This window comes from Zingiber officinale, chromosome 7A (genome assembly GCF_018446385.1).
Source record: "Zingiber officinale cultivar Zhangliang chromosome 7A, Zo_v1.1, whole genome shotgun sequence".
Lineage (NCBI taxonomy): Eukaryota > Viridiplantae > Streptophyta > Magnoliopsida > Zingiberales > Zingiberaceae > Zingiber > Zingiber officinale.
In genome coordinates this window covers 61,536,106-61,608,194 of record NC_055998.1, presented here as the reverse complement: position 1 = coordinate 61,608,194, position 72,089 = coordinate 61,536,106, and the positions used below count along the sequence as shown (strand labels likewise).

The 72,089-nt window shown below is 38.8% G+C and overlaps 1 non-coding gene across 1 annotated transcript; it reads left to right on the top strand.

The window, feature by feature from the left end:
• The first annotated feature begins 34,816 nt into the window (after window positions 1–34,816).
• LOC122003199 lies at window positions 34,817–34,922 on the top strand. Its single transcript, XR_006117858.1, has one exon. It is a non-coding gene; the product is annotated as a small nucleolar RNA R71 (small nucleolar RNA).
• The last annotated feature ends 37,167 nt before the right edge of the window (window positions 34,923–72,089 follow it).

The following is a 72,089-nucleotide window of genomic DNA, read 5'->3' as shown; positions in this document are numbered from 1 at the left end:
TGGGATTGGTGCGGTAGTTCAATGATAGTTCTCTAGTGGAATGAATTATCATTGATAAAATTAAGTTGTGTGTTCGGGGCGAACACGGGATGCTTAATTTTATCGGGAGACCAAAACCAATTCCTCCTCTCGGTCCCTATCGTAGCCTCTTATTTATAGAGTTCTATACCCACCTATACCCACCTTCTATACCCACCCAATAGGGGCCGGCCAAGCTAGCTTGGGAACAAGCTAGGGCCGACCTAGGTATGAATTTGGGTGGCCGGCCCTAGCTTGAATCCAAGCTAGTGGGGGCCGGCCAAATTAAATTAAAAAGGAGTTTTAATTTTAATTTTTATTATGTGGAAGAAATAATTTATTAAAGAGAATTTAAATTAAAATATCTCTCTTATAAGAGATCTACAAAAGATTAAAGAAAGAGATTAGATCTCTTTCCTTATTTGTAGATTGGTGAGATATTTTATTTTCTCTTTAAAATTATTCACATGATAATAAAATTAAAATTATAGAAATTTCCTTTTATTAACCATGAAGAGATTTTAAAGAGAAATTTTATTTTTTAAAAATTTCCGGAAACAAATTAGGAAGTTTTAATTGTTGATTAAAACTTGTCTAATTTTTTCCTTCATTGATGTGGCCGGCCATTGATTTTAGTTTGGGAAATTTTATTTTATTTTTCTCAATAAAATCATGTCAAGGAAATTGAGGAAATTTTATTGTAATTAAATTACCTAATTTGCCAAGGCCAAGGAATATAAAAGAAGGGGTAGGGGTGCCTTCATGAGACACAACATCTATTATTCCTCTCCCTCTTTTGTTCCTTGGTGTGGCCGGCCATCCTCTCCCTCTCTTCCTCTTGTGGTGGCCGAACCTCTCTCCCTTCCTTGGAGCTCTTGTGGTGGCCGGATACTACTTGGAGAATAAGAAGAAAGAAGGAGAGAAAGCTAGCATCTCTTGGAGCTTGGTTAGTATTTTGATTTTCTTCCTTGGTGAAGCTTCCTCTTTGTTGGCCCAACCTAGCTAGGAGGAGAAGAAGGTGATTGGTGGTTTCTCGTCTCGGAAGATCGTTGCCCACACAACGTCCGAGGTTAGAAGAGGAATACGGTAGAAGATCAAGAGGTTTTTCTACAAGGTATAACTAGTAATTTTTATTTCCGCATCATGCTAGTTATTTATGGAAATAATACCAAATACAAGAGGCTTATGATCTAGTATTTCGAAAATGTTTTTCGATGTTGTGTTCTTTTGTTTTCTTTCTTTTCCTTGTGATTTGATTGTTCTCTTTGGTTAACCTAAAGTTATTTTAGGAAATTAAATATTAGCTTTCTATTAAAGGTTTTGTCTAGTCGGTGGTGGTTGCTCCCATATCCAAAAAGGTCATGTGCCTCGCCACGTCAGTACTGGGAACCTTTTATGGAAATTAGTATTTAATGGAATTAATAACTTAAGGAGACTTGGGTCGAACGTGTTAAGTTCCGCAGGAGATCCAAGTTAAAACCTAAAAGAACAAATAGATTAAGTTTTGGATCAAACGTGTTAAGTTCCGCAGCCGATCCAAAATTTAATTTAAAAGAACACATGGTAGCTAGGAAAAAGGTTCAGACCTTTGTACAAAATTTTTGTACAGTGGAACCTCTAGGTTTTCCGAGTAGCAACCAACAATTGGTATCAGAGCTAGGGTTTTGCCTCTGTGTATTTGGTATTTAGTTTAATTATGCACATGTCATACATAATTTAGGCAGGATAATAGTAGGATGTGCTAACTTTGTGGATGCAGGATCCAACTATTATGGCATTTAGTTAATTATGTGTGTGATTGGACCCTTGGACATGTCAAGGGCAATTTATATGTGTGTGCATGATTGTATTAAAATACGGGTGTATTTAGTTTTATTAGGATTTTATTTTGATCTAGATACATGTACATTCCTTTTATGGAATATAGGATCAAAATGTAAAATTCTATTTATGTCGCCGATCGAATCTTGCAAAGCGTGGAACCTTCTAAGGACCAGAGGCGCAGTGGAACTAGGAGCAAGATGGATGCTAGACCCGGTGGCGGTGGCCAAATATAGCAGCAGCTTGGGATGACAACACACGGAGGACAATTAGAGATAAAAGCCATAATAGTTGAAAATTAAATTTTCTATTTATTGCTTTTATATTGTGCTGTGTGTGCATGTTAGTTTACAAGTTTAAGTAGGCTAGCATAGTTAAAATTCCTCATTTATAAATAACTAAGTGGGAGAGGAATTTTAAATAAATCCCATGGTCTCCATTATTGGTTTGTAAGTGATGCAAACAAGCTTCGCGTTGGCTCGAGTGCCTTCCTCCATAACGGATGAGCTTGTTTGCGGATCACTAGAACAGACTTCCATTTTGGATGACTATAGGAAGTTAATTAAGAGCGTGTGATCTTCCCCAACGGAAGGGGCATAATCTTATTAATGGACTTAGTGTCAAGTAATGGTATACACTTAGACACATCTAATAGTATCCTCCCTAACGGAGTCACTGCTATTATTTGTGTGACCAAATGATACCAACTATTAATTTTATTTGTCAAAAAGTTAGGTTGACAAGATAATAAAATTAATGGGTTAAAACCCTCCTTTTACAAATGTTGAATTTGTATCGTCCACACTAACGTGGCATACAAAATTCACGGTGTTATGAGGTATTGGTTAATTTAAAATAGTATTGTTTGAGGAATCAATATTATTCTAAATTTAGAGTTCTGACCAAAAGTTATTTGTGATTCTTAGGATGTCTTTCAACCCATTGTCCATCATACTTCAATAGAATAGACTTACTGGACCAAACTACATAGATTGGAAAAGAAACCCGGACATTGTTCTTACTGTTGAAAGCTATAAATTTGTACTGACTGAGCCTTGCCCTGAAGCACCTACTGGTGAATCTACTCAAGAGGAGATTGAATATCATAGGAAATGGGTAAAAGCTAATGAGATGGCGCGGTATTACATTTTGGCTTCAATGTCAAATGTATTGCAACATCGCATCAAGATTTACCAACATCCTATGATATTATGAACAATCTCAAGGAACTCTTTGGTCATCAAGATAGGGCTTCTAGGCAAGAAGCCATGAGAAAGATAATGACAGCCACCATGGGTACTCGTAAGGGATCATATCCTAAAGATGATGGCTTATCCGAACGAGATAGATCCTTGGAGGAGAAATTGATGGGGAAACCCGGATCGATATGATCCTCCAAACGCTACCTAGAAGTTTTGAGCGGTTCACTTGAACTATAATATGAATAAGAGGGTTTATTCATTAGCGGAACTATTAAGAAGCAGAAGGATTATTTCGTCACAATGCTCAAATTCACTATCGAAAATGGTTCTACTTCTAAACCGAAAGGAAAGAAGAAGAAGAAACAAGTTGGTTCAAGAAAGAAAGTGAATAAATCTCAGAGTACTTGGAATGAAGAAGCAGAAGGGCAAGTGCTTCATCTGTAAGCAGGCAGGGAAAGCGGACTGTCCTCGTAGGAACCAAAACAAAGGTATATCTCATACTCTAGTTGTTGAAACATGTTTAGCGGTGTTATCTACCAGCACCTGGTGTGTAGATACGGGAGCCACTGATCATGTCTGCAATTCCTTGCAGGGGTTCCAGGAAACCCGACGACTATCTGAAGGAGAAATTACCGTCTACATGGGCAATGCTACTAAGGTGGCAGCTGTTGCAGTGGGAGACGTCTACTTATCTTTTAGTAGAAATAGGAATTTGGTTTTAAGAAATTGTCTTTATGTACCCAGTTTTAGAAAGAATTTAATTTCAGTTTCTAAACTATTTTTAGATGGATATTCAGTTTCTTTTAGTAACGATGTAGTTATTAAAAGAAATAAAGTGATTATCTGTTCTGGTACATTAGTTGGCAATTTGTTTATTTTAAATCCAATTTCTTCCACAAAGCAAAACATGGAAATTTATAACTCATCTTCTAATTCTAATAAGAGAAAAGAACCTTCAGAAATGAACCAAGCATATCTTTGGCATCTAAGACTTGGTCATATTAATTTAAGTAGGATTCAGAGGCTTATAGCCGATGGACTTTTGAGTTCATTAGAGTTGGAAAATTTTCCAACTTGTGAATCTTGCTTAGAAGGTAAAATGATCAAGAGGCCGTTCAAGGCCAAGGGGTATAGAGCCAAAGAAGTGTTTGTGTGGTCCTATGTCTGTCCGGGCAAGAGGAGGTTTTGAATATTTTGTCTCTTTCATAGACGATTATTCAAGATATGGATACATTTACCTAATGCGCCAAGTCCGAGTGCTTTGACAAGTTCAAAGAATACAAGGCGATGTGGAGAAACGATTAGGTAAAGTATCAAGACACTACGATCGATCGTGGTGGCGAATACCTCTTAGGAGAGTTTAGGAATTACTTATCGGAGGTTGAGTCCCAATTGTCTGCACTGGAACACCCCACAGAATGGTGTAGCGAGCGAAGGAATAGGACTCTTATGGAAATGGTTAGATCGATGATGAGTTATTGAATTACCAAATTCGTTTTGGGGATATGCTCGGAAACGCAGCGCACATTACGAACTTAGTACCTTCTAAATCAGTTTCTTCTACTCCCATAGAATTGTGGAATGGGCGAAAACCCAGTCTAAGACATATTCGGATTTGGGGTAGTCTAGCACATGTGCTGAAACCAGATACTGATAAGTTAGATTCTCGAACAGAAGTTCGCGTGTTTGTAGGATATCCCAAAGGAACAAAAGGTGGTTTATTTTATAGTCCTAAAGACCAGAAGGTCATTGTTAGCACCAATGCCCAGTTTTTAGAAGAAGACTATATAATGGATCACAAGCCCAGTAGTAAAGTTGTTTTAGAAGAACTTAAAGAGGACATGTCTACTTCAGTACCAGCAATTACAAGATGAAGTACCACAAGAGACTGCAACACGTGTCACATGATACACAACCACGACAGGGCCTCGTCGTAGTGGGAGGGTTGTGAGGCACTGAAAGATTCATGTTTTGGGAGAGTCTTGGACTTGATCCGGGTAAACATGAACCTGATCCCGTCATATGATGAAGCACTCCAAGATATAGATGCGATATCTTGGCAAAAGGCAATGAATTAAAATAGAGTCCATGTACTCTAATAAGGTTTGGGAGCTTGTAGAACCACCGATGGTGTAAAAGCCGTTGGATGCAAGTGGATCTACAAAGGAAAAGAGGGATAGGCGGGAAGGTAGAAACCTTCAAAGCTAGGCTTGTTGCAAAGGGTACACTCAAAAGAGGGAATCGATTATGAGGAGACCTTTTCACCAAGAGCCATGCTTAAGTCTATCCGGATACTCTTATCCATTCTGCTCATATGGATTATGAGATTTGGCAAATGGATGTCAAGACAGACTTTCCTTAATGGAAGTCTTGAAAGAACATCCATATGAAGCAACCGAAGGGTTCATTGAAAAGGCAAAGAGCATCTAGTGTGCAAGCTCAATCGGTCCATTTATGGATGAAGCAAGCTTCAAGTCTTGGAACATCCGGTTTAATGAAGTAATCGATCATATGGATTTATTCAAAGTCCGGATGAGTCTTGTGTATATAAGAAGTGTAACGGAAACGTGGTGGTATTTCTTGTACTATCGTAGATGATATTTTGTTAATTGGCAACAATGTCAAGGTATTATCGGACGTAAGGATATGGTTGTCCAAACAATTTGATATGAAGGACTTAGGAGAATGTGCACACATTCTTGGGATCAAAGTTATAAGGGATCGTAAGAAAAGAATGTTGTGTCTATCCCAAGCTTCATATATAGATACAATCCTTGCTCGTTTTAGCATGCAGATTCCAAGAAAGGTTTCTTACCTTTTAGACATGGAGTAGCTCTATCTAAAGAGATGTCTCCAAAGACATCAAAGAGATAGAGGACATAAAAGCAGTTCCTTATGCTTGGTGTAGGAAGCCTAATGTATGCAATGCTATATACGAGACACGATATCTGTTTTGCCAGGCAGCAGATATCGGAGTAACCTCGACAAGGACATTGGACTGCGGTAAAGCATATATTGAAGTACCTGAGAAGGACTAGAGATTATATGCTAGTTTAACAAGCAGACGATCTGCTCCCTGTGGGTTACACGGATTCAGATTTCCAATCAGATAGGGATAACAGTAAGTCTACATTAGGCTATGTGTTTACTTTAGGAGGTGGAGCCATTTCATGGAGGAGTGTTAAGCAGAAATGCGTTTCGGACTCAACCATGGAAGCTGAATATGTAGCAGCCTCTGAGGCAGCTAAAGAAGCAGTATGGCTCAGGAACTTTCTAATGGACTTAGATATGATTCCTGGTTTGCCCAAAATCATCACAATTTATTGTGATAATAGTGGTGCAGTTGCAAACTCGAAGGAACCACGAGCTCATAAGGCAAGTAAACATATAGAGCGCAAGTACCACCTGATACGAGATATTGTGAAGCGAGGAGAAGTTGTCATCGCCAAGATTGCATCAGCGGATAACCTGGCAGATCCTTTCACTAAGGCCCTTCCGCTTTCGATCGGCATGTGGAGGGAATGGGAATCAGATGTATGGTAGAAGATATGGCAGCTTAGTCATTAGTATAAGTGGGAGATTGTTGGAATGTATACTGAAAGCCTAAGCTATGTAAACATTTATTATGAATAAAGAATCACATTTGCTCTAATTGTCTACATTTGTTTGTAGTTGTTCATTTAATTTATATTGTAGATAACATAGTATGTGGTGTCACATACAGAAGTACCACCTGATACGAGATATTGTGATGCGAGGAGAAGTTGTCATCGCCAAGATTGCATCAGCGGATAACCTGGCAGATCCTTTCACTAAGGCCCTTCCGGCGAAAGCTTTCGATCGGCATGTGGAGGGAATGGGAATCAGATGTATGGTAGAAGATATGGCAGCTTAGTCATTAGTATAAGTGGGAGATTGTTGGAATGTATACTGAAAGCCTAAGCTTTGTAAACATTTATTATGAATAAAGAATCACATTTGCTCTAATTGTCTACATTTGTTTGTAGTTGTTCATTTAATTTATATTGTAGATAACATAGTATGTGGTGTCACATACAGAAGATGATGTTATCACTTATAAATTATAAACAGGAGCTCACGACCAAAATGGAAAAGGAACAAACCATTAGAAGGTCGTAGTGTAATTAGATATTAGTTTATCTTGACTATATAATTACACTAGTACACTCAGTGTGTATTGAGTAGGACCATTTGAGGTCGTTTCTTTTATACTGACTTTATAAAGGAACAAAGACCTCAGTTATTATGGAAGTGTGTGCTCTTAATCCTAATATAATAACAAGCACATATATTTGATATTTATTTCTTTAATTTATCAATGGGTGAGATTTAGTTCGTTGAATCAATAAACCCGATAAGTTGGGAAATGGTATCACTTATAGTGTGTGTTGTTGATTATAGAAGGAAAGTGTGTCCTAGAGATACTAGGTTGATAATGTCCTCAAGAGGAGCTCATAAAGATTGTCATGTTAAACCCTGCGGTGGACTTAGTCCGACATGACAATAAGGTTGAGTGGTACTACTCTTGGACTTAGATATTAATTAAATGAGTTGTCAGTAACTCACTTAATTAGTGGACATTCGATATCTTAAACACAGGGAGACTAACACACTCATAATAAGAAGGAGCCCAAAAATGTAATTTGGGATTGGTGCGGTAGTTCAATGATAGTTCTCTAGTGGAATGAATTATCATTGATAAAATTAAGTTGTGTGTTCGGGGCGAACACGGGATGCTTAATTTTATTGGGAGACCAAAACCAATTCCTCCTCTCGGTCCCTATCGTAGCCTCTTATTTATAGAGTTCTATACCCACCTATACCCACCTTCTATACCCACCCAATAGGGGCCGGCCAAGCTAGCTTGGGAACAAGTTAGGGCCGGCCTAGGTATGAATTTGGGTGGCCGGCCCTAGCTTGAATCCAAGCTAGTGGGGGCCGGCCAAATTAAATTAAAAAGGAGTTTTAATTTTAATTTTTATTATGTGGAAGAAATAATTTATTAAAGAGAATTTAAATTAAAATATCTCTCTTATAAAAGATCTACAAAAGATTAAAGAAAGAGATTAGATCTCTTTCCTTATTTGTAGATTGGTGAGATATTTTATTTTCTCTTTAAAATTATTCACATGATAATAAAATTAAAATTATAGAAATTTCCTTTTATTAACCATGAAGAGATTTTAAAGAGAAATTTTATTTTTTAAAAATTTCCGGAAACAAATTAGGAAGTTTTAATTGTTGATTAAAACTTGTCTAATTTTTTCCTTCATTGATGTGGCCGACCATTGATTTTAGTTTGGGAAATTTTATTTTATTTTTCTCAATAAAATCATGTCAAGGAAATTGAGGAAATTTTATTGTAATTAAATTTCCTAATTTGCCAAGGCCAAGGAATATAAAAGAAGGGGTAGGGGTGCCTTCATGAGACACAACATCTATTATTCCTCTCCCTCTTTTGTTCCTTGGTGTGGCCGGCCATCCTCTCCCTCTCTTCCTCTTGTGGTGGCCGAACCTCTCTCCCTTCCTTGGAGCTCTTGTGGTGGCCGGATACTACTTGGAGAATAAGAAGAAAGAAGGAGAGAAAGCTAGCATCTCTTGGAGCTTGGTTAGTATTTTGATTTTCTTCCTTAGTGAAGCTTCCTCTTTGTTGGCCCAACCTAGCTAGGAGGAGAAGAAGGTGATTGGTGGTTTCTCGTCTCGGAAGATCGTTGCCCACACAACGTCCGAGGTTAGAAGAGGAATACGGTAGAAGATCAAGAGGTTTTTCTACAAGGTATAACTAGTAATTTTTATTTCCGCATCATGCTAGTTATTTATGGAAATAATACCAAATACAAGAGGCTTATGATCTAGTATTTCGAATATGTTTTTCGATGTTTTGTTTGTTTTCTTTCTTTTCCTTGTGATTTGATTGTTCTCTTTGGTTAACCTAAAGTTATTTTAGGAAATTAAATATTAGCTTTCTATTAAAGGTTTTGTCTAGTCGGTGGTGGTTGCTCCCATATCCAAGAAGGCCATGTGCCTCGCCACGTCAGTACTGGGAACCTTTTATGGAAATTAGTATTTAATGGAATTAATAACTTAAGGAGACTTTGGTCGAACGTGTTAAGTTCCGCAGGAGATCCAAGTTAAAACCTAAAAGAACAAATAGATTAAGTTTTGGATCAAACGTGTTAAGTTCCGCAGCCGATCCAAAATTTAATTTAAAAGAACACATGGTAGCTAGGAAAAAGGTTCAGACCTTTGTACAACATTTTTGTACAGTGGAACCTCTAGGTTTTCCGAGTAGCAACCAACACCCGGAGCTATTTTATAGTTCGAGGAAGAACTTTTTATGAGGTACGGGGTACTGTAATACCCACTAAACTTGTAAGAGAAATATATGAATGTGGGATTTTGCCTTAGAAAAATAATAGGAAGTGAGTTGAAGCAAAAAGAAATAAAATGAAATAAAAAGAAGTGAAGGTCAAGGATTGAACCTTGAACCTCTTATATTATAATTCATAGAGTTAATTAGTAGAAACCAATTGGGATAGAGAGAAGATATTGATAGCAAAGGAGGGAAACTCATGATAAAGGTAAGAGTAAAAGCTGGCCAAAAGAAAACAAGAAAAGAGCAAGAGAAAGGCAACGTGCCTTCCTCCCTTTCTCTCCCTCTTCCTCTTTGATTTTGCCAAAAACTTAAAGAGGGATTAAGGGGATTCATTCCCCCTTATTTTATCATGAATGGTGAGAATAAATAGAAAATAAAATAAATGTAAGAAAAATAGAAAATGGGTTAAGGGAGAAGGAAAGCAAAAATCAATTTTGCTACTTCTTCCCCCTTAACATAAAAGGGAGCAAGAAAAGAGAAAACTATTTTTCTCTCATTTTCTCTCATTCATCCTCTCCCTCACCGAGAACACCACAGTCCCCTCTCCTCCATCTTCGGCCCCAAAGCCAAGTTTTTTTCCCTAAGAAAGCCTAAGATACAAGGAGGACTTAGCAAAGGAATCAAGGGAAAGGAACTAGAAGGAGAGGCTACTTCTTCTTCACCATACCTTAGATCCACAAGCGAAAAGGATGTAAGCTTCCCCTCACCTGTGGTACAAGGCTTTTATGTGATTTTCGGATTCTATAAGGATTAGAAAACCTAGAAAAGAATTTAATAAAATTCGGCTAAAGAAAGGGTTTTCAAATCTAGGATGGTTTAAACAAGTCCTTATTTCATGATATTCTTTCTATGCTATGTAGGAAGGATTTTCTTCATATTTTTATACTTAAATGATGCTTGATCAGAGGAGTAGCTAACCCTAGAATTTTGGCCAAAAATATGTTAAGGAGGTTAGGATAAAATATTGTTTAACTAAACTAGTACAACATTTCTCCCATGAACTACTAAGGGTTTTTATTGGTTTTCTTGCTTGAAAGTTACTTGGAACCAAAGAAATCCATTTATATGTTTCGGACAAGAAAAGGGCTTAGGGTTAGGAAGACCTTTAAATTTAAATAACCATGTTTGTATGATAGAATATAGAGTTCTCTTAAAGAATTGCATGTTGTACATTGCTAGAAATTCATGAACTCTTATTTTAGATTTTCGTCCATGATAAGATGGATAGTTTAGAAAAGCTTGAACAAAATTCTAATATGCTCAAGACCTCTGTGATATTATGATATGAAATTTGTTTAATGCCTTTATGTTTAAATTGAGTATAGAAAATTAGTTACATGATATATGACATGTAAGATCACAAGGGTCCTAGCTTGTTTATGAACCAACTTTATATATGATGTTCTTAGTAATTTTTGCCATGAAACTTACTTAGGTTTTCCATGCTTTAGGCCACTTAAAACCTAGTTTAGAGATTGGTAGGTTTCGGCCATAAGGAAAAATAAAAGAAAAAGGGAAAGAAACCTAGGAAGCCTAAGACACAATTCACATGTATGTTTATTATGCTTGTCTTTATACATGCTATGAAACTTGTATAATTTCTCATGCTTTTAGGCTATTTGAAGAAAGTTTATATTCTGTGAGTTTCGGCCAAGTAGGGTTTAAAAGACCTAGAGGCCTTAGAAATGAAACCATATGTGTTAAAAGTGCTTCCTATGAAAATATGATAATGTGTTGATTGTGTCACATGCTTGTATACTTTTCCATGACCTAAATGGACCATTGTATGTTTCGGCCATGAAGGAATAGATGCCCTAGAAACCCTAGAACAAGAATTAAATATGCTTATGTCACTTTACATGGAATATGATAAGTAGAAAGACAAAGTTCCCATGCTATATGTTGTTTAATGACCTAATTGAGGCTAGGGTAAGTTTCGGCCATACATGTTGTATAATGTCTTGTTATGAATTTATACATGAAGTTAGTTCAAGTTCACATGCTTGTATATTTGTTTTTAGCCCTAATGAACACTTGTTAAAAGTTTGACCATGACATATGTTAAGGGCTTGAAGGACTTAGGAACTAGCTCAATATGCTTACTATGTTACTTGAAAAAAATACTATAAATATGGTTTAAGGTTTCCATGCTTTCATGACATTTGGGACCTTGTTTATATACTGATAGGGTTCGGCCACATGAGTTTAAGGACTTGGAGAACATAGAAACCAAGTAAATAATACTTATAATGCTTCCTATGAAATTCATGTAATGATAATTTAGGTTTCACATGCTTGGAGGTTGTTTTTACCTAAATTGAGACCTAAGGGGGTTCGGCCATGATAGGAACCCAAGGGTTTAGGAAGCTTAGAACCCAAGTTAACTATGTTACCATGTTTCTTATGATAGTATAATCACATGATACACCCTTATGCTTAACCATGTATGCTTGTGATTTATACCTTTTTATGATATGATATGTGGATAGAGATATGCATGTTTTAATGATATGTTATGTGCTTAGAAATATGCATGCTTTAATGATATGCTATGTGCTTAGAATATGCATACTTTTATGATATGCTATGTGAGTAGAAATATGCATGCTTTAATGATATGCTATGTGCTTGGAATATGCTTGTTTTTATGATATGCTATGTGGATAGAAATATGCATGCTTTCTTAAGACATGATGTATGCCTAAGTGATGCATACTTTTTATGATATGATGTATGCATAAGTGATGCATACTTTCTCAAGACATGATGTATGCCTAAGTGATGCATACTTTTTATGATATGATGTATGCCTAAGTGATGCATACTTTTATGACATAATGTATGCCTAAGTGATGCATACTTTTATGCTATGCTATGTGACTAAATGATGCATTTTTATACATGCTACTTTACTTTGTAAGGCTTGTACCAAGGGTGGACTCCTAATCAGTCTATAGGCCTTGCTTTGTGATCTAGGCTAATAAGGGATGGGCTCCTTAGTACACCCCTAAGCCTTGCTTTGTGATCTAGGCTAATAAGGGATGGGCTCCTTAGTACGTCCCTAGGCCTTGCTTTGTGATCTAGGCTGATAAGGGATGGACTCTTTAAGTATGCCCCTAGGCCATGCTTTGTGATCTTGACCTAGTTCCTAGTATGATTCAAGACTTGCTACCTTGGATATACTTAGCACGCGCGCATTTATGTTATGTATGTATGGTACAAGCCGGGGCCCTGAATATGTTGATATTATGTTCAAGTATATATGTAAGAAGAAATGGTTTTAAAGATCATAAGACATACACATGTTTTTCAGATACATGTTTTCAAAATCATATTGCATATACTTTATGATCATGTTGTGATAATGCTATGATTTATGATATGCCATGATTAGATATGACTATGATATGTTTCATGCTATGCTTTAAGAGATGAGATGCCATGATTAGATATGATTATGCTATATTTCATGCTATGCTTTAAGAGATGATATGCCATGACTAATTATGATTTTGTTATGTTGCATGATATGCTTAAAGAGTATGATATGTTATGCCATGACTAGTTGAGATCATGTTATGTTGATATATTTTTTGATTATGTAATGATTTTTGATTTTAGTGAGTTGGAAAGGAACTTACTGAGCCATGAGTGCTCATAGCTTACTTTCCTTGTACCACAGATAAAGGAAAAAGCTGGATGAGCTAAAGGAGCAGCAGGAGAGGCAAAGAGATGTGTGTGGCGGTGGCTAGGCAACCAAATAAGAACCTGCTATAAGAACTTTTAGGAATTACACTTTGGTTTCATAAATTGTAGTACTACATGGTTGACTTGATGTTATGTTTTTATTTAACTTGTTATCATGTTATGGAAACCATATTAGTGTAGTTCGGTTTTTATTAAACCAAGAGAAATGATTTTAAGTCTTCCGCTGTAATATGTACGTTGAGTATCGTAGCCCCGTCCCTTAGGGTTAGCAGGGAGGGCGGGTGTTACAACTGTACTCCATAGTTATTACTATTTGATATAGTTTACTATACATATCAACTAGGTATCTGCTGAGTTGTTGAACTCACCCCCGTGGACTCTATATTTTTCAGGTACCAGGTTGTTATGATGTCGCTTGGAGTATCCTGTCTACTGGTCCCCACGTCACATTAGAAGACTTATCGGTTTCACGTATGTATTGTTTGTTTATGTATCAGTTTGTTTAGCTCTGTACTCCGGTTTTATTTTTGGAGTGTTGATGTTGTTATGTGGTATTTTGTATTTGTTGTTGGTTGTGTAAGCCTAGCCGGCTAGTAGTTTTGTGTTTGGTTGTATTTGGTTTCTGTCAGTTTTTATTGTGTTTTGGTTTTGGTACAGCCGAGTGGGCTGCTTTGCTTTTAACTGCGTGGTTATGTCAGCTAGAGGCTGAATTTGATATTAACTGCGTGGTGTTTGTCTTCTTTTATTGTTATGATTCCAGCCGCATGTGGCTGAGGTATATTATGCCTGTAGATGTGCTTCAGATTGTCACCCGTACAGGGGAGGTGCTGCCGAAATTTCTTCGGACAGAGACTCCCTCGGGGCGTGACAATTTAGTGGTATCAGAGCAGGTATACGATACTTGCTATATGTTCTGGATTTTCGAGATTTATCTGATACCAATTTATTTGGTATCAGAGATCGACTTACAAGTCTTATTTTCCCTATATTTCGGATTTCGTGTTTTGATTTTCTCGATGTGACTTTTCGGGACCTGGCGGTAGCAGGACATCTCCAAGCTATAGGAGGTATGTTGGTATATGTTATCCTACCTTTTTGATTAGTTATGCCCTGTTCACTATTATGGTTTATGATGTGTATTTGCACTCTTTACTAGTACCTGTCTAGTTGAGATAGCATATATTTTATGTATTAGGTAAAACCCTGATGATGATCGACCTTGATAGAGATTAAGGGTTACAGTTTCTGGTGATTTATCATATCATACACTAGTAGTTTTTAGCTTATGTTATTACTAGTTGGTTAGCAGATTGAGGCACATACCAGCCTTTGCTTTTATTAGCTGGGTAGTGGATAGAATCTATATCATTATGTTGACCTAGCCAGTAGTATAACATGTTATCTTAGTTAATTTCATCCGTAGATAATTGATTTATTCTTGTTAGATCGGTCAGTAGAAAATAGATTGATGTTTGTTGACTTAGGTAGTCGTGATCGATTTACCTTAGATGCTTGTAGAGGCTTTATTTATTCTTGATTGGTTATAGATGACCGATTAGTTTTGTTGACCCGAACAGTAGGGGATTGACCTACTTTACTTCTAGATGTTTGAATCTTGAGTTGTTGTGCTTAGTGGGATATCTTGAGCACATCGAGTATCTAGCTTATACTGACGTGGGAAAGGATTGAATTAGCCATATACTATTGATGATTTGGTCAGTTGATAGAGGATCGATGTATCCTATTCCATGGGTATTGTAATTTTAGACTGTATGTACCTAATTGGATAACTTAGAAGATGACATAGGGTTTGTGTGTTAGATTGGATTAAATATGCTGATTATGCATATCTATGAAGTGTACATATGATTGTTATGAGTTGAAGGAGTTCTATGATGGATAGTTCATTTGTGGATAGTGAGGGTATTTCCATCTAGATATGGTTATTGTAGGTTTCTTGTGGATTATAGCTATTTAGTTAGCTGTACGTGCCTGATTGACATATTGGAGGTGTCTTATCGATTTAAATCTGTGTCGTGGTATGTGCACATGGGTGTGAATGCCATGTTGGAAGTATCTTGTAGACAACATCGGTGTTGTGATATGTACATATGTGTTTGGTGTGGTATATGAGGTATCTTGTTGATTATGTGTGATTTGTGAATGCACCTAGGTTTTAGTATGCCTTATTGGAAGTATATGTTGATTATACTCTTGGCATATGTGTATATTTGTCATGTGAGTATTGTTTGAGGGGTATTGTTGATTTTACCTACGATGATATATGCACACGAGTTCGGTATACATTGTTGGAGGTATCACGGTGATTTATACCTATGATGTGAGTATTTTTGGTGTGTACTAATTGGAGGATTATGTCGATCATACATATGTTGTATGTGCACGTGTGTCAGATGTATGGTTGGTAGCATCATGATGATTCTACCTATGTTAAATGTAGAATGTTAAATGTCTACATTATGTTATTGGTTGTTTTACGCTGTTAACTAATTCTCCCATTAGTGGGTGACCGACCCACTAGGAGGATGATAGAGTTGATTATGGATTTGATTTGCTTACTGGGTGGTTATACCCTAGGCTACCCACAGTGATCTGTGGTAGAGAGATCTCGTGCAATCTCTAGTTGGATAGTTAGGTGCCTTGGGCACTTATGTATTGGTTGTGGTAGAGCGTTGCTCCCACACATGTTATAGATTGTCTGTGGTGGAGCGTTACTCCCACCTATTGCGGATTGCTTATAGCGGAGCATTGCTCCCATATCTATTGCAGATACATTTTCGGATTATTTGTGGTGGAGCGTTGCTCCCACATATGGAGGATTTCTGGTGGTAGAGCGTTGCTCCCACCTATGTGGTATTTCGTGTGATGGAGCGTTGCTCTCACACTAGAGGATCTATTCCTTGGTGATTTATGTTGTTGGTGATTAGATTTCCGATTTATTATCAGAGATCATATGGTTAGGAATGTCTGTGATACAGACATTATGTGTCTTGGTTTGACCATTAGGGCTTGAGGAGCCTTAGATGTTTCAGGGGCTCGATGATTCTGGTATTCCGAGGATATTTGGATCGGTTTCCATTGTCTTTGTTGACGATGTTACGATTTATTACGGATCCGAGGTTAGTCACGTACACCACTTTTGCTTAGATCTAGAGATGTTTCGACGGGAACATCTATCTGTGAAGATCAGTAGTGCGTATTTTGGTAGTCTCCTGTGAGATGTTTGAGACACGGGCACCAGTAGAAGTGTACCGTGGTTCCATAGGAGATAGAGATTGTTATCGTTGGGAGTAGTCGTAGTCTATACAGGAGACTCGCAACTTCCTTTGTTTGGCTCGATATTTTCGGAGATACGTTGAGGGTTTCTCACGGATTGCTATGCTACTTACACGTCTGACCAGAAAGGGCGTGAAGTTTACTTGGACTGAGGATTTCAAGACCAGCTTCCAGGAGATGAAGCGGAGACTAGTGTCGGCTTCGATTTTTGATTATACCTTCTAGAAAGGACGGATATGTCCTCTACACGGACGCATCTATTCAGGGTTTCTCCGAGTTAGACCTTGAAGAGCAGGGACAGACAGAGCAGGGTATTCTTGTTACCGTGGTTGCTCAGTCGTCGCCCAGGACGAGGATTTGAGAGGCCCAGGCTGGAGATCAGCATTTGCAGTTTATTGGCAGCCAGATAGCTTCCGGGTAGCAGATCGAGTTCACACGAGACGAGGATGGTGTTATACACTTCCGATGCAGATTTTGTGTACCTCAGTCTCATCCGGTCTTACAGGAGCTACTTCAGGAGGCTCATCGCTCTCGATTTGTGGTCCACCCAGGCGGGACCGCATGTATCGAGAATTGAGGCGTTCCTATAGGTGAAACGGTATGAAGAAAGACATCGCGTAATTTATAGCGAGAGGTCTTGTGTGTCAGTAGGTGAAGGCAGAGCACTAGATACCTGCCGGATTATTTCAGCAGATTCCTATTCCTGAGTGGGAATGGAACATATTACCATGGATTTTGTGGTGAGTTTGCCGAGGAGACGATGAGGCTATGACACGATTTGGGGGTAATCGTTGATTGATTAACCGAATCGGCGCACTTCTTGGCGATCCGGAAGACTGATTCCCTGGATCGATTGGCAGATCTGTATTGCCGGGAGATCATCATATTATATGGTGTCCCTTTGACTATTATTTGGGGTAGAGACCCCCGGTTCACATCTCGTTTTTGACAGAGTCTGCCGCAGGCCTTGGGCACGTAGTTCTGTTTCAGTACAACTTCCATCCGCAGACAGATGGATACTAGAGAGGACCATTTAGATTCTAGAGGACTTGCTAAAGTTATGTGTATTGAATTTTGGAGGCAATCAGGAGGACCATATGCCATTGGTAGAGTTTGCCTACAACAATAGCCATCATTCGGCTATGCAGATGCTATCGTTTGAAGTGTTGTATGGTAGGCTCTGTCAGACAACCACCCTCTGGGATGAGGTTGGGAAGACCTAGCTGTTGGGACTTAATAGAGCTCAGCATTACGCAAAGTTGGTCCGTACTATCAGACAGAGGATGTCAGAGGCGCAGGACCACCAAAAGAGTTATGCTGATCGGAGACGCAGACTTCTATTGACGACCATGTATTTCTGTGAGTTTCACCCACGAAAGGGGTGGAGAGATTTTGCCTTAGAGGTAAGCTAGCTTCGCGATTCATTGGGCCTTTCTAGATCTTGGAGAGGATTGGAGCAGTAGCTTATCGGCTGGCACTACCTCCGTTCCTGACAGGCGTCCAGGATGCATTCCACGTATCTATGCTGAAGAGGCACGAACCCGACCCGACACATATGCAGACAAATATCTCAGTTTCTATTCAGCCTGATGTCACCTATGGGGAGGTTCCGGTATGGTTTCTCGACCGGAAAGAGTGTCAGTTGCGGAACAAGACTATCCGACTGGTTAAAGTCGGATGACAGTATCATTTGGACGAGGTGGTTACTTGGAAGCTCGAGGATAGTATCCGAGCTCGATACCCCCATCTTTTCACTTGAGGTATGTGAGTTATGGTTCCGTTCAACATTCATACAGTTTAGCTTTTGCTAGTACCTGCTGATGACAGATAACAAAATTTGGGGACCAAATTTTTTTAGTAGGGGAGAATGTAAAATATCGGAAAAATGACGAATAATGATAAGGGAATATTCTGGAATTTTTGGAAATTTTTCGGGAATTTTTCAGAGCTCGTATGGACGGGTTTACGGGGATGAAAACTGGGCCTCGGGGAAACCTGTTTTGGTTACCCCGCTTTAACAAGGAAATGTTTATTTTCCTAAATTCTTTTTCTTTTTCTATTTCTTATTTCCTCTGCCGAACAGTGTGCGTGCCCTAAACCCCTTCGGTGCTGATTTTCCTCCTCAACTCCTCCCGAGCTCTTCGTCCTCCACCCGACGGCGCCCCTTGCTCCGCCACATGTCGAGCCGAGCGCCGATCATCGTCCATAGGAAGCTAGCACGTCGCCTGTGCCCTAGCGCCTCCCGACGCCCTCTTTCTCTCCTCTGGTCGACGCGACGCCGCGATCTTCCGCCAGCCGAACCCTTGCTTCCCTTCAGTTTCTTCTTCCTCTGCCCTAGCGCCTATGCCATAGCCGCCCGGCACCGGCCGAAACATCCTGGCACAGCCGGATCTCTTGCACCTCCGCCGAAAGCTTCTACCTCTCCCTCACGAGCCACCCTTACTACAACCTGTGCCCTAAGCACCACCATCACCTCTCTGTGCCCTAGACTTGTCTCTGTGCGCCACTGCCGACCTCCAGATTGGGCTGTTCCAGCCTCTCTGAGAACCATCATCGCTGCATGTTGCGGTGTTGTTGCGACCCGAAGCGGCCAGCATCTGTCGTTGAGTTATGACCATGGTTGGCTCTGGCATTGCCGACATAAATCTGTGGTAAGGTTATAGAATCAAGTTTGATTTGAATTACAAGACTAATTGGTGGATTTATTAATTGGATTGTTATGCTGCAAGGGAAGCAGGTAGAGGACAATAGTGGATTGTTGTTGTTGTTGGTCGTGAGTCATTTCCAGTACCCCTAGCTGCTAAACTTGGGGTAAGGCATGTTGAGATTTGATTTTTATTTCTACATTAGATTTGGTCTGTTAATTGTTGATGTTAACCCTGGATTTTTGAGTAAGTATGTCTATTATGGTTTGTGTAAATGGGATTGGTTGAATATCATAAAGGTATGTTTGTCGTTAGGCTCATTGAATTGATTATCATATGTGGAGTGTTTGATTATTGATTGAGGATCATTGGATTTATTTGATGAGTTAGGAATGTTGGATTTAACCTGACTCAACCAAATGGATTAGATAAATCAAGATTTAGATTTATCGTTGGATTGACATTTCCTTAATTTGTTTTAGGGATTTTATTAGCTATTTAATCCATGTGAATTTAGCTAAATAAAATATATTGATACAGGACTTTGATTGAGACGACATCACGACGTCAGATTTGGATCGGATTGGACCTTTCTATTGGAGGCGGGTTCCTTGACTTATCTTTTTGATATGTCTTGTTGATATGTCTAGTAGGTTATAGCCTTTAGTAATAATTATGATCGTACTTATTTCAGTACGTCACTACCGGATACTCGTTACATGCTTGTTTGCTCACCTGTTATGCATTTTATGCTAATGTCCATATGATTATATATATATGCTCAGTGAAGTAGTGACATACCATGCTTGTTATGTTTAGGACTTAGGTTTTTGATATCCTATTTGACCTGTGTACTTTAGTTCTTCGTATTTGACCATCGATACTACGATACTCATGTTATATATATGGATATGGTTATGCTGATCAGTTTATTGCTATGCTTAGTGTCATGCATCATGATTGCATGCTGCGCGATTGTCGGCTCCACTATGGTAGAGCACATCGCCAGTTACATATACTGCACACACCACCACTCATGGATTAGTGGTATAGCAGACAGGTGTGTGGCGGTTCTGCTGTTTGGCTCCGTTGGTCTGAGGACTCAGCGTGGTAGCTGGCAGACAGTTTCGCTCTGTTTGGTTCCGCTGGCATTTAGTGTAGCAGCGTAGTAGCCGGCAGACGGTGGACTCTGTTTGGCTCCGTTGGTCAGGCGACTCAGCGTGGTAGCCGGCAGAGATACCTCCTCGTTATCGTATACCGGGAGATGAGAGCATTGAGCTCCCCCATTTATGATTTGGGGTCAGAGGACAGGAGTACTCCGACAGCATCCCGTCCACGCAGTCACTCATCAGATATGGTGATGCTAGAGTGCACGGTTTCACAGCCCTACCCACTCGGTCTCACCATTGTGTGTGAGATGACTGACTGGCGTCAGGGGTGACCAGGACGCATCATTGGCATCATACACATTTATGCATTTACTGCTTGTGTTTGCTGCACTTATATGCTGCATTTGGATGGATGTATATGTTTGACATGCATACAGGATTTATGACACTTCCGATCTGACGACTTGATTATTCTGATAGGTGGCCCTGGTGAGTACAGTACTCTTTAGCCTTTTCTATTATGCATTACCTTCTTTTGTTCAGGAGACTGTACTCCATAGTCATTACTATTTGATATAGTTACTATACATGTCAACTAGGTATCTGCTGAGTTGTTGAACTCACCCCCGTGGACTCTATATTTTTCAGGTACCAGGTTGTTATGATGTCGCTTGGAGTATCCTGTCTGCTGGTCCCCACGTCACATCAGAAGACTTATCGGTTTCACGTATGTATTGTTTGTTTATGTATCAGTTTGTTTAGCTCTGTACTCCGGTTTTGTTTTTGGAGTGTTGATGTTGTTATGTGGTATTTTGTATTTGTTGTTGGTTGTGTGAGCCTAGCCGGCTAGCAGTTTTGTGTTTGGTTGTATTTGGTTTCTGTCAGTTTTTGTTGTGTTTTGGTTTTGGTACAACCGAGTGGGCTGCTTTACTTTTAACTGCGTGGTTATGTCAGCCAGAGGCTGAATTTGATATTAACTGCGTGGTGTTTGTCTTCTTTTATTGTTATGATTCCAGCCGCATGTGGCTGAGGTATACTATGCTTGTAGATGTGCTTCAGATTTTCACCCGTACAGGGGAGGTGCTGCCGAAATTTCTTCGGACAGAGACTCCCTCGGGGCGTGACAGTTATAAAGTCTCTGGAGACCATAGGTGCATTAGTCACACCAAATGGCATGACTATAAATTCGTAGTGTCCATATCGGGTCCTGGAAATTGTTCTGGGTGTATCACTTCCTTTCACTTCAACTGATTGTACCCAAAGCGCAGGTCTGCTTTAGAGAACACTATGCCCTCTATAGCTGATCATATAGATCATCTATTCTGAAAAGAGGGTACTTGTCCTTAACTGCTACTTTGCTCAACGCTCTAAAATCTATGCACATCCGCATAGATTCGTCTCTCTTCTTATCGAACAACACTAGAGCTCCCCGGGGTGAATGACTAGGGCGGATGAAACCCTTGTCAAGTAACTCCTGAAATTGTTCTTGTAACTCTTTTAACTCTACTAGAGAAATTCGGTACGGAGCTTTTGAATTTGGGCTGGTGTCAGGAACCTATTCAATTTCAAACTCCACTTCTCTGTTGGGAGGTGGTTTATGTAGCTTTTCTGGGAATACCTCTGGGTACTCCCAAACTACCCGAACATCCTCCTGCTTGGGTCTTTCTTGTTATCATTGTCTTTATAGTTCTAATTACATAACTGGGGTTTCTGACTCCCCACTGTCTTGTCCTCTATCTTGACATCTAGTTATGCTAAGAAAAGGACTTGATATCTTCTCTATCCTTTCTAAACATACTTATGTATATGAAATAAAGAGAAACAAAACTTCTATCTCATTAAAACGCATATAAGCAAATACTCTATACTGCAAATAATAAAGAAAGCATAAAAGGAAAAACTTAATTACTTTCTTACTTGAAGACGTCAAGGATGGTGCTGATGTGTGATGCTGGAGAATGCGAACTGCTCTGATACCAACTGTAACGACCACCCTTCTTACTACTACTACACTCTAAGGATGACCGTTACTTAACTACTAACTCTACTTAACCGGTATGATTAAAAATCATATGGAAACCCTACCGAAAAATTTCGATAGAGTCTCCCTTGTACAGGTGACCATAAACCAAGATACAAGCATCGTATACATCAGCCACAGGCGCTTGGAACATTTATCAAACACCCACGCAGTTAAATAAGTATCAAACACACAAATATCTACTGAACTCATCTTACATGCAATCTAAACAGAATAATCTCAAATGACATGAACGTAAAATACAACTCAAATGTTTACAATAACAAAAATGCGGAAACTAAAATTAAAACTTCTTTCCTAGTCCCAAGGCATCCATAGTCCTGGCATCACACATCCTTTGAACACCTCCTTGTCGCCTTCCTTTCTATATCCTTTCCTTTCCTGTATCTGCAGTAAGAGGAAATGCAATCTATAAGCAAAATGCTTAGTAAGCGCTATCTAACTCACAAAAACTCGATATGCATGTGAATATACTGAAAACTAAAACTGAATGCTCAAGGGGAAAACTACTCAAGCTCATCTACTAATAAATAAACAAACATACTGAAGTGCTAAACATGTAAAGCTACTCATGCTCTTCTAATAGCAAGGAACAGTAAGCTAATCTAAATAACATGCTAACATAAAAGGGAACTAAACTTGCTGATTCCAAAACAAAGTGAAACTTAATTCATTTGTTCTAAACTTATTCTTTTATACTTTTATACTTATGTGAAACTTATTTGTTTGTTCAAAAACATATACTTATAATACTTCAAAATAATAATCAACTTCTTCTTGGGCCTAGGCTTAGTACCATCTTATGCGCATTCCCTGATAGGTTGGGGTAGCGAGCCACCAATCCTAAAAGAGCAGACCTCGGTCTACCAGGGCCAAGACCTCGGAATTGGACACCTGGATTTGTTTAACGACAACCTCGGAAGTCGGGTACTAGCCTCTTCTTAAAAGTAAAATACTTATAATCTTAATTACTTCTTCTTTAAATGCCTTGGCATTTTAATAGACACCTTGTGTGCCAAAAATCCCTAAAGTCTTGACTTTGGGATCTACTTAAGGCCTTGGCCTTTTCTTTCTTTTCTTTATCTTTCTTATATTTTTCTTTATCTTTCTTATACTTTTCTTAAACCCAAAATATTGTTAGGGTATCCTTCGTATGCATCTATGAATGAAACTAACTATGTAACACATAATCATGCATAGAATACCAAAGAAATCTGCACATACAATACTTATCAAAATCTGCAAGTATTACTTATGAAAATCTGCTTATTAAAATTCTGCATACTATACTTAACAAAATTTGCATACTATGCTTAACAACTTTCTGCTGAATTCTCTCAAGACCATACTGTTCATACCCAAGGCAATAACCAAAAATATAAGTGATGCAACTAAGTCTATTAGTAAAAGAAACCATTCATCTATCAGGGGAAACCATTCTTCACTAATAAAAGCTTCTGTAATATTCCAGTTGGTACCAAAAATATAGTAAACTGGTAATTTCCCTTTCATAGAACCTAGACTATCATTCAAGAGGAATAACATATAGTTATACTATCATATATCTCCCGAGCAGCACAACCCATAATCCATACATGTTCTACTTCAGAAATCAAACTAAATCTCCAAATCACAGTTAACTGCCAAACTTTGAAAATCCTATAGCAAATCTCCTATATCCCTAGCAACAATACTTTAAGCATGCTACTGTTGAACTAAAATAAAAGAGAAATCTTTGGGATCACGGCAGCAAACACAACCCAACATGCTCAATGAAATCAAAGATCTGTTCTAGCCTACTGAGTATTACCAATTGGTTCTAAAAGAAGGTGCAGGAAATTGCATATCACGGCAGCAAACCCATCCAACAAAAACCCTTCTATCTTCTTTATTTGATTCACAGAAATTCGAAAACAAAAGTAAACAGAGTCCGAAATCTAATCCAAATTCCTCTCTTATAACCCTAATGAAGCTCACGGCAGCAACATGGCAGCGAGTTCACAACATGCTTCAAAAATCAAAGATACAAAGAAACATCAATCAGAAATCCGGAACCACCCTTACCGCAGGTGAGTAAGCGACTTACCCTGGGTTTCTTAGACTTACAACCGGAGGAGGAGAACTTCTAGGGTTTCGGCTGGCTCATGTTCCCGGCCCCTCTTGTGCCCACGACTTCCCTTCGACGAGAGGGTCTTAAGGGGGTGAAGAACTCTCGGGACTTGCCCTTCGCCGGCCGCCGGAGAGGAGATTAGCTCCGGCTTGTTTCTGCCCGAGCCCTGTTGTCGCGAGCGAGAGAAGAAGGAGAGGGTTTTTTTTTTTTCGGTCACGGGTCGAATCAACATCCTCTTATTCCCCTTTTATAACCTAATACTTTTGTTACAGCTTAAGAGTATTTTGCTTTCTTCTTATTACGAAATTCCCGTTGGATCACCTGGTCAGCCGCGTTCAATCAAATCAAACCGTCGCTAGTTCAATTCCACCGCAGCGCCCTTTTTCATTTTAATTAATTTCGATTTCCTAACTACGACTTAAGTACAATTTCAACCCTTATTTGATTAAGTAACAATTGCTAGCCCAGTTGGTTAGCCGAGTTTTGCTTGGGTCAGGGGTTGCCGGTTCGAGCCTCGGCTTGGACATTTTTTTGTCACAACCTCTTTCTTTTGATAAAAATATCAAACGACCTCCAAAAATTTCATAGAAATACTCTAAAAATTTTTAAAAATATCTATAATTTTTCTAAAGTATTTCTAAATATTTTAAAGTACTTTTAGGATTTCTAATGAGGAAAATTGGGTCGTTACACATCTAGTTGTCTACTAAATATGATGTCATAATCAGCTATATTTCTCAAGTATTTGAAAATTCACTTCACTTCATCCCAATGTGGTCAACCAGGATTTGAGAATAACTTGCTCACCATACTAACTGCTTGCGCCAAATCTGGTCTCATGCAAATACATCAGACAACTAACTACACTGCATAAGGACCCTTTGACATCTCTTAGATCTTATAATTTGTCTTTGAACACTATGTATTGGATTATAAGGTACTATAGTGCTAAACATGCCGAAAAGCACATCAAAAAAATAAGTTCCTATCAAGAGCATACATGCAATGGAAACCATATACCAAGTTTTGCTAAAAGATATATACCTTTCCTGTGTGTCCTTCACAATCCCAACAGTAACCTTTCTTTAGGATGTAGATCTCAGCGTGATCAACATGTCTATGCCTCTACGGTATCCACACGAACACATTCTCCGTCCGTCTCACGAACTTATGAAATGGAGAAAGAAACAACCAAAGCTTGTGCTTGCAACCTCTTGTGGAAGTTTTAGCCAAGAGTGGAAGAAGGAAGAAGAGCAAAAACCAAGAAGATCACATCACCCAAAAGGTCACTTCATCTATATAAGCTGACTTCACAAAAGGGTTACTTCACCAAATAGGTTACTTCACCAAAAGGTTACTTTACCAAAAAGGTTACTTCACCTAAAGGTTACTTTTACAAATGACTTTTGTATTTATCCAATGAATATAAAAACATTTTTGTCTCTTGATCTTTTTTTATTAATGATAATATATTAATCTATATTAATATTCATTAATCTGAATGGGTTGGATTTAGAATATTAGATTAACCATTGACCCAATAAGTCATTAACCCAATAAACCAATGAGTATAATCCATTACTCAATAAGTCTAATCCGAATTCATTTAAGTCTAACTCAATGTGTATAATTGAGATTAAACATAACCTCATAATCAATCTCCAAATCAATATGTTCTTTATGTGTGACCCAATAGGCTCTCATAATATTGACAATGTATCTAAAACTATTTTAGATACAAAAGCAATGAGTGGCATCTAGCAATGCATCATTGCTACCCAAGTGACGAGAATGTTGAGATCCGACCTAACCTTTCTATGTCTATTATCTTGTATGACTCAATCATTCTATTCTTGATATCTAGATTGATTAATAAGGTATAGAACATGCCATCTTCTTATCAATCTTTATGTTTCTTGATCTCAAAGTAGACACACTCAATCAAATAAGCTCAATATCTCATATTAACTCATTTGAGAATAGCCATGCTTTCTTGTGTCCTACTAATCAAGGGATCCACAGATATCACTTCTGTTATATGGAAGGGATAGATCCCATCTACATCACTCACATCCCTCTGCATAACATATTGCATACCTAGTAATCAACTTTATAGTCCACCTTGTTATAGGAGACGTTTACTGATACCAAAGTACACAACTCCTTATTTAAGGAACTATAGTGACTTCAGGTCTAAGGACTATTCATATTAATAATCACATGAGAATATTTATGACACTCATATAACGATCCATGAAACATTCTCATGGGGGGTCATTCAGTATATATTATCTAATATATACCCATGTGTCAACCTGATATCTCATATCCATGACTTGTGAGATTAAGTTATCCATTGACCTACATGCTAGTCTCAACGCATTAATATTGTCCTTGCATAGTAATGCTTGACTAGGAATATTTAAGAGTAGTGTTCTATGTGTATCTACAATATTTCACTATCAATTCAACCAATTGATATATTATAGATTACAACCTTCTACTCTATGACATTATTATAATTATTCATTCGGCACTAAATTGAAATATATATAATAACCAACTTTGCATTTTATTAATAATAGAATATCATACAAAAGGAGCCCTTTATAATCATCTCATAATTGGTAATAGGGCTAATAATAACAATCTCCCACTAGAACTAGTGTCAATCACTGAAATATCTAATACCCAGTGACCTAGTATGCCCATCGTGCTTCCTCTATGCCAAATCCTTGGTCAAGGAATCCGCAATGTTAGCATCGGTCAGTACTCTGCATATCCTCACATCTCCTCTATCGATAATCTCTCGAATTAGCTGGAATCATCGTAGTATATGTTTGGATCTCTAATGTGAGAGAGGTTCCTTATCTTGTCTAATAGCCCCATTGTTATCACAATAGAGGCCTATTGGGTTCGCTATACCAGGAACAATGTCAAGCTCGACAATAAACTTCCTAATCCAAACTTCCTCCATTGCTGCAGCTGAAGCAGCAATATACTCAGCCTCTATTGTAGAATCAGCGACTATGTCCTGCTTTGAACTCTTCTAGCTCATAACACCACCATTTAAGCAAAATACATACCCTGACTGCGATTTGTAATCATCCTTATCTGTTTAGAAGATAGCATCAATGTAACCCTTTATAGAAAGCTCTTTATCGCCTCCAAAGATCAAGAAATATTCTTGAATTTTTCTCAAGTACTTAAGAATATTCTTGACTGCTGTCTAGTGACCTTCACTTGGATCTGACTGCTATCTGCTCGTCATGCTTAAGGCATACGAGACATCTAGGCGAGTACAAAACATGGAGTATATGATAGATCCTATAGCAGATGCATAAGGAATCTAATTCAAGCGGTCCCTTTCTTCCTTAGAAGAAGGGCATTGAGTTTTCGAAAGACTCACACCATGTAACATCAGTAGAAATCCCTTTTTGGAATTCTGCATAGAAAAATGTTTAAGCACTTTGTCAAATATATGTACTCTGACTTATACCAAGTAATTTCTTAGATCTATCTCTATAGATCTTGATGCCTAAAATGTAGGATGCTTCACCTAAGTCCTTCATTGAGATACAATTCCCAAGCCAAGTCTTCACTTATTAAAGAGTAGGGATATCATTTTCAATGAGAAGTATGTCATCTACATATAATATTGTTACGCTCCGCAAGTGTACGGAAATGTCGCAAGTAATATAAAAGATTATCGTATCCACAGGGACTGGAATAAGCACTAGAAATGTCTCAATGCGAATTAGCTAAACAACTATCCAATCGTTTCAAAAGCAAAGTAAAGGTAAACAAATCTAATCTTAAAGATCAACAAACAAGAGTTTAGTGTTTTGGGTTATGATAAAGGGAGATTCTAGGAGTTTCGATTTCTTTGTAAGATTTCTTGAATGTAAATGGCTCACCAATTCTTATCCCTCAATTGCCAAACATGTAGAAAGTTGCCGGTTCTCTCTTGCAATAGACAACCAGCTAAGGACTGAGAAATGTATCTAAATAGGATTAATTAGACATGAACCTACGTTGTCCTTACACAGAAGCGCACCTATTACTATGCCTTCCTCGGATATCAACATAGAAGCCCACAACTTATTAATCTATCAAGATACAAGAAACTAATCACAAGATCCATCCTACTCTCTTGAATATTCCCATTTCCTCTTCAAGATTATCTCTCAAACGTCCTTACACGGGCTTGCACCTGTCACGTGGATCCCTCGGATGATCGAGTGAGAGTTTATCTTTACAAAGTCCGCAAGAAATCCAAACAATCAATCAAGAATGAGAATTAAGCACAAATCACCATTAATCATTCAAGATCTAATTGATACAAGCAAGACAATGTCATTGAAACAAGAAAATGGCAAATCTATAAGAGATTACATCAATCCACCATACAAATACTCCCTTAATCCTAGAATACAAGATCTACTCCATGAATCGAGGAAGAAAACCCGAAGAAATAGAGATTACAAGCATTTCTTAAATCCCCAATCCAAGAAATCAAGAAGAGGGGGAAAGAGAAAACTTATCTACGAAGAAGCCTCGTCTTCGGATCCAATCCTCGCTCCGGAGTCGAAATCGTCGAGATCTCCCTTAGAATCGCCAAGAAATCCTCCCAAGAATGGGAGGAAACCACCAAATCTTGCCTTCTCCCAAAGGGGGAGAGATCCCCTTTCAATTCATGAAGAAGGGTTTAAATAGAGGAGGGAATCGGGCTCCACACGGCCCCGTGACACGGCCGTGTGAGATTCACACGGCCATGTCCAGTTCCCTCTCTGCCAAAGCTGCACGGCCGTGTGACTCCACACGGCCAGAACCCTTCTGCTCTCTGGAAATGCTACACGGCCGTGTGGTGCACACGGCCACAGCCTGCTTAGTCTCTGAAAATGCTACACGACCGTGTGGTGCACACGGCCGTAGCCTGCTTGGTCTCTGGAAATCTCACACGGCCGTGTAGATCCACACGGCCATGTAAGGCTTCTGCTCTGGTTGGCTTCAAATCTTGACACGGCCGTGCGAGGTTCACACGGCCAAGTCATCTTCCTCTTCTGTTGGTGCCAAACTCCACACGGCCCGAGCTCCATACCAGTGCAGGGCCGTGTGAGGTACACGGCCCGGTGCTTTCTCCCTTTGTTTCCTCCAATGCATGCCCAAAGATGTAGATTCTTCACCAGATCAACTCCTGTGTACAGAAAATGCACAAAAAGCAGATCTCCGAACCAAAAGAGTAAATATGCTAAAAGGAAAGCTGGAAGTATAAAAATGCATAGATCAAGCATGCTCAAAATATGTAAATGTGCGTAAAAACATGCATAAAAGAGTATATAATCTACGCACATCACACCCCCAGACTTAAACCTTTGCTTGTCCTCAAGCAAAATGTTGCAGTCTAAATTCATATGTTCTACAACACATTCATAAAACCCAGTGCACTTTCCTAACTCTATCAAAAACTTTCATTAACAAGCATGATCATGGAAACAAGTAAAGTATGGTTCAAGCATAAGAATCTTGTGCGCAGTGTAAAAGTAACTCAACACCCTTCAAGTTTCAATCCATGTCCTAGTCAAGTCGTCATCAAATTTGAATTCCTAGTGTTCCCAGTGAAAGACAAGTAACCAGTGATAGACACTTACTCACCATTCACTTGGTTCATATTTCTCAACTAACCCAAGGTCTCAAAGGTGTGCTCAATCTCAATAGAAGCTAAACAGTCATTTCCCCAGTAACCTAACTCGGTCTCAAAGGGGTGACTTACTAGATTCCACTCATGACAACTATTTTTTATATCCCTTATTATTCTTTTATTTATTTTTTTCTTTTTTTTTATAAGTGTTTGCATTGTGCAAAACTTATTCACAAATGTACTTTTAGCACACATGTTGGGATATTTTGATTTTTCCAAATGAGCTTTAATGATTTGAGTCTCATCCAGTAACCAAAATGAAAGTTGAGAAATCACCATGGAAATCAAGTACTAAGCAAACAAGATGAATCATGACTATTTCAATGACATCAACTATTCAAGCGTCAAGCACAAGTGTAGTGAAGATAAAATCCTTAAGGTTGAACCAAAACTAAAACTCATCACCATAAGATTCTTAGCTTATTAATGCTTCCTAAGATAGAAAAAAGAACTACACAAAGTTTACTACTAGCATCATTCGAACATCATGAATCAAGACAATAATCGTGCTAACATTTCACTTGAATCCAAGAAAGCATATAAGTGAAGATTTGATGTTCTCAAAATTTTTTTGCCATGATTATTTCAAAAACAAGCAAAATAAAGCAACAAGCAAAATAAAGCAACAAGCAATGAAAATAAGAACCAACATGAGCAAAATAAAGCAACAAGCAAAATAAAGCAACAAGCAATGAAAATAAGAACCAACATGAAAAACTAACAAAAACTAAAAACTGAAAACCAAACTAAACAATACATGACACCCCCCCCCAGACTTAAACTTTTCATCGTCCCGATGAAATCAGTATGATGGAGGAGGTGGAGGTGGATGAGGGAAAGGAGGCCTACGACGTGGTTGGCCAATAGGAAAACTAGGAAAACCTGGAATCTCACCCAAGGATCTATGATACTCATATAAAGCATCTTCTTGTTGGCTAGTAAGCGTCATACTCTGCATAAAATCTCTCATCCTAGCCTGATCAGTATCATAATCCTGCACAAACTCAGCCACTTGACCTTGAAAATTCCTCGTAAACTGAAAATGATTTTGTACCTCCCTAAACTGATCATCAGATAAAGAGAAGCGCCCCTCCAACATTTTTCGTTGGGAATCTTGCTTCTCATGAAGTGATTCTAGAGACGTACGAAAATCCGAAAAATCAAACCTAGAAGATCCCGTGCCATAAGCAAAAGAATGCCTAGCAGGCTCCATAATGTTAGAAGGCTGCGTGTGTCCAGATGACGAGGGCTCATGATGTGGCTCAGTGTCTCCAGGTATAGAAGGATTATCCTCAAAATCTAACTCAGAAATCACCCAATTAGCCGGGTTACGAATAGTAGTTCGTTCAGGAAAAGGAAGGGGTAAAGGAGAACCAATCCTCCTAGGAAACGCGAAACCATTCTCATCCCGAACGATCATTTTCATAGCAAGACATGTATCAATGTCAATCATGTCATTACCATGAATTATTTCCAACCCATCAACATCAAGATTTAAATTATAAGCTATTCGGGTAATCAAACCACCAAAAACAATCGATCCCGATGATGCCCTAGCCGATCTCAATAAGGTTTGAACAAAATGAAAACCAGAGTCAAATTCAACCTTATAAAGCATAGCCCATAAAGCATAAAGCTCTATCTTTTTAACCACCCCATCACTCTCTCCCCTACCAAAAATAGTTTTACTCATGACTCTATGTAGATACCTAAAGATGGGGTTTTGCATATGGGAGGTCTTAGCTCTTGAAGGCTCATAAGGTTGATCTAACCTAGTTATTGCATTCCAAAAATGATTCCAATTAAACCTTGGATCAAACCTACGAGGGCTACCGGTGGTTATTCCAAAACAAGAATTAAAGTCACTAAATGCCCATAGAAATTCTTGATTCATTAATCTAAAAGAGATTTTTCCAGAATAATCATCTTCATTAGTAAAATGGACATCCAATGAACTTAAAAATTCCAAAACAAGACGAGGATATGTAGGAAAATGTGTGTACATAATATCACTCCAATCCAAAAACCCAATCATCAAATCTACATCTTCCCTAATTCCAAGCATATCAAGAACAGTTGGGTCCATATATCTAGTACACACTATCTTTCTATTGACAAGAATTACAAATCTAGTTACTTGATCATCATTTCTAAACACAATATTGAATTCATTGTCATTACCTTCGTTGCGTGAAGTCCTTTTGCCTTTGCCCTTCACTGGTTGTTTTCCTTTGTCCCTTGATGGCTCCTTCTCTTTGTCTCCACTAGATCCACCACCCCCTTTGCGAAGTCTCTTCAAAATATTTGGACATCTTGATGAGTTTAGATAGGGGAAGAATTATCTAGAGTTGTGGAACTCAAAGAACAAAACTTCAAAGAAAAAAAGATCTTAGGTTAAGAGAACAAAAAGTCCAAGTCTTAGAGAGTAGGGGAATCGGATCTAAGAGATCTTGAGAGATTAGAGAGGGGTTTTTAAGAAATTGAGAGAGAAAGATATGTTTTGGAGAGTCGGGGGTGTGCGGAACACGGCCAAGATCTGGCCGTGTGAGGTAGGAAGAAGACTTTAATAGTTCTCCTACACGGGCCGTGTAGATCTACACGGCCTCCCCCCTCTTCCTTCTCTGGATTCCTCGCACGGCCGTGTCTGGGAGACGGCCTCTCCATCCTTCCTCTCGGGATTCTTTACACGGCCGTGTTTTAGACACGACCTAGATCCTTTTCTCCTCGGAAGATGCTACACGGCCGTGTCTGGATGACACGGCCTAAGCACTTCCCTTCTCTGCAACTTTTGCCTGGCCGTGTATAGCACACGGCCGAGCTCCGTTTTGCACCTAACCTGAAAACAAAAATCAAAAGAATGCATCAAACTAAAAGAGATTTAGATGCAGATCAAAACTAACTAAAAGAACCCTTGGGTTGCCTCCCAAGAAGCGCTTGTTTAAGGTCTTTAGCTCGACCAAACTTTATCATTCGCTTCTTTTCCTCGCCCTTGGAGGACAGATATACTTTTCGTTTTTGTTGGGAGATCTTCTCCCAACTTCTTCCGCCACATTGTCTCCCTCATTTGGTGGTCTTCCATGAGGATGGAAATTCCATTCCTAAAGTTTATAAATGCTTGACCTGCTACAAGCATTTAAAAGAGACGAGACATGGTTAGAGATATTAGATAAATCATATTCCAACTTTTCCTTACCAATTACCAAAGAAAGCTTATGATTTTTGACATCAATTATAGCTCCAGCTGTAGCAAGGAAAGGTCTTCCTAATATGATAGGAATCCTAGGGTCCTCTTCCATGTCCAACACGACAAAATCTGTGGGAATAACATTCCCATCCACCTCTACTGGCACATCTTCTATAATACCCAAAGGGTACCTGCAGGAATGATCGGCAAGTTGAAGTGCCATAGTAGTAAGTTTAATGTTTTTGAGACCTAATTTATTACAAATTGAGTAATGAATGAGGCTAACAATCGCCCCTAAGTCACAGAAAGATTTTTCAAAAAATTCTTTTCCTATGTTGCAAGGGATATAAAAGCTCCCTGGGTCCTTCAGTTTTGGAGAAGTGTTCTTCTCAAAAATAGCACTACATTCCTCACTAAGCTCAATGGTCTCGACCTCTCCTCTTCTTCTCTTGTTTGACATGAGATCCTTCAGGAATTTGGCAAATCTAGGCATTTGCAGAATAGCATCGATAAGAGGTACCTCTACACAAATTTCCTTAACTTTTTCTAGAAACTTGCCAAATTCTTCATCTTTCTTGAGCATTGTAAGTCTTTGAGGAAAAGGGACAGCTTTGCTCTGATGGTTCAGTGGAAGAGTTTCTTCAACCTCAATGGTACTCTCCTCATTAGCTTGAATCTGATTTGATATAGGAGGAGAGAGCTCTTCTTCTTTTTGTATCCCTTTTGAAGCAGTCACTTGGGAGTCTCCCAAGGTCCGTCCGCTCCTAAGCTCAATCCTATTACAATGCTCCATAGGATTCACATCAGGTTTTCCTGGAAGTTGTCCTGGTGCTCTGGATGATGAGGAAGCTAGTTGGGCAATTTGACTATCCTGGATCTTTTGATGCTTTTCAGAATTATCCATTCTCTGGATGAGCTTTGCTATATCTTGCTTCATTTCATTCTGACCTGAGATAATTTCTTCAAGCATCTTTTCAACATTTGACTTTGGTAAGCCTTGAGAAGATAGATGTTGAAAATTTTATTGCCCAGCTTGAAAATTTGGTCTTGCCCCCATGGATGGTCCTTGATCTTGATTGTTTCTGTAAAAAAAATTTGGATGACTCTTCCATCCAGGGTTATAAGTATTTGAGTATGGGTTGTTCTGCCTTTGATTGTAACACATGATTGCATCACATTGTTCAAGTTGATTGATTTGTGCAGTGATAGCTCCCAATGGACATGAGTCATTTGAATGCTGTGAACTCCCACATACTTCACAAGATGTACTAATAGCATTGACCATATTAGCACTAGTCCCCATATTCTCAAATTTCTTTGTAAGAGCATCCAATTTTGCAGACAAAAGAGTGACTGCATCTACATCAAACTTCCCTGATGCTTTAATTGTTGGGTTTACAGAGGAATAGCCACCACTTCTTTCATTTGCCCATTGATGATGATTTTGTGCTACACTTTCAATGATTTCTTCGGCTTCATCTAAGCTTTTGTTCATAAGTGCCCCTCCAGCAGCTGAATCAAGGGACACTTTGGTATGATAATTGATACCATTATAAAAAATATGCAACACTAACCATCTTTCCAACCCATGATGTGGGCATTGTCTGAGCATACTATTATATCTATCCCATGCTTCAAAAAGAGATTCTGAGTCAGTTTGCTTAAAACTTGCAATTAAATTCCTCATATGAGCTGTTTTGCTTGGTGGATAGAACTTATCAAGAAACTGTTGCTCACACTGCTCCCAAGTGGTGATGCTATTAGGGGCCAAAGAATTCAGCCATTGCTTTGCCCTATCTCTTAGAGAAAACCCAAATAACAATAATCTAACTTCATCTGAAGGAACTCCATTCATTTTCATGGTACCACATATTTCATAAAAGACCTCTAAGTGTTGATTAGGGTCCTCATGAGGTCCTCCACCGAATTGGTTCTGCTGCACCATAGATATGATTGCGGGTTTGATCTCAAAGTTATTAGCTTCCACTGAAGGTCTTGAAATACTAGATCGAAAACCTCTCGCATAGGGTGCTGCATAATCCTTAAGTGGTCTATTCGCCATGTTCAAATGTTCCTGTTCTTCAATTTGCCTTTGCAGAATTCTTCTTTTATGGAAAGTTCTATCAATCTCAGGGTCAAAAGGAAAGAATTCCCCTGCAAAGTTAGATCTTCGCATACACAAGAACAAGATAGCAGATGGCAATTCAACACAAAAAGAAAAATAGAAGGATCAAAAATGCAGAATTGAATTTGTACAAAAAGAATTAACAAAAAGTGAAACTTATACAAGAAAGTAAAAAACAGAAATCTACTGATTAGTTACAACTATGCAATATGAAAGGAAAACAAATGTTATGTTTAGTCTAACTCAATTGATAATTCCTAATGTTATAGCGCAGTCCCCGGCAACGGCGCCAAAAACTTGTTACGCTCCGCAAGTGTACGGAAATGTCGCAAGTAATATAAAAGATTATCGTATCCACAGGGACTGGAATAAGCACTAGAAATGTCTCAATGCGAATTAGCTAAACAACTATCCAATCGTTTCAAAAGCAAAGTAAAGGTAAACAAATCTAATCTTAAAGATCAACAAACAAGAGTTTAGTGTTTTGGGTTATGATAAAGGGAGATTCTAGGAGTTTCGATTTCTTTGTAAGATTTCTTGAATGTAAATGGCTCACCAATTCTTATCCCTCAATTGCCAAACATGTAGAAAGTTGCCGGTTCTCTCTTGCAATAGACAACCAGCTAAGGACTGAGAAATGTATCTAAATAGGATTAATTAGACATGAACCTACGTTGTCCTTACACAGAAGCGCACCTATTACTATGCCTTCCTCGGATATCAACATAGAAGCCCACAACTTATTAATCTGTCAAGATACAAGAAACTAATCACAAGATCCATCCTACTCTCTTGAATATTCCCATTTCCTCTTCAAGATTATCTCTCAAACGTCCTTACACGGGCTTGCACCTGTCACGTGGATCCCTCGGATGATCGAGTGAGAGTTTATCTTTACAAAGTCCACAAGAAATCCAAACAATCAATCAAGAATGAGAATTAAGCACAAATCACCATTAATCATTCAAGATCTAATTGATACAAGCAAGACAATGTCATTGAAACAAGAAAATGGCAAATCCATAAGAGATTACATCAATCCACCATACAAATACTCCCTTAATCCTAGAATACAAGATCTACTCCATGAATCGAGGAAGAAAACCCGAAGAAATAGAGATTATAAGCATTTCTTAAATCCCCAATCCAAGAAATCAAGAAGAGGGGAAAGAGAAAACTTATCTACGAAGAAGCCTCGTCTTCGGATCCAATCCTCGCTCCGGAGTCGAAATCGTCGAGATCTCCCTTAGAATCGCCAAGAAATCCTCCCAAGAATGGGAGGAAACCACCAAATCTTGCCTTCTCCCAAAGGGGGAGAGATCCCCTTTCAATTCATGAAGAAGGGTTTAAATAGAGGAGGGAATCGGGCGCCACACGGCCCCATGACACGGCCGTGTGAGATTCACATGGCCATGTCCAGTTCCCTCTCTGCCAAAGCTGCACGGCCGTGTGACTCCACATGGCCAGAACCCTTCTGCTCTCTGGAAATGCTACACGGTCGTGTGGTGCACACGGCCGCAGCCTGCTTGGTCTCTGGAAATCTCACACAGCCGTGTAGATCCACACGGCCATGTAAGGCTTCTGCTCTGGTTGGCTTCAAATCTTGACACGGCCGTGCGAGGTTCACACGGCCATGTCATCTTCCTCTTCTGTTGGTGCCAAACTCCACACGGCCCGAGCTCCATACCAGTGCAGGGCCGTGTGAGGTACACGGCCCGGTGCTTTCTCCCTTTGTTTCCTCCAATGCATGCCCAAAGATGTAAATTCTTCACCAAATCGACTCCTGTGTACAGAAAATGCACAAAAAGCAGATCTCCGAACCAAAAGAGTAAATATGCTAAAAGGAAAGCTGGAAGTATAAAAATGCATAGATCAAGCATGCTCAAAATATGTAAATGTGCGTAAAAACATGCATAAAAGAGTATATAATCTACGCACATCAAATATGAGAAAGATGACTGTGCTCCCACTAATCCTCTTGTAGACACATGGTTCATCTTCATTCTTGACGAAACCAAACGCTTTGATTGCATCATCGAGTTGAAGATTCCAGCTTCTAGAAGCATACTTCAATCCATAAATGGATCGTTCCAACTTACACACCTTTCCAACATGCTTAGGATCTACAAAACCCTCAAGTTGTGTCATGTACACATCCTCGAGTAGATTTCCATTAAGAAATGTAGTTTTGACATCCATATGCTAGATCTCGCAATCATAGTAAGCTGTAATAGCAAGAATGATCCGAATAGACTTGAGCATCGCAACTGGTGAAAAGGTTTCATCATAGTCTATACCATGAATCTTGTTGAATTCTTTAGCTACCAATCACCCTTTATAGGTATGAAGATGACCATCCATGCAGTCTTCCTTTTAAAGACCCACTTACACCCAATGAGTTTAATCCCTTCAGGTAGATCAACCAAAGTCCATACTTTGTTAGTGTACATGGATTTCATTTCAGATCTCATGGATTCTAGGCATTTCTCAGAATTTGGGCCCTATACAGCTTCTTGATATGATGTACGCTCATTGAGACCAACAAGAACTACATCGCTGTGGTCAAATAAGAGAAAAGAATATCTCTCATGTTGACGACAGGTCAATTTGCGTAGAGCTTGTGCTACTTGAATAGGTTGTTGCTTCATAATTTCTTGTGGTGTAACAAAATCATGATCCACAATATCTTGTGGTACTTGTTCAGTTTCCATTAAGGCTTCGGAGCTAGTTTGTGTATCTTGAATTTCTTTAAGATCAACTTGACTCCCACTAGTTTTTCTTGAAATAAATTCCTTTTTTAGAAAGACACCAATTCTAGCAATAAACAATTTACCTTGTGTGGGATTATAGAAGTAATATCCCTTTGTTTCCATGGGATATCCTACAAAGTAGCACTTGTTTGATTTAGGTCCTAGTTTATCTGAGACTTATCGTCGAATGTAAGTCTCACATCCCTAAATCTTCATGAAAAACATCTTAGGACTCTTCCCAGTCCATATTATATATGGTGTCTTTATGACTGCCTTATATGGAACCTGGTTAAGTGTGAAAGCGGCCGTCTCTAGAGCATGTCCCCAGAAGGAAGTAGGAAGTTCTGTTTGACTTATCATTGATCGTACCATATCCAATAAAGTATGATTTCTCCTTTTTGATATACCATTCCATTGTGGTGTGATAGGTAGAGTAAATTGAGATATGATCCCACACTCAATGAGATGGTCATGAAATTCTTGGCTAAGGAATTCTCCACCACGATCCATCGAAGCATCTTAATACGCTTACCAATTTAGTTTTGTACTTCATTCTTGAATTCTTTGAAATTTTCAAAGGATTTGAACTTGTGTCTCATCAGATACACTTAGCCATATCTACTAATATCACCAGTGAAAGTAATGAAGTAATGATAGCATCCTCTAGCTGCTATTCTGAAAGGGTCGCATACATCAGTATGTATGAGTCCTAACAAGTCGTTAGCTCTTTAGCTATGCCCATTAAATGGTGTTTTTGTCATCTTGCCTTGAAGACAAGATTCACATACCTCATATGATTCAAAATTAAATGAGTTCAAAAGTCCATCCTTATAGAATTGGGATATGCGACTCTCATTTTTGTGACCTAAGTGACAATACCAGAGATATGTTTAGTTCAAATCATTAAACTTGAACTATTTGGTATTTATGTTATAGATTGGGTTGTCAAAGTCTAGAACATAGAGTTCATTCACAAGATGTGCACTATAATAGAACATTTCATTGAAATAAATGGAACAACATGTATCCTTTATTATAAATGAGAATCCTTTCTTGTCCAAACAAAAAATAGAGATGATGTTCTTAGTTAAGGCAGGCAGATGATAAGACTCTTCAAGTTCTAAAACAAGCCCAGTAGGCAAAGATAAGGAATATATTTCTACAGCTATAGCAGCAACTCTTGCACCATTGCTTACTCATAAGTCCACTTCTCCTTTTGTCAAAGATCTACTATTTCTCAACCCCAGCACATTAGTACAAATGTGAGATGCACACCCAGTATCTAATACCCATGAAGAAGAATAGATAGATTGACTTCTATAACATTTATACCTGAGGCAGAAGTCTCACTTCTCTTTTATTTCACTTCCTCTAGGTACAACTTGCAGTTCCACTTCCAGTGTCTCTTTTCACCACAGTGGAAGTAGGTTCCTTTCTTAGCAACCCCACCTTTTGGTTTCAATGCATGAGTCTTGCCCATGCCTTTGGCTTGGGTCTTACCCTTACCTTTAGGCTTCAACTTGACTTTGCCCTTTAGCACCATCAAAATGGTACTAGGTTTTGCCTTCTTAAAGTTGAGTTCAGTAGTTCTCAACATGCTCAACATCTCAGGCAATGACTTGTCAATTTCATTCATGTTATAATTTATGAAAAATTGACTATAGCTTTCAGACAATTATTACAAAATAAGGTCAGTGGCCAATTCTTGACCTAGTGGAAATCCCAATCATTGTAGGTTCTCCACATACCCGATCATTTTGAGCATATAAGGCCCTATGGGACTTCCTTCTTGCATTCATCATTGAAATAGAGCCTTGGAGATTTCAAGTCTCTCATGTCTTGCTTGTCCTTGATATTGTTGTCTAAGATGTTCAACCATATCATAAGCATCCATGTTCTCATGTTGCTTCTGAAGCTTAGAGTTCATGGCGGCGAGCATAAGGCATGATACATCTAATGCATCATCTTGATACTTCTTATAAGCATCCTTATTAGCTCTAGTGGCAGTCGTGGGGGGTGCTTCAGGAATGGGCTACTCTAGGACGTACAATTTTCTTTCTTACTTGAGAACTATTCTTAGATTTCTGTACTAGTACAGGAAGTTAGCTCCATTGAGCTTGTCCTTATCAAGGACAAATCGTAGAGAGAGTATTCGATGTATTTGACGATATGGTGATCTACAACAATAAAATGCGAAAATAAGTATCATATTTAGGTCATTTAATTAGGCCTTTAATTAAATGATTCTTCCACTGAATTGTAAAGCTTTGGTAGGAACAAGTCATGGATGTGGTGTTACCCACACTACTAGCTCCAAGTCCAATCATGTTGACATTTATGTGGGACAAGATCCATATTATACCTCATCTTGAGTTAGCTTTGGCTAATCACCCAAGACTTAGTATAACATAGGTAGACAACGTTTACCAATTACATCATATGTAACTCTTGTACCATTGGGTGAATAAGACTATTTGTTCATTTGCCCATCTTATGAAATCCATATTATAACTCATCTTGAGTTAGATTTGGCTAACCGCCCAAGCCTAATATAATTTTAATTTCATCATATGGGATATGTCTCTAAGTTCTCAACTTAGTTAAGTTACACCAAAAGTTTATTAGTTGGACATCACAATTGTCCTGTCGTACTCTAGCAAGATAAATCGATTCACTTTGCTATGGAAAAACCTGACTACAATTGATCGAGTTAGAAGTGTACTCCAAACTTTGGTAGGCATATATAGAAGAAACCTAATCATGATTAAACTACACATGCATCGCATAGCATATCATGACATACATCACATGTATGTATAAAATAAAACGTGACATGGTTATGACCCTATTTTCTATGATCCTCTCAAGCCAATAAGAATATCATAATGTCAACCTAGGTCAGAGCATCTTCTCCAAGTGCTTCCTCAATCATCGTGTGTTGTTGTCCTTCTCCCTTTTCGCTGTCATCCAGTGGACCTATTCTTCTCTAATTTGTACATTACAAAAGCTAAAGAAACCTTGAGTTACATTCAAGGGTAGTCTAAATTTACAACAAGAAAGAAAAGGGAGAGGTACGACATGTAGGTCGTATTATGAATTACAACACACATCCAATCACATTGGGGTTAAGGGTCATAACCATCCACCATGTCACATAACATTCACAATATTTTATGACATAAAATCTACAATGATTTAAACAAAGACTTATGAGTCACAATGCATGGCGGTCCCGCTAGTCGATTAGCCGACGGGGGTTAAGGAGGTAACACCCTTTGTGGGGTGAGGGGGCAGCACCCCAGAAGTTGCATACTAATTGTATGAGTTGCTGCCATGCCCGAGACCCTACTACCCACAAAACTTTAGCTGAGACCGTTAGCCTAAATCTTACTCATAATCACGTAAATTATAGTAAAATCTCATACATTTCTATATCGCATATCAAAATCTACTACAACTTAGTATATTCCTTTGCAAGTGGCTTTGATACCACTGTAAAGAACTATAGCGCTAAATACGTTGAAAAGCACAGCGGAAAAATAAGTTCCTATCTAGAAGATCCATACAAAGGAAACCATATACTAAGTTTTTCTAAAAGATATATACCTATGCTGCGTGCCCTTCGTAATCCTGACAGCAACGTTTCTTTAGGATGTAGATTTCAGTGCGATCAACACGTCCGCGCCTCTATGGTATCCACAAGAACACATTGTCCGTTCGTCTCACGAACTCATGAAATGGAGAAAGAAACTGTTAGTTAGAGCCCTAGAGTCAATCATTTGATGATTGTATGGACTCATTGTATCATATTCTTGTATATTAATAAAGGCATTTGTTTGGTTATTATACTTATTTGTATTAGTGCCAAATAGACTAAGTATAATAGCGTCCTTGAGTAGAAGGTTCATACCTATATCAATCGATTAGTTGAATCGATAGTGAGATGATATAGGGAACACTACTCTAAATCATTCCTAGTCGAGTATTAACATTCAGGGACAATGTTAATACAATAAGACTAGCATGTAGGTCAGCTCGATGACTTGATCTCACAAGTCATGGATATAGAGATATCAAGCTGACACATGGATATGCATTAGAGAATGTATACTGAATGACCCGTCATGAGAAAGTATCATGGATCGTTATATGAGTGTCATATACTTTCTCATGTGGCTATTAGTATGACTATTAGTCCTTTGACCTGAAGTCACCATGGATCCCTACATAAGGAGTTATGTACTTTGGTTTCGTCAAACGTCACTCGTAACTGGGTGGACTATAAAGGCGATTACTGGGTATATAACGAATTATGTAGAGGGATGTGAGTGATGTAGATGGGATCTATCCCTCCCATATGACGGGAGCGACATCGGTATTCTTGATAGAGTGAGACCACTAAGTGCATGGCCATGCCCAAATGAGTCAACATTAGATATTGAGCTCATTTGATCGAGTGAGTCTACTTGGAGTTCAAGATTTAGATTGATTAGAGGATGACACGGTCTATGCCTCACATTTATCAATCTAGATGTCTAGGATAGAAGGACAATGTCACACATTGTGAGGAATCACAATTAGTAGTCACAAGGTGATGTTGGATCTCGACATTTCTTGTAACTTGGGTAGCAATGATGTATTGCTAGATGCCGCTCATTGCTTATGTTTCTAAAGGAGTTTAGAAACATTGCCAACGTTACAAGAACCTATAGGGTCACACACTAAGGACATTTAGATGGAGATTAGGTTCATATGATGAACCAAGAGGATTAGATTCATTTGATGAATCAAATTGGATTAAGAGTAATCCTAATTGGGCTAATTGAGTTAGACTCAAGTTGATTCATGTGTTTAATGAGTCTAATTTGGATTATGACTCATTAAATCAATTTAATTAAATGAATTAGATTCATTATATTAAATTGGCTTGAATTAAATGGTTGGATTAGATCAACCATGAGAGAGATTAAGTCAAGTTTGACTTGACTTGAGAGGAAGATGAAGAGTCAAGTTTGACTAGACTTTATGCCACCTCATTGGTGAGTGGGCAAGATGTGGACCAATGATAATGCTCCACATCATCATGGTTGCTTATGTGGAATGCCACCTCATGGGAGTTACCAAGAGTTGTGACTCTTGGCATTCCATGGGAGTTACTCATGCTCTTAATGTGGCCGGCCATATGAATAGGTGAGATAAGTTTCATTTTGGAATTAATCTCAGTCATTCCTTCATCTTCTTCCTTGCTCCAATTTTGCTCTCCCTCTCCTCTCTTGGCCGAACCATCCAAATGTTAGTTAGAGCCCTAGAGCCAATCATTTGTTGATTGTATGGACTCATGTATATCATATTCTTGTATATTAATAAAGGCATTTGTTTGGTTATTATACTTATTTATATTAGTGTCAAATAGACTAAGTATAATAGCGTCCTTGAGTAGAAGGTTCATACCTATATCAATCGATTAGTTGAATCGATAGTGAGATGATATAGGGAACACTACTCTAAATCATTCCTAGTCGAGTATTAGTATTCAGGGACAATGTTAATACAATAAGACTAGCATGTAGGTCAGCTCGATGACTTGATCTCACAAGTCATGGATATAGAGATATCAAGCTGACACATGGGTATGCATTAGAGAATGTATACTGAATGACCCGCCATGAGAAAGTATCATGGATCGTTATATGAGTGTCATATACTTTCTCATGTGGCTATTAGTATGACTATTAGTCCTTAGACCTGAAGTCACCATGGATCCCTACATAAGGAGTTATGTACTTTGGTTTCGTCAAACGTCACCCGTAATTGGGTGGACTATAAAGGCGATTACTGGGTATATAACGAATTATGTAGAGGGATGTGAGTGATGTAGATGGGATCTATCCCTCCCATATGACGGGAGCGACATCGGTATTCTTGATAGAGTGAGACCACTAAGTGCATGGCCATGCCCAAATGCGTCAACATTAGATGTTGAACTCATTTGATCGAGTGAGTCTACTTGGAGTTCAAGATTTAGATTGATTAGAGGATGACACGGTCTATGCCTCACATTGATCAATCTAGATGTCTAGGATAGAAGGACACTTGTCATTATTTTGTGAGTAGTCACAATTGGTAGTCACAAGGTGATGTCGGATCTCGACATTCTTGTAACTTGGGTAGTAATGATGTGTTGCTAGATACCGCTCATTACTCATGCTCCTAAATGGGTTTAGGGCATTGCCAACGTTACAAGAACCTATAGGGTCACACACTTAGGACAATTAGATGGAGATTAGGTTCATATGATGAACCAAGAGGATTAGATTCATTTGATGAATCAAATTGGATTAAGAGTAACCCTAATTGGGCTAACTTGAGTTCGACTCAAGTTGATTCATGTGTTAAATGAGTCTAATTTAGATTTTGACTCATTGAATCAATTTAATTTAATGAATTAGATTCATTATATTAAGTTGGCTCGAATCAAATGGTTAGATTAGATCAACCATGGTAGAGATTGAGTCAAGTTTGACTTGACTTGAGAAGGAAGACCAAAGGTCAATTTTGACTTGACCTTTTGCCACCTCATTGGTGAGTTGGCATTAGGTGGACCAATAATGATGTTCCACATCATCATGGGTGCCACCTCATGGAAGTTACAAAGCCACTCTCTTAATGGTTTCATATTAATTGCAATTAATGCAATTAATTTGTGAGTTTTTGAAAGTGGCCGGCCACTTTGTTTTGGTGTGGGAATTCATTTTTTTCATTCAAGTGGTGTAACTCCTTCTTCTTCCTTGGGTTCTCTCCTTGCTCTCCCTCCTCTTCCTTGCCGTGACCTATCAAGGTGCTAGCACACCTTTGTTTAGGTTTTCTCCATCAAGAATTGTTCGTGTGGATACTTCTAGAGGACCGACACTTGACGTTCTAGAGATCCGGCAACTTCTTGGACCAGCGGGAACGCGAAGAGCTTCGCTTCGAAGGTATAACTCTCATCTAGTGTAGATCTAAAGTTTTACAAACTCGTACAAGAAAAAGTTTTTCGAAAAGTTTTGTTTACGAATCTTTGCACGAGATCCATGGCTTTGGGTGACTCGGGGTTTCCGCGACGCGAAAAAGCGGTTTTCGCGGCCCGACGAACCCAACACCAAAGGTGCTAGCACACCTTGTTTTGGTCATCTCCACCTAGTGTGTTCGTGTGGATACATATAGAGAAGTATCTATCCTTGATACTTTCGAGATCCGGCATCATTTGGACGAGCGGGATTCGCGTGGGGCGCGCATCAAAGGTATAATCTTAACTTTAGTGTAGATCTAAAGTTTTTTTTACAAACTCGTACAAGAAAAGGTTTTTCGAAAAGTTTTGTTTACGAATCTTTGCACGAGATCCATGGCTTTGGGTGACTCGGGGTTTCCGCGACGCGAAAAAGCGATTTTCGCGGCCCGACGAACCCAACAGAAACAACCAAAGGTTGTGCTAGCAACCTCTTGTGGAAGTTTTAGCCAAGAGTGGAAGAAGGAAGAAGAGAAAAAACCAAGAAGATCACATCACCCAAAAGGTCACTTCATCTATAAAAGGTGACTTCACAAAAGGGTTACTTTACCAAATAGGTTACTTCACCAAAAGGTTACTTTACCAAAAAGGTTACTTCACCTAAAGGTTACTTTTACAAATGACTTTTGTATTTATCCAATGAATTCAAAAATATTTTTGTCTCTTGATCTTTTTTTTATTAATGATAATATATCACTATTAATATTCATTAATCTGAATGGGTTGGATTTAGAATATTAGATTAACCATTGACCCAATAAGCCATTAACCCAATAAACTAATGAGTATAATCCATTACTCAATAAGTCTAATCCGAATTCATTCGAGTCTAACTCAATGTGTATAATTCAGATTAAACTTAATCTCATAATCCATCTCCAAATCAAAATGTTCTTTATGTGTGACCTAATAGGATATCGTAACGTTGGCAATGTATCTAAAATCATTTTAGATACATATGTAATTATTGGCATTTAGCAATGCATCATTGCTACCTAAGTGACGAGAATGTCAAAATCCAACCTAACCTTCCCGTGTCTATTATCTTGTAAGACTCAATCTTTCTATTCTTGATATCTAGATTGATTAATAAGGCATAGAACGTGGCATCCTCTTATCAATCTTTATGTTTATTGATCTCTAAGTAAACACACTCAATGAAATAAGCTCAATATCTCGTATTGACTCATTTGATCGTGATCATGCTTTCTTGTGTCCCACTAATCAAGGGGCCCACATATATCACTTCTGTCATATGGAAGGGATAGATCTCATCTATATCAATCACATCCCTCCGCATAACTTATTGTATACCCACCAATCAACTTTATAGTTCGCCTTGTTACAGGTGACGTTTGTCGATACCAAAATGCACAACTCCTTATATAGGGAACCATAGTGACTTCAAGTCTACGGACTATTAATACTAATAGTCACATGAGAATATTTATGAAACTCATATAACGATCCATGAAATATTTTCATGATGGATCATTCAGTATATATTTTCTAATATATACCCATGTGTCAACCTGATATCTCATATCCATGACTTGCGAGATTAAGTTATCCGTTGACTTACATACAAGTCTCAACGGATTAATATTGTCCTTGCATATTAATGTTTGACTAGGAATAGTTAAGAGTAGTATTCTATGTATATCTACAATATCTCGCTATCAATTCAACCAATTGATATGTTGTAGATTAGAACCTTTTACCTCTAGGATATTATTATACTTATTTATTCGACATTAAATTGAAATAAATATAATAACTACCTTTACCTTTTATTAATAATGAAATATGATACAAAAGGAGCCCTTTATAATCATCTCATAATTGATACTAAGGCTAATATTAACATGGATAATGTGAAGTAATGCACTAGGAGTGTGCTCACTAACTTTCATTTTTCATATTGAACCTGTCGAACACCTTCTCCACATAGCTATGTTAAGACAACCATAATCGCCTTGCAACTTTATCCTTGTGATTCTCTATCTCTAGAATCTTTTTAGCCTCTCTCAAATCTTTTCTATCAAATTCCTTGCTCAGTAGCCTCTTTATTTTGTCGACCTCTTTCATCTTCTTCACAACAATGAGCATGTCATCTACATATAGTAGTAAGAAAATAAGTGATTCATCTTCAAGGATCTTCACATATATGTAGCAATCATACTCACATCTCCTATATCCATTTTGAATCATATATGAATCAAAACATTTGTACCATTGCCTAGGAGATTGTTTTAATCCATAGAGTGATTTTTTCAACTTACAAACCAACCGCTCTTGTTCAAGCTAACTAAATTCCTCTGGTTGTGATATAAAAGTCTGCTCTAAATTTCCATGAAGAAATGTCATCTTCACATCCATTTGCTCCAACTACAAATCGTGATGTGCCACCAAAGCCAACACCGCTCTAATTGGCGTATGTCTTACTACTAGAGAGAAAATTTCTTCATAGTCAATCCCCTTTCTCTATGAATATCCCTTTGCTACCAACTGAGCCTTAAAATTCACTTCTTCTCCCTCTGATATTGCTTCTTTCTTCTTGAATTTCCACTTGCACCCTATAGCTTTATTTCCTTAAGGAAGTTCCACTAGATTCGACATTTGGTTCTTAGGTAATGACTCCATCTCCTTTGCCATCTCACTGATATGAGCTCTTGAGTGTCATATTATGGGGGCTTATCAAATTATAATTAAAATTACCGAACCCCTCTTCAGTAAGGTAGTATAGAGATGACTCGGGTCATCTCCCTCAAGGAATGTAACGGTACGTTGATAATCCTAGGATTCTAAGTTATTGCTTAGGGTTTTTGATATAAAACTAGGGGGTTTGGATTTTGAATTTGAAGACTAAGAAATGAAATAGCAAAGCAAGTATGAAATTTAATTCTAATTAATGAAAGATAGTGCAAGTAGAGAACCTAATCTAACCTAATCTATGATTGCATGGACAGTAAAAACACATCAAGTGAACATCTTGTGAAATGAAAACTAGAGCATGTAATGAAACATAAACTAATTGCATTCAAATAAAGAACAAATGTCATAGGAACATAAAACATCTACATAACATAGCATTGCAAGAATTAATCTAAAGAAATTGTATCAACTAAAACTTATATAATGGAAGAGACATTTAATCAAACACTTGGTGGGCATGAATCAATTAAATCATAATGTGTGCAATTTGAAAGATAGGAGGTCAAATTAATACAAGCACTTAACATTCAACAATAACAATCCACAAACATAAACGATGGATAACTAAATCAACCCAACCAACGCATGAAGATCAACCACAGGTCGGAAAAAAGCTACTACTCGGAAGATGGATGAAGGGAGAACTGTCAAAATGCGAAAAGGGGCTACTGCTACGAGGAAGGGTGCCCAAATCTCTTCTTCAAGCCCAAAGAAGGAGATGGTCAGCCGAATTGGTGAAAACGAACAGTAGATGTGGAAGGAGTTGCGTCGATGATGGGATAAGCTCCACTTCTAACCCAAAGAGGGGTCATTAACTGGTTTTGGGCGTGGAGGAAAATGAAGCGTCGGGAAGATGGAGAGGAGATGGCCGGCCGGTGGAGATGGAGAGGAGGCGGATCGCCGACCTGGTGATGAGTGATGGCGAAGGAGGGAGAAGTTGGCTTACCGGCCTGCGCAGCGTGAGAAGAATGAGAGAAGAAGATCTCCTTCGTGAGTTTTATATCCCCATATCTGATCCGACAACCTTGATTAATCTAGATCTGATGGAGTGGTTGAGACCAAATCTAAGTGAATGGTCTAGATCTGATTGGTCAGGATGACTCGATCAAGATGAGCGGCTCAGATCACCCAAATCTACAAAGATTGACCAGAATCAATTAGATATTGATGAACAACTAGAATTAATTAGATTTGAATCCTTTATTTAATTTGCTTTAGCTTTGACCAATGGCTCATATTTCTTCAGATTGGACTACTCCTTGACTCAAGCCTTAAGGTTCAATTTGGTTCAACTTGAGGTCAATCCCTAGAAGATAAAAGTGCACAATTATAAGTAGAAATCCAGAAAAATAGGAAGAATTATAACAAAATCCATAATATGAATCCAACTCAATAAACATGATAAGAATTAATAATTAACCATATGAGAGGATTGGTTCAACTTGAGGTCAATCCGTAGAAGATAAAAGTGCACAATTATAAGTAGAAATCCAGAAAAATTGGAAGAATTATAACAAAATCCATAATATGAATCCAACTCAATAAACATGATAAGAATTAACAATTAATCATATGAGAGGATTATAACATGAAAACTAAGGGTAGAAATAATGCATCAAAATGTTAGTTATCAATCACCCGTCGACTTGTGCTTCTCAGAGCTGTGTATTGCCTCCTGAAAAGACGTAGGATATCTATTACTAGTTATAAGTGCATAAGATACCAAGTTTCGAATCTGTATCTGGTGGGTGGTTTTATGACTCATCTCATTCTACCACTAACTATAGTGTGATGCTCTGTACTCTCTAAGCTAGAATCATCGGAGTCATGAGTCTTTAGCTTCACTTGCACAACATCTTTCTCCATGTTGCTCTGTGGCATTTCCTTTCCTTCTTCCTGAGTATGCTATAGTATAGCCTTCTTGTCAAACATCACATCTTTGTTGATCACCATCTTATTGCCTTAGGATCTCATAACTTGAAGCCTTTAACTCCTTTTTGATACCCTAGAAAAATACACTACTTTGACTTTGCATCCATCTTTGATCTTTCCTCACTGGATATGTGTATATATGTTGGACATCCAAAAACTCGAAGATGAGAGTCATCTACTTGATTCCCTATCTATATTTCCTTTGATACTTTGCTTTCAATTGTTGCCCTTGGTGATCTATTAATGAGATAACATGCCATGTTAACTGCTTCCGTCAAAAAATTCTTTGCTAGCCCTGCATTCAGCCTAATACATCTTGACTTCTCAATGATTGTCCTGTTCAACCTTTCCACTACCCCATTCTGCTGAAGTGTCCTACGAACTGAGAAATACGTTATTATTCCATGCTGCTCACAAAATTCCTTAAATTTTGAATCTATGTACTTAGTCCCGTTGTCTGACTTAAGACATTTGATCTTCCTTCAAGTCTGGTTCTCTACTTCAGTTTTCCACAATTTAAACTTTGTAAAAGTTTTCAACATGAAACGCATAAAGTATACGTAGACCTTTTGTGAATAATCATCAGTAAAACTCATAAAAGACAACTGCCCTCGACTTAATGCTACATTGGCTGGCGTCCAAAGATCCGTATGTACGTAGTTCAGAATTCCCTCAGTCTTGTTTGTTGTTGTCTTAAATTGCACTTTGTTCTATTTTGTAAGAATATAAAATTTATAGAATTTGAGCTTGTATTTCTTGATACCTTTCAACAAATCTCTTTATAAAGTTCTAGCATCCCACATTCACCATATGCCCAGTCGTGTATGCCATAAGATAGTACTATCTGAATATTCAGAATCCATTGAGGCTACTCCACTGACAACTGTACTCCCTATCAACTTATCAATGTTCCCGGCTAACTTTTGTCCTTTCATTACCGTGAGAGTTCCCTTACTGGCTTTTATCACCCTGCTTATTGATTTGTAACCACAACTAATACTATCTAGTGTACCTAATGAGATCAAGTTTTTCATTAGCTCTGGTATACATCTGACATCACATAGGATTCTAATCACACCATTAAATATCTTGATTTTAACGTTCCCAATGCGGATAACTTTGCATGACTCATCATTTTCCATTAATACTAAAGTAGAATCCACTGTCCTATAAATGTCAAATCAATCCTTGTTTGGAGTCATGTGATATAAACATGTATAGTCTAAAATCCATACATCTATCTACTACTCCAAACTCAACATAATTGATAGCATATCTCCATCACCACTCTCTAAATTTTCTTTTTCAACTATGTTTGCAGACTTTGTCAAACTACCTTTGTTCTTTGCAACATGTTTCTTTATGTCAAGACAATCTCTCTTGATATGACCTCTACCTCCATATTTGTAGCACATGATCACCTTCTTCCTTCTCGACTTAGAACGAGCTTTGTTGTTGTTAACCGATCCATGTCAAGATTTGCTCCTACAACACTCTTGGATGCTATTTACAATAAGTCCTTCTCCTTTAGAAACTTCATCATCTGTTTTCTTCCTTTGGTGAAAACCTAGCAAAGCACTTATGATCTCCTCCAATTTGAGAGTTTTCTTACCCCACATCAAAGTAGTAAATATATTCTTAAACGTAGGAGATAAAGGTAGGGAATTCAACAACATCAGCGCTTTGTCTTCATCTTTGATCTTCACATCAATCCGCTTTAGATCACTCACAATCTGGATGGATATGTTGATATGTTGGCTCAGATCGGTTCCCTCTGTCGTCTTTAGCCCAGATAATTTCTGCTTAAGATACATCTTATTTTCCCAAACTATCATTGATGACTCCTCATCCATGACATGGTACATTACATCATCCATAAGACAAAGCCCGATTGTTGCTACAACCTTCACCTGAAGTTCTTCTTAATCTTATCTCTCCATGCTTTCTGGTTTACTTTCTCCTAGCGCCTTCACCATGCCTTATTGCATCAACAAGTCTTTGACCCTTCTTTTCCATAATCTGAAGATTCCATTTCTGTAAACTTCACGATATCAAACTTCGCAGAAGTCATCCCCTACATATTGAAAAAATCCATCAAAAGTTATAGCTCTGATGCTAATTATTGAGCAAAGAGGAGCAACATCTCTCAACCTATAATGCGGAAGAAGAGGAAGAGAGAAAGAGATCATGTGGAGTAATGAGACAAAGACACACAAAAGGAACAAACACAAGGAAGAAGAAGAAGAAGAGAAAGAAGAAGAGTTACTGTGGTTCAGTAGCGCGCCTACTCCATGAAAATGGCCGAATCTTTATTAGAATTCTCTCTACACAAGAGAATCACATTCAATGATTCTTGTGATTATATAATATATTTACAATGATTTCTATAAATAGTGGATAAACTTCAGACCCAATAAAATTGTAATATAATTTTGTTATGGAAAACCACAATCGAATTATGTTATGAAAAACTTAATAGAATTATGTTATATAAAATTATAATAGAATTTTATTATGAAAAATATTAATAGATTTTTCTTTCATGACATCTATCGTATTGGTGTTCATCCAAATATGAGCCACCTGTCAACAATGAAGGTAGGTTTTCTCCAAATGGGTTAATTAGTTAATATCTACTAATGATAAGAACAACCTTGGAGTGAGTCCAACAAGCCATTCTTATTTCTAGTGGTAGTTATCTCATATATCAATTATATATCACATATATATAACTATCGAATTATGCTATCAACTTTTTAACTCAAATATATCACCCCTATTCACATTAACCTTGGAAATAGTCCAACAAATCAATGCTTAAAGATAAAGTTGACCTATTAATCATGAGATCATATCTTAATGGTCTAAACATGTCTAATTTCAATTTAGGCTTGGAGAGAGTCCAACAACTCAATTATGAAATTAAACTCTGGTTTTACTATATTTGTCACATCCCAAGGGTAAGGTTGTCCGACAAAAAGAGGACATCACAACCCCTGTAATATTGACAATTAAAACCTGTATACAATGCCACAATACTACTCACAAGATATCAATAGCACATATGGCTAGTGTTGGTTGCTACTTGGAATACCGTCCTAGTTCCCCTGTATAAATATTTGTACAAGTATAAAACTATCCTAGCTACCCATGTGCTCTATTGAAGTTAAATATGGATTGCAAACGATGCTTAACATTAATAATCCAAATTATCCTTCAGAAGTTAAACTTGGATTGGAAACGATACTTAACATTTTTAGTCCAAGTTTAACCGATGTGATCTTCTTAAGTTAAACCATATTATAGAAGTTAATTAAATATCTATTTTGAAGATCGACTTCTAAGTTAAACATGGCGAGGCACTAGGCCTTCTTAGGTATAGGATCATCTACCATTTCCTACACAAAGCCTTTCAAAGAAACATGGCTTTAAGAAGCTAGGCTTTGGGTGGATATAAGACTTTATATAAGAGGCTACAATAGGGACCTAGAGGAGGAATTGGCTTTGGTCTCCCGATGAGCTTGAGCTTCCTGTGTTCGCCCCGAACGCCCAACTCAAGTTCATCAATAATAACTCATACCACTAAAGAGTTATTATTGCACTACTGCACCAATCCCAAATTGCAATATGGGCTCCTTCTTATCATGAGTGTATTAATCTCCCTGTGTTTAAGATATTGAATGCCCACTAATTGAATGAGTTACTGACAACTCACTTAATTAATATTTAGATCCAAGAGTAGTACCATTCAACCTTATTGTCATGTCGGACTAAGTCCACCTGCAGTGTATACATGACAATCCTTATGAGTTCCTCAAGGGGACATCATCAACCTAGATCACTAGGATACAGTTTCATTCTATAATCAATAACACACCATATAAATAATATCATTTCCCAACTTATCGGACTTATTGATTTAATGAACTAAATCTCACCCTTTGATAAATTAAAGAAATAAATATTAAGTATACATGCTTGTTATTATATCATGATTAAGAGTACGCACTTCCACAATAACAAAGGTTCTATTCTCTTTTACAGTCAGTATAAAAAGAACAACCTCAAATGGTCCTACTCAATATACTTAGAGTGTACTAATGTAATTTTATAGTCAAGATAAACTAATATCAAATTACACTACAATCATTCTAATGGTTTGTCCCATTCCATCTTGGTTATGAGCAACTATATATAATTTATAAGGAACTGATAACATGATCTTCCGTGTGACACCACACACCATGTTTTTTTCAATATAAATTAAATGAACAACTACATTTAGCATAAAAATGTAGACATTTGACTAATGTGATTCTTATTTCAAAATAAATATTTATACAAAAAGCTAGACTTTTAGTATACATTCTAACAATCTCCCACTTATACTAAAAGACTATATTGCCATAAATGCTGTCATACATCTTATTCCCATCCCCTTAACATATCGATCAAAAGCTTTCGCCGGAAGGGCCTTAGTGAAAGGATATGCCAGGTTATCTGCTGATGCAATCTTGGTGACAATAACTTCTCCTCGCTTTACGATGTCTCGTATCAGGTGGTACTTGCGCTTAATGTGTTTACTCGCCTTATGGGCTCGTGGCTCCTTCGAGTTTGCTACTGCACCACTGTTATCACAATAAATTGTGATAATTTAGGGTAAACCAAGTGTAACGCCCGCCCCTCTTGCTAGTAGGGTGCGGGGTTACATACTTAACCATTTCTATTTCTATTTGCAGAAGCATATATGCATATTAAAATTTCTTCGAAAATAAAACATTTAAGAATATCTTGAAGTCATACGAACAATAACATAAAACACTAGTCCATGTTAACATAACCAAATAACTTAAGCAGGTATTCATTTGCCTTAGCCGAGCCACCACCACACACATCCCCTTGCCTCTCCTGCAGCTCCCTTAGGTCATCCATTCTTTGCCTTTATCTGTGGTACAAGGAAAGTAAGCTATAAGCACACAGACTTAGTAAGATCCTTTCCTATTCACAAAAAAAATCCGTATATCAATGCATAAACACATAAGCATACAACCATAACAATATGATCATCTAACATCATAAGGGCATACCATTTTATATCATAAATCATAAGGAACATCATGCTAAATCATATCATAGATCCCAATATCATAAGAGCATAGCATGTCATATTGTGATTCATATCATATCAGCTCATAAATAAGATCATGCTATATCATATCATAAATCATCATGTCCTATAAATCATAAATCATATCATGCAAGATGTCTTATAAAACATATTTCATGTCATGTGCAAGATGTTTTAAAACATAGCATATAGTACTTGAACATAATATCATCATGAGGGCCCGACTTGTACCATATACATACATAAATGCGCGTAATCCCTAGGACAGGGTAGCTAGCCCCGAACCTACTAGAGATCTAGGTCCGTTCATAGTCCGTCGACCTAGGGGCGTACTAAGGAGCCCATCCCTTTACTAGACCCGTTCATAGTCCGTCGGCCTAGGGGCGCTTATGGAGCCCACCCTTGGTACAAGCCATACAAAGTAAAATATCATATCATGGTTCATATCATAACATAACACATCTTATCTTTTCATATTATGAGGAGTAAAGCATGCATATTTGGGCACACAGCACATGCATGGATCATTAACATACTTAATGAACATGTCATTTATCACATCTTAAAATATGCATATTTGGGCACACAGTACATGCATGAATCATAAGCATACATAATGAACATGTCATTTATCATATCATAAAACATGCATAATTGGGCACACAACACATGCATGGATCATAAGCATACATAATCAACATGTCATTTATCATATCATGCATAATTGGGCACAAAGCACATGCATGGATCATAAGCATACATAATGAACATGTCATTTATCATATCATAAAACATGCATAATTGGGCACACAACACATGCATGGATCATAAGCATACATAATCAACATGTCATTTATCATATCATAAACATGCATAATTGGGCACAAAGCACATGCATTGATCATAAGCATACATAATCAACATGTCATTTATCATATCATAAACATGCATAGCATCCGTAAATAACATTTGCTAATTCATAACGCATCATGTGAGGCATATCTAAGCTTTTAACTCATAATGGCCGAACCACTCATAAGGAGAAAAACCAAGCTATGGGCAACATGCAAGTGTGAACACCTAGCCAAATTCATATCATATTATCAAGAGGCACATGAGTATGCTAGGTTAACTTTTTAGCTTCTCTAAGCCCTTGTTTTGTTCTTGGCCGAAACATACATGAAGGAAAAGCTAACTTTAAAACAACATATGAGCATGAACACCTAACTACATTCATATCACATTATCAAGAGATACATGAGCATGCTAGGTTAACTTTTAGCTTGTCTAAACCCTAACTTTGGGTTCTTGGCCCAACCATCCATGAAGAGGAAACTAGGTTTTTAAACAACATGTAAGCATGATCACCTAGCTAAATTCATATCAGATTATTAAGAAACACATGAGCATGCTAGGTTAACTTTTGGCTTCTTTAAAACCCTAATTCTTGGTCTTGGCCGAAACACACATGAAGGGAAACTAGGTTTTAAATCTACATATGAGCATAATCACCTAGCTAACATTCATATCATATTATTAAGAGATACATGAGCATGCTAGGTTATCCTTTAGCTTCTTTAAAACCCTAATTTTTGGTCTTGGCCGAAACACACATGAGGGAAGCTAGGTTTTAAATCAGCATATAAGCATAATCACCTAGCTAAGTTCATATCACATTATTAAAAGATACATGGGCATGCTAGGTTAACTTTTTAGCTTCTCTAAGCCCTAGTTTTTGTTCTTGGCCGAAACATACATGAAGAGGAAACTAGGTTTTCAATCAACATATAAGCATAATCACCTAGCTAAATTCATATCATATTATTAAGAGATACATGAGCATGCTAGGTTAACTTTTTAGCTTCTCTAAGCCCTAGTTTTTGTTCTTGGCCGAAACATACATGAAGGGAAAGGTAACTTTAAGCAACATTCAAGTATAAGAAAAACCAACCCAATCCCTTAACATAGCATACAAATCATAAAGATGTAGTAACCATGGTTAGTTTTGGTCTTAAGCTTTCCTAGGTCCTTCATCTATACTTGGCCGAAAGTTCATGTTTAAAAATCTAGGTTTTAAGTCAACATACAACATGAGAACATTAACTAGTTTCTTATACTAGGGTACTTATCATAAAACATAATGAACATGCTTTATTTAGATCTTGATCTACCCAAATCTTTCCTTTTATTTTATACTTGGCCGAAAATTCCAACTTGTGACCCTAGGTTTTAAGCATTCCACTCCTATGTAAAAACAAAAGTAACTTGTACCACAAGTGAGGGGATACTTACATCCTTTCGCTTGTGATTTTTCTTAAGGAAAGATACTCTAGGTGAAGAGGAAGAAGAGAGCTTCTTCTTCTAGCACTCCCTTTGATTTCTCTTGCTTGGAAGGGGTAGACCTTGAAGGCTCCTTCTTGTAAATTAGTTTTCTTGGAGAGGAACCTTAACTTAGCTTTTGGAAATGAGGAGAAGGAGAGCTTTTGGTTTCGGTGGAGAATGAGGAAGGAGAAGGAAGGAGGAAGAGGAAGAAGGAAGGATTAATCTCTTGCTTTTCTTCCCTTAATCCTATTTATTTCCATGTAATGAACATACCTTCATTCATCCCCCTTAGCCCTCTTATTTTCTCTTCTCTTTTAATTCCATGAAAATAGAGAGAAGGAGGGAAGCAAGCAACTTGTCTTTTGCTTGCTTCTTCTCTTAACCAAGAGGATGAGAAAGTAAGCTACTTGGTTTTCTCTTGTTCCTTTACTTAACCATTCTCTCACCTTTAACTAATATTTCTATTCTTTTCTATTTACATATCATTCATGTCTCTAGTGGTTATCATACACCAATTTAATTCTATCATTTGTAGGAGGTTCAAGGTTCAATCCTTGACCTCACCTCTTTTTATTTTGGTTTCTATTTTTCCCTTTTTCTCTTTCTTTCTTTTATTCTTATATTTTAACGAAAAATACTCCTAGGCATAGCTTAGCATTTCGTGGGTGTTACAGTACCCCATACCTCATAGAAAGTTCGTCCTCGAACTTAAAATAGCTCCGGGTACTTCCGTTTCATATCGTCTTCTCGTTCCCAAGTGGCTTCTTCGAACCGTTGATTTTGCCACAGGACCTTTACTAAGGGTACTTCTTTGTTCCTCAGTCTTTTGACATCCCGATCTAATATCTGAACCGGTCGGCTCTCATAAGTTAGGTCTTCTTGCACTTGTACTGTCCGTGGTTCGATCACTTGGTTCGTGCTCGGAATATATTTCTTTAGCATTGAAACGTGGAACACGTTGTGGATGGCTGACATCTCCTGAGGCAGCTCTATTTTATAAGTTACCTTGCCAACTCTTTTCAGAATTTGATATGGTCTCACATAGCGTGGGCTTAGCTTTCCCTTCTTACCAAACCTCATTACTCCTTTCATAGGAGCTACCTTGAGGAACACTGAGTCTCCGACACTGAATTCCAATGGCCTTCGTCGCTTATCCGCGTAATTCTTCTGTCGACTCTGAGCAGTTTCTATTCTTTGACGAATATTCTGTATAGCCCGGGTGGTGTTATCGATGAACTCTATTTGGAATCCCATATCTTTCTTTTCACCACCTTCGTACCAACATATAGGGGATCTACATTTTCTCCCGGACAGAGCCTCGTAGGGCGCCATTCCAATAGTAGCTTGGTAACTATTGTTGTAGGCGAATTCCGCTAAGCATAAATATCGACACCAGCTTCCTTTGAAGTCTAAGGCGCAAGCTCGTAACATGTCTTCTAGTACTTGGTTCACCCTTTCTGTTTGTCCGTCGGTCTAAGGGTGGAAGGCAGTACTGAACAATAGCTTGGTGCCAAGAGCCTTCTGAACACATTCCCAAAATTGTGAAATAAAGCGACCATCTCTGTCAGAAATGATAGTCTTAGGAATCCCATGTAATCTAATAATTTCCTTGACATATAATTGAGCTAGTTGCTCAACTGAATAAGTCATCTTGATTGCTAGAAAATGGGTGGATTTGGTTAATCTATCCACGATTACCCATATAGCATCATAGTCGTTTGTTGTTTTAGGTAATCCTGAAATGAATTCCATAGAGATATCTTCCCATTTCCATTCTGGAATTTGGATAGGTTGCAGTAATCCTCCAGGCCTCTGGTGTTCTGCTTTAACCCTCTGACAGGTCAGGTAGGTACTGACGTACTGAGCCACATCTCTTTTCATGCCGGACCACCAGAATTTATTTTTCAAATCTTGGTACATCTTGGTGGATCCCGGATGCATTGCATAGGGCATTGCGTGGGCTTCTTCTAGTATCTTCCTTCGCAACTCTGGGTTGTCGGGAACACATAAACGATCTTTGAGGTATAATACTCCACTGTCTGCGATACGGAATCCGTCATTCTTTCCCTCTAATACTTCTTGCTTTATCCGCTGGAAGCTTAGGTCACGAGTTTGCTTCTCCAATACATCATCGAACAGCGTCGGTGCTATAGTCGGGGTAGAGAGTTGTCCGGTCACATCTTCAGCCCCATAGCACTGATTTTCCCTGGTTTCCCCTATGAACTCGAATATCGGTTCAGCTTCAGGTCGGAAAACCACTTTTCTTTGATGGCACTCGATTGAAGCGCCGTACTTGCTCAGAAAATCCATGCCCAATATACTGTCATAATCTTACATGTCAAATACTATCAGATCATAGTAGAGTTCTCTGTCTGTGATTCTGATGGGTGCGGCTTGCAGCATATGAGTAGATGGCATCACTTCTCCTGACGGTAGGGTCGTCAAGAATTCGCCATTTAAAGCTTGTGGTGGTATCTCTAGCTTCTTCATGAAAGGTATAGAGACGAAGGAATGTGTTGCCCCAGTATCAAATAACACATTAGCATATTGACTGAAAATAGGTAGCCGACCTGTGACCACGGTAGAGGCACTCGCCACATCGTCCTTGGTAAGCGAGAAAACCTTGGCGTTCGTCGTAGTTGGCGGGGCTTCTAATCTCCCTTGGCTAATCGGAGTCCCTTCGATGGCAGCTTGCATATAGTGTAGCTGTGGGGGAGCACTTTTGTTCTGGTCATGATGCTGGAATGGTGTCTGGGACTGGGTAGGGCAATCTCTGGCCAGGTGTCCTTCCCGTCTGCAACTATAACATTTTCTCGTACCGTTGCGACATACTCCGAAATGCTGCTTTCCACAGATGGTACACTGAGGGTACTTAGGTTGCTTATTTGCGGGTCCTCCTTTGGCGTTGTCCCATTGTTTCCTTTTTCCATTAGAGTTTCCTTTCCAGTTGGGTTTAGTACTCTGAGATTTCTGCCCTTGCGTCTGTGCCTGATTCTTATTCTCATTCATCGCCTTCTGATAATGCTGGGTGATCAGGGCACTGCTGACCAATTCTTCTGTAGTCTGCGGTCTATTAATTCCGCCGGCCACATTCAGTGCTATCTCGGGTCGGAGCATCTTCAGCATCAGTCTAACCCTTTCTCTTTCCGTGCTGACTAGCTCTGGGCAGAGGCGTGCAAGACGATTGAAGAGCTTTACTGCTTCGTTTACTGATAAGTCACCTTGCCGGAACTCGGTGAACTCGTCGTAATGCCGGTTCGTCACTTGCATATGGAAGAATTCTTCGAAGAACTCTGTCTCGAAGTCTGTCCAGTTCATCAGATTAATTTATCTTTTAGCCTTAACTCTTTCCCACCACATTCTTGCGTCTCTGGAAAAACAGAATGATACGCATTTGATCTTTTCCAATACAGGCCAGTCCAACAATTCCACAATATTTTCCACTGTCTTGAACCAGGCTTGAGCGTCCCATGGCTCACAAGTACCTGAGAAGTTCTCCATCTTCAGCCTTATCCACTATATCAAGTAAGTCTCCTATCGGACCACTAGGGCAGGGGCTACCGGGGGTACTGGTGCAGCTAGTGGTATGACGGGCGCTGCATTCTGATTTGCTGGTGGGGTGACAGGGTTTCCTTGCTGATTCATCAGAGCAGTGATTACTTGCTGTTGTTTCGTGATCTGACGCTGGAGATCGATGACTACCTGGGTCAGATCTGATGGGGTCACTGTCTCATCAGCCCGGTTACCGCGTCTTCTAGCCATATCTATTTTCATAAATAACAATGAGGCTAGCATAAGTCTAGAGTCATCCCTACTTATTTTAATACACATTAAACATTTCTTATCATACATGAAGAAAAATCCATATCAATCATACCTAGGTTCATGGATACTAAAACATTACCTATCATACATAAGGTAAGTACAGAAAGTCTTACTTGGAGCGGCAGGATGGAGGCTTGATGTGTGTGTAGCGGAAGGGCTAAACTTGTCTCTGATACCAACCTGTAACGCCCGCCCCTCCTGCTAGTTGGGTGCGGGGTTACGTACTTAACAATTTCTATTTCTATTTGTGGAAGCATATATGCATATTAAAATTTCTTTCAAAAATAAAACACTTAAGAATATCTTGAAGTCATACGTACAATAACATAACACACTAGTCCATGTTAACATAACCAAATAACTTAAGCAAGTCTTCATTTGCCTTAGCCGAGCCACCACCACACACATCCCCTTGCCTCTCCTACAGCTCCCTTAGGTCATCCATTCTTTGTCTTTATCTGTGGTACAAGGAAAGTAAGCTATAAGCACACAAGCTTAGTAAGATCCTTTCCTACTCACAAAAAAAATCCGTATATCAATGCATAAATACATAAGCAGACAACCATAACAATCTGATCATCTAACATTAAAAGGGCAAAGCATGTTATACCATAAATCATAAGGAACATCATGCTAAATCATATCATAGATCCCAATATCATAAGAGCATAGCATGTCATATTGTGAATCATATCATATCAACACATAAATAACATCATACTATATGATATCATAAATCATCATGTCCTATAAATCATAAATCATATCATGCAAGATGTCTTTTAAAACATATGTCATGTCATGTGCAAGATGTTTTAAAACATAGCATATAGTACTTGAACATAATATCATCATGAGGGCCCGGCTTGTACCACATACATACATAAATGCGCGCAATCCCTAGGACAGGGTAGCTAGCCCCGAACCTACTAGGGATCTAGGTCCATTCATAGTCCGTCGACCTAGGGGCGTACTAAGGAGACCATCCCTTTACTAGACCTGTTCATAGTCCGTCTACCTAGGGGCGCTTATGGAGACCACCCTTGGTACAAGCCATACAAAGTAAAAATATCATATCATGGTTCATATCATAACATAACACATCTTATCTTTTCATATCATGAGGAGTAAAGCATGCATATTTGGGCACACAGCACTTGCATGGATCATAAACATACTTAATGAACATGTCATTTATCACATCCTAAAACATGCATATTTGGGCACACAGCATATGCATGAATCATAAGCATACATAATGAACATGTCATTTATCATATCATAAAACATTCATAATTGGGCACACAACACATGCATGGATCATAAGCATACATAATCTGTTGGGTTCTTCGGGCCGCGAAAACCGCTTTTTCGCGTCGCGGAAACCCCGAGTCACCCAAAGTCGTAGATCCGTGCAAAGATTCGTAAACAAAAACTTTTCGAAAAACCTTTTCTTGTACGAGTTTGTAAAACCTTTAGATCTACACTAGATAAGGGTTATACCTTCGAAGCGTGCCTTTCGCTTATCCCGCTCGTCCAAGGAGTTGCCGGATCTCTAGACTGTCAAGCGCCGGTCCTCTAGAAGTATCCACACGGACACGTAGGTGGAGAAAACCTCACACAAAGGTGTGCTAGAACCTTGGTGAGATTCGGCCAAGCAAGGAGGAGAGGGAGAGGGAGAGCTTGAGAGGAAGAAGGAGGAAGATTCACCACACTTGAATGAATTGAATGAAAATCAATTTCAATTCAAAAGGGGCCAGCCACTTCTCATCAAGTGTAACTCCCCATTAAATGCAATTAATGTGAAGTTAATAAGAAAATGGCTTTGTAACTTCCATGAGGTGGCACACCATGATGATGTGGAACATCATCATTGGTCCACCTAATGCCAACTCACCAATGAGGTGGCAAAAGGTCAAGTCAAAATTGACCTTTGGTCTTCCTTCTCTAGTCAAGTCAAACTTGACCCAATCTCTACCATGGTTGATCTAAACCAACCATTTGATTCGAGCCAACTTAATATAATGAAAATAATTCATTAAATTAAATTGATTTAATAAGTCATAATCTAAATTAGACTCATTAAATACATGACTCAACTTGAGTCGAACTCAAGTTAGCCCAATTAGGATTACTCTTAATCCAATTTGATTCATCAAATGAATCTAATTCTCTTGGTTCATCATATGAACCTAATCTCCATCTAATTGTCCTAAGTGTGTGACCCTATAGGTTCTTGTAACGTTGGCAATGCCCTAAACCCATTTAGGAGCATAAGTAATGAGCGGTATCTAGCAACACATCATTACTACCCAAGTTACAAGAATGTCGAGATCCGACATCACCTTGTGGCTACCAATTGTGACTCCTCACAAAATATGTGACATTGTCCTTCTATCCTAGACATCTAGATTGATCAATATGAGGCATAGACCGTGTCATCCTCTAATCAATCTAAATCTTGAACTCTAAGTTGACTCACTCGATCAAATGAGCTCAACATCTCATGTTGACTCATTTGGGCATGACCATGCACTTAGTGGTCTTACTCTATCAAGAATACCGATGTCGCTCCCGTCATATGGGAGGGATAGATCCCATCTAGATCACTCACATCTCTCCGCATAATTTGTTACATACCCAGTAATCGCCTTTATAGTTCACCCAATTACGGGTGACGTTTGACGAAACTAAAGTACATAACTCCTTATGTAGGGATCCATTGTGACTTCAGGTCAAAGGACTAATAGTCATACCAATAGCCACATGAGAAAGTATATGACACTCATATAATGATCCATGATACTTTCTCATGGCGGGTCATTCAGTATACATTCTCTAATGCATACCCATGTGTCAGCTTGATATCTCTATATCCATGACTTGTGAGATCAAGTCATCGAGCTGACCTACATGCTAGTCTTATTGTATTAACATTGTCCCTGAATGCTAATACTCGACTAGGAATGATTTAGAGTAGTGTTCCCTATATCATCTCACTATCGATTCAACTAATTGATTGATATAGGTATGAACCTTCTACTCAAGGAGGCTATTATACTTAGTCTATTTGGCACTAATATAAATAAGTATAATAACCAAATAAATGCCTTTATTAATATACAAGAATATGATATACATGAGTCCATACAATCATCAAATGATTGGCTCTAGGGCTCTAACTAACAATCTCCCACTAGCACTAGTGCCAATCAGTATAGGCTCTAAGTCCTAAAGACCTAGTGTGACCATCATGCTTCCTCTGTGCCAAAGCCTTGGTCAAGGGATCTGCGATGTTAGCCTCTGTAGGTACTCTGCAAATCTTCACATCTCCTCTATCGATAATCTCTCGAATGAGATGGGCGCCGTAGTATATGCTTGGTCCGGTGGTGTGAGCTTCGCCCGTGCTATAGCTCCATTGTTGTCACAATAGAGCTCAATTGGGTTAGCGATGTTAGGAACCACCCCAAGTTGAATGAACTTGCGAATCCAAGCGCCTCCTTTGCGCCTCTCAGGCAGCAATATACTCATTGTAGAATCAACTCATATCCGCTTGAACTCTTCCAACACCACCATTAATGCAAAATACGAACCCTGACTGCGATCGGTAATCATCCTAATCGGTCTGAAAGCTGGCATCACTGTAACCCTTTACAGTTAGCTCATCATTGCCTTCATATATCAAGAAATATTCTTTAGTCCTTCGTAAGTACTTAAGAATATTCTTGACCGCTATCCAGTGACTTTCACCTGGATCTGACTGGTATCTTCTCGTCATGCTCAAAGCATACGAGACATCAGGTCGAGTACACAGCATGGCGTACATGATCGATCCTATGGCTGAGGCATAAGGGATCTGATTCATGCGGTCTCTCTCCTCTCTAGAAGAGGGACCTTGAGTCTTCGAAAGACTCACGCCATGTGACATCGGCAGAAATCCCTTCTTGGAGTTCTGCATGGCAAACCGAAGGAGTACCTTGTCAATATATGTACTCTGACTTAGGCCAAGCAATCTCTTAGATCTATCTCTATAGATCTGTATCCCAAGAATGCGGGATGCCTCACCTAAGTCCTTCATTGAGAAGCAACTCCCTAGCCAGGTCTTGACAGACTGAAGCATAGGGATGTCCTTCCCAATGAGTAGTATGTCATCCACATACAATATGAGGAAGACAACTATATCCCCTACAACCTTCTTGTAGACACAAGGCTCATCTTCGTTCTTGATGAAACCAAACTGTTTGATTGCATCATCAAAACGAAGATTCTAGCTCCGAGAAGCTTGCTTTAATCCATAAATGGACTTATGCAGCTTGCATACTCTGCTAGTATGCTGTGGATCTACAAAACCCTCAGGTTGTGTCATATACACATCCTCGAGTAGGTTTCCATTCAGAAACGCGGTTTTGACATCCATCTGCCATATCTCATAGTCATGGTAGGCTGCAATAGCAAGCATGATCCGAATGGACTTAAACATCGCTACTGGAGAAAAAGTTTCATCATAGTCAATACCATGAATCTGCTTGAAACCTTTAGCTACCAAACGACCCTTATAAATAAGTCCATCCATGTCAGTCTTTCTCTTAAAGACCCACTTACACCCAATGGGTTTTACCCCTTCAGGTGGATCAACCAAAGTCCATACTTGGTTGGTGTACATGGATTCCATTTCTGATCTCATGGCATCTAGCCATTTCTCGGAATCTGGTCTCATCACAGCTTCCTGATAGGTGGTAGGCTCATCCTCTATGAGCACAATGTCATCATGGTCAGACAAGAGAAACGAGTATCTCTCAGGCTGACGACGTACCCTATCAGACCTGCGAAGAGGTATGTCTACTTGAACTGGTTGTTGTTCCTCAACTCCTTGTGGAACAACATCATCCACAACACTTTGTGGTTCCAGTTCAATTTCCATCGAGGCATCAGTGCTATTGTTCGCATCTTGAACTTCTTCAAGATCGAACGTGCTCCCACTAGTCTTTCTAGAAACAAAGTCCCTTTCTAGAAAGACCCCAGTCTTTGCCACAACCACCTTGTGCTGACTGGGAATGTAGAAGTAATATCCCTTAGTTTTCTTGGGATATCCGATAAAATAGCACTTGTCGGATTTGGGTCCTAACTTGTGTGAGACTTGACGTCGAACGTAAGCCTCACAACCCCAAATCCTCATGAAAGATACCTGGGTATCTCTCCCAGTCCATATCCTATATGGTGTCTTTATCACAGCCTTTGATGGAACTCGGTTGAGTATGAAAGCTGCCGTGTCTAGAGCATATCCCCATAGATATGTCCGAAGATCTGTGTGACTCATCATAGATCGTACCATATCTAATAAGGTACGATTCCTCCTTTTGGATACACCATTCCACTGTGGTGTTCCAGGAGGAGTGAGTTGAGATAAAATCCCACACTCAGCTAAGTAGTCACGAAACTCATGGCTTAAGTATTCACCACCTCGATCTGATCGAAGTACCTTAATACTCTTGCCAAGCTGGTTCTGTACTTCATTCTTGAATTCTTTGAACTTTTCAAAGGATTCAGACTTATGTGTCATCAAGTACACATAACCGTATCTACTGAAATTATCAGTAAATGTGATGAAGTACCTATAACCGCCTCTAGCAGCAACATTGAAAGGGCCACATACATCACTATGTATGAGTCCTAACAAATCAGTTGCTCTCTCGCTATGCCCACTAAAGGGCGTCTTGGTCATCTTGCCTCGTAGGCATGACTCGCATATCTCATATGATTCTAAATCAAATGAGTCCAGCAAACCATCCTTATGGAGCTGGGATAAGCGCTTGTCATTTATATGACCTAAGCGACAGTGCCAGAGGTAGGTTTGGTTCATGTCATTTGACTTGAACCTCTTGGTACTTATGTTATAGATAGGGCTCTCAAGGTATAGAATATAGAGTCCGTTTATTAGTGGTGCACTACAATAGAACATATCTTTTAAATAAACAGAACAACATTTGTCTTTTATTATAAAAGAGTATCCTTTCTTGTCTAAACAAGAAACTGAAACTATGTTCTTAGTAAGAGCAGACACATAACAACAATCATCTAAATCTAATACAAGCCCAGAGGGCAGAGACAGCTGATAAGTTCCTACAACAACAGTAGCAACCCGTGCTCCATTGCCTACTCGTAGGTCCACCTCGCCCTTTGCCAATGCTCTGCTATTTCTCAGCGCCTGCACATCAGTACAAATGTGAGAAGCACATCCAGTATCTAATACCCATGATGTAGAAATAGATAGATTGACTTCTATAACATATATACCTGAAGTGGAAGTCTCACTTCGCTTCTTCTTAAGATCCTCCAAGTATACCTTGCAGTTCCTCTTCCAGTGCCCGGTCTGACCGCAGTGGAAGCAGGTAGCATCCTTGGCGACCCCTCCTTTAGGCTTCAGTGCCTTGCCTTTGCCCTTGGTTTGGGACTTTCCCTTACCTTTGGGCTTGCCCTTGCCCTTGTGCTTCTGGACCATCAGAATGGGCTTAACCTTCTTAAGGTTAATCTCAGCAGTTCGTAACATACTAAGTAGCTCGGGCAGTGGCTTGTCAATCTCGTTCATGTTATAGTTGAGAACGAATTAACTATAGCTATCTGGCAAGGACTGCAAGATCAAGTCAGTGGCCAGCTCTTGGCCAAGTGGGAACCCCAGTCTTTGTAGGTTCTCTATGTACCCAATCATCTTGAGTACATAAGGACCTACAGGAGCCCCGTCTGACATCTTGCACTGAAACAGTGCCTTCGAGATCTCAAATCTCTCATGCCTCGCTTGTCCCTGATATAGTTGGCGAAGATGCTCAACCATATCAAAAGCGCCCATCAACTCATGTTGCTTCTAAAGCTCTGAGTTCATGGTCGCGAGCATTAGACAAGACACATCTAATGCGTCGTCTTAATGCTTCTTATAAGCATCTTTGTCGGCTCGCGGGGCATTGGCAGGAGGAGCCTCCGGAATGGGCTGCTCCAGAACGTACAGCTTACGCTCCTGGGTGAGAACTATTCTCAAGTTCCTGTACCAGTCCAGGAAATTCACTCCGTTGAGCTTGTCCTTCTCAAGGACAGATCGCAGGGAGAAGGAATTCGTGTTCGACGTCATGGTTATCTACAACAGAAAATTTGCAGAAATAAATATCATATTCTTTAAAAATCATTTAATTAGGCCTTTAATTAAATGATGCTCCCACTGAATTCTATAATTCTTGTGGGACAAGATCCACATCATACTAACCCTTGAGTTAGCTTTGGCTAATACGCCCAAGACTTAGTATGATCGGTAGGTAACGATTACCAATTACATCTCTATGCAACTCTTGTTTATAGAATCAATATCCGCATTTATATTAAAACTCGAGTTAGCTTTTGGCTAATACGCCCGAGAGTTAATATAGATGTGATTTTGACCTATCTTTCCAACTATTGGAAGAATGCCTATAGTTGACTCGATCCAACCGAGTAACTATGAATACTCAATCTAATTGAGTTTGTATTCACCCATGCGTTGATAGACGGGACCAAGATTGTCCCTCCGTACCCTACCAAGATAATATGTATTGCTCTGCTTTGGCAGATTCAACAATACATGTGATCGAGGTAGTGATAGGTATCACGGCACGGTTAGGCATTAGAGTTGAGTCGATTGAGATCTAATCTAATCGAAAGGGATGCATCTTGTGCACGACTTAGATCTAATCTAATCGCAAGGGTGCATCATGTGCATGACTTAGTTCTAATCTAATCGTAAGGCACTAATTAATTAACTACTTATTAAATATGCATCACATACACAAGCAATTAATTAATCTATTTGTGATTTAGTCATGGCCCTACTACGATCTTCTCTAGCCAATGAGAAAATCGATTGGTCAACCTAGGGTCAACAGCTTCTTCAAGCTCCTCCCTTTGACCACCTTGTGTTGCTCGTGCCCGCCTCGGAACTTCGTCTCGTGTGGACCCTCCACCGCTCCAATTTGTACATTACAATTTGAAACTCGAGTTACATTTGAGTCTAAATCTAATTTACAATAAGAATATAAGAGAAGGCACGACGCGCAGGTCGCGAATAAATAAAAACATACAACACGCGCAAACACATAACGGCACGCAGGCCGTATTATGAATTACAACACAACCAATCATATTGGGTTTTGGGCCATGACTATCACAAAATTTATATATAATTCAAAATTATATATTTTCATAATTTTCTATAATTTAAAAATTAATTTTTTAAAAAATTTTACGAGTAAAATTTCCCGGCGGTCCCGTTTAGCGGTTTCAGGCGCAATCGCGGAACGGATCCCCTTGCGGGGCCCAGGGGAAGCGCCCCTACCCGCGATCTAAACATCACGAGGGTTCCTTTGCGATCCAACAGTGCCTAAGCTGTCCCAAAACAATTTGGGCCGAGACATTGCCGTTTCGGAAAAATCTTCCCGGCGGGTTCGTTTTTAGCGATTTCGGGTGCAACCGCGGAGCAAATCCCCTTGAGGGGTTAGGGGCAGTACCCGTACCCACGATCTAACCATCGTGAGTTGCTCCTTTGCGATCTAATGGCACCCGACCCCGCTGTCCCAAACGGATTTGGGGCAAAACGAAGCCGTTTAAAAGAAAACTTTCCGGTAGCCGAAGCCTACAAGTGCCGAGACACTTGTGCTTCGCTTCTACGGAAAAATTACTCATAAAAACTCTAAAAACTCAATTTTTTACAGAAAATCACAGAAGGTATATTTTTCATAAAAATACAACCAAACTCGTACAAGTCTTTGCACGTGGCTCTGATACCACTGTTGGGTTATTCGGGCCGCGAAAATCGCTTTTTCGCGTCGCGGAAACCCCGAGTCACCCAAAGCCGTAGATCCGTGCAAAGATTCGTAAACAAAAACTTTTCGAAAAACCTTTTCTTGTACGAGTTTGTAAAACCTTTAGATCTACACTAGATAAGGGTTATACCTTCGAAGCGTGCCTTTCGCTTATCCCGCTCGTCCAAGGAGTTGCCGGATCTCTAAACCGTCAAGCGCCGGTCCTCTAGAAGTATCCACACGGACACATAGGTGGAGAAAACCTCACACAAAGGTGTGCTAGCACCTTGGTGAGATTCGACCAAGCAAGGAGGAGAGGGAGAGGGAGAGCTTGAGAGGAAGAAGGAGGAACATTCACCACACTTGAATGAATTGAATGAAAATCAATTTCAATTCAAAAGTGGCCGGCCACTTCTCATCAAGTGTAACTCCCCATTAAATGCAATTAATGTGAAGTTAATAAGAAAATGACTTTGTAACTTCCATGAGGTGGCACACCATGATGATGTGGAACATCATCATTGGTCCACCTAATGCCAACTCACCAATGAGGTGGCAAAAGGTCAAGTCAAAATTGACCTTTGGTCTTCCTTCTCTAGTCAAGTCAAACTTGACCCAATCTCTACCATGGTTGATCTAATCCAACCATTTGATTCGAGCCAACTTAATATAATGAAACTAATTCATTAAATTAAATTGATTTAATAAGTCATAATCTAAATTAGACTCATTAAATACATGACTCAACTTGAGTCGAACTCAAGTTAGCCCAATTAAGATTACTCTTAATCCAATTTGATTAATCAAATGAATCTAATCCTCTTGGTTCATCATATGAACCTAATCTCCATCTAATTGTCCTAATTGTGTGACCCTATAGGTTCTTGTAACGTTGGCAATGCCCTAAACCCATTTAGGAGCATAAGTAATGAGCGGTATCTAGCAACACATCATTACTACCCAAGTTACAAGAATGTCGAGATCCGACTTCACCTTGTGACTACCAATTGTGACTCCTCACAAAATATGTGACATTGTCCTTCTATCCTAGACATCTAGATTGATCAATATGAGGCATAGACCGTGTCATCCTCTAATCAATCTAAATCTTGAACTCCAAGTAGACTCACTCGATCAAATGAGCTCAACATCTCATGTTGACTCATTTGGGCATGGCCATGCACTTAGTGGTCTTACTCTATCAAGAATACCGATGTCGCTCCCGTCATATGGGAGGGATAGATCCCATCTACATCACTCACATCCCTCCGCATAATTTGTTACATACCCAGTAATCGCCTTTATAGTCCACCCAGTTACGGGTGAGGTTTGATGAAACTAAAGTACATAACTCCTTATGTAGGGATCCATGGTGACTTCAGGTCAAAGGACTAATAGTCATACCAATAGCCACATGAGAAAGTATATGACACTCATATAACGATCCATGATATTTTCTCATGGCGGGTCATTCAATATACATTCTCTAATGCATACCCATGTGTCAGCTTGATATCTCTATATCCATGACTTGTGAGATCAAGTCATCGAGCTGACCTACATGCTAGTCTTATTGTATTAACATTGTCCCTGAATTCTAATACTCGACTAGGAATGATTTAGAGTAGTGTTCCCTATATCATCTCACTATCGATTCAACTAATCGATTGATATAGGTATGAACCTTCTACTCAAGGACGCTATTATACTTAGTCTATTTGGCACTAATATAAATAAGTATAATAACCAAACAAATGCCTTTATTAATATACAAGAATATGATATACATGAGTCCATACAATCATCAAATGATTGGCTCTAGGGCTCTAACTAACATAATCAACATGTCATTTATCATATCATAAACATGCATAATTGGGCACAAAGCACATGCATGGATCATAAGCATACATAATCAACATGTCATTTATCATATCATACACATGCATAGCATCTGTAAATAGCATTTCCTAATTCATAACGCATCATGTGAGGCATATCGAAGCTTTTAACTCATAATGGCCGAACCACTCATAAGGAGAAAAACCAAGCTATGGGCAACATGCAAGTGTGAACACCTAGCTAAATTCATATCATAGTATCAAGAGGCACATGAGTATGCTAGGTTAAATTTTTAGCTTCTCTAAGCCCTAGTTTTGTTCTTGGCCGAAACATACATGAAGGAAAAGCTAACT